The 70905-nt window shown below is 43.4% G+C and overlaps 1 protein-coding gene across 9 annotated transcripts; it reads left to right on the top strand.

Moving 5' to 3' along the window:
* Window positions 1–30482: 30482 nt before the first annotated feature.
* Window positions 30483–70022, top strand: SLC15A2 (solute carrier family 15 member 2). 9 transcript variants are annotated; one of them, XM_030488380.1, is made up of 24 exons: window positions 30483–30540; window positions 30752–30798; window positions 31670–31920; window positions 34110–34197; window positions 34814–34955; window positions 36928–37020; window positions 38107–38206; window positions 43367–43457; window positions 45982–46059; window positions 48701–48783; window positions 49519–49605; window positions 49935–50024; window positions 50378–50422; window positions 52318–52350; window positions 53428–53516; window positions 55007–55088; window positions 57038–57163; window positions 57854–58018; window positions 60642–60688; window positions 62636–62746; window positions 63808–63904; window positions 66342–66488; window positions 67522–67626; window positions 68482–70022. In XM_030488380.1, exons 3-24 carry the CDS (start codon window positions 31873–31875, stop codon window positions 68656–68658), a joined length of 2124 nt encoding a protein of 707 aa, XP_030344240.1. In that variant the 5' UTR covers window positions 30483–30540; window positions 30752–30798; window positions 31670–31872; the 3' UTR covers window positions 68659–70022. The 9 variants fall into 9 exon arrangements, 8 of the variants coding, with proteins under 8 accessions (XP_030344240.1, XP_030344236.1, XP_030344238.1 ...); XM_030488378.1 differs by lacking the exon at window positions 30483–30540 and adding an exon at window positions 30552–30669; XM_030488382.1 differs by lacking the exons at window positions 30483–30540; window positions 31670–31920 and adding an exon at window positions 30552–30669.
* Window positions 70023–70905: the final 883 nt, after the last annotated feature.

Genomic DNA, 70905 nt, shown 5'->3' with positions numbered 1-70905 from the left:
ATGAGGTGTGGCATCAACACTGGCAGCAGGAATCCATCTGTCCGTCCTGCACTGGGGATAGGACTCAGTTCCTCTACCCTGCTCTGCCTTGATTTTGAAGGTCACTCAGCACCCATCTGGGATCAATCAAATTCCTCATTCCTGTGTTTTGTCTGAGGTGATGCCCATCAGGTTGCTTTTCACCACTTGTTGTACTGGTGACCTGGTTTCTTTATGCAGGAGCTTGTGGTGGCAAAAGGTGGGGGACAGTCCTGGGACCCCAGTTTGTGTTTGACCTCACATGTTTCTTGACACCAGAGTCTTGACATCTCTTCACTGCTTACTGGGGTGCGCATCTGTTGGAGGGGCTGCCTATGCTGGGAGGGAGTGGCATAGGCTTTGTTGCTGATATTCAAGGCTAAACTTTGCAGCCTCTGCAGTACTGAGTGCTCTTCTCCCTCAATTGTTTGAGGATAACGAAGGCATTAGTTTCTTATTTGAACATATGCTGCTTTAGAAGATTAAGCTGTGGGCTGCTTTTGGGTACTTCTGTGTCCCATCACCCACATCCCATGACAGCAGGTTTGGTGTGTGCTGGCTTAGCTGCATTTCCCTCCAGGTACTTACCAGTAAGACAACTGCATAGATCTGTTAACAGCATGGGGTATTTTGCAAATGGAGTCTGATTTTTATTGTAGCAATGATATAGGCTGTTTTCTTGGGCTTTGACCTGTATTATTTTGGCCTGATTTTGAAGTGCTTGGTTTTTAATAGTTTGCCATTGACTGACACAGGAGGCTACTTGTAAAATTGTAATAGAGAAATTCAAATATTGCACTCTATAGAAAAAACAAGACGTTCATGTTGAGCATCCAAAAATGGGGAATTTAGCTTTCAATGGCAAGAACAAACTCAGCTGATCGTGGATGTTTCTGAGGGTGCTTTTTAGCTTTGTCCCCTCTCAACAGCATAGTCAGGACTTAGTCAGGACTGGACCTCCTACTTGTGTGTGTGAAAGCTCCTTGTCTTTTTTCCTCAGCAGCCAGGGCTAGTCAACATTGATAAGTGTGTTCAGTGTTCAATAAATGGTGTTTATTGTTGTCGGGAAAAAGTAATTCCCCTTCTGGCAGTGCAGAAGGTGTGATTTGTAAATAGAAGTCTGGTAGTGGTGCTGTGGCTGCAGATACAGCCAAGGTTTGACAGAAATGCAGCAGAGGTGGGTTACGAATGTGTTGGTGTGCAGGAACAGAACAGCCCTGTCAAAATGCAGACTCTGCTTGCTAGAGACACTGCCCTGAACGAGAGCCTACAGAAAGCAGATACTGTGCAAAACGGCTTACGTACCATAATTCCCAGCCATGCTTACCAATGGGGAATTATCCAAACAATGTGGGGCTGGAAAAACATGTCTTGACAGCTTTATTTGATATAATTTCAAATGTGAAATATGTTTAGGAAAAGTATCTTACATTGACCACTTTGCAGATACTGAGATGCCTACTAAGGCTTGTTACATGGGTCATGGCTGTTTTCCTTTGAGCAGATGATACTGCTAGTAAAGAGAAAGTGATGTTCTTTCAAAGGATCCCCACTTACCTGGCATACTTTAGTAGGTTTTCAGCTCTCAGGAGACTTTGCTCTGATCTCCCACCTGGGGTTCTCTTTGTCATTAATTTTCTCTGGAACAGAAGCACCTGAGCTGCAAACTCAGATGCTGGGGGAGCATTTGGGAATATGCCACTTACCCTATTCCTGCACTTTTCCCTGAGCATCTTTGGCCGCAGTTGGAGGCAGGCTCCTGACCGAGGCAGACGCACGTGTATCCTGGCAGTGCTGTTCTTTTTTAGTTATTCTTGAGTTTCTCTCCCACTGTTTCACCACGTGATCTCTGTGCTGGGAAGTTGATTGAGGACATACCTTGGCCTCTTCCCTAACTTGATCCTGGTGTCATCTACAGGCTGGATGTAGAGAGGGCAACAAACAATGTAAGTACTGGTCCCTGGGTGCCAGTTTGTGCAACAACTCTTGGCTTAGCCTCCCTTTCTAAAATACAGGATGCTTGTGGTAACTGTAGATATGCTGGATTGTCCTTCGCAGCACTTATCTCCCTGATGTGTGCAGCCAGCTCCCTGCCCTGGGCCTACCCACTATTTAGTCAGGATGTAGATGTTTAGTCTGTTTTAATCTGTTCTTCATAAATCAATCCCAGAAGCCTTCCAGCTGTTTCTGCTGCCTTTCTCTCAGTGCTGTGCAGTTTCTTGGTACTCAGCCTGCTGCTGGGGATTTAAAAATGTGTATGTGTATTTTTAAGCAAGCAGCTCTTCTGCACTGAGGTCTTCGAGACCAGCAACTGAAGGCTGTGTGCATGGATGTGTACAGGGATAAGAAGCTGGAAAAGTGAGGAAAATCCACCAGGATGCTTGCTATCTCTCCCTGACCCCATGGAGGACCTGCTGAGTGCCCATGCCTTGTTTTGAGTCTGTCACCTCAGTCATTGGGTAGCTGCTGGAACAGGCTGGGAACAGGCTGTGCTGGTGCCAATGGCGCTACACAAAAAGGCATTCACAAATAACGAAGCTCTGAAACACCCTGAGCAAAAGTGTCAGCAGCTTGAAATGGGGTCAGCTGTGCCCTGGAGAGAAGCAGGCCGGGCTGGGGGAGCAGGGAAGAGACCTCCCCCTCTTCTGCCTGACTGAGGGAAGGGGCCTCCAAGGCAATGGGGAGTGAGCCTGCTCCTGCTGGCTGTCCCTGGGAAAGCCAGGCTCTGGCAGGGGTCCTTACCTCTGCTGCAGATCAGGGTCTGGTGACCCTGCTCTTCTTCAGGCCTCATGTAGGTACCCAAAAAAGCATCCTCCCAGCCACAGAGCTTGGCTTTCTGAAGCTGCTGTAGGCGAACAGACACTGCCCACAGATCAGCAGTTCATGTAACCTCCTGAATGTCTGTGATGCCCTGAGCAGCCATAGACAAGTTGCCACCTTGCTCTGTGCCTCAGTTTCTCCTTTTTTATAACAGGATAATAATGCTGATCTACCAAGGGAAGGGAGGAGGGGGGGAAGGATGTTTGTGTCGTTATGGCTGTCCCTGCCTGAGGGGCTGCTGCTCCTGAAGAGTTAAGAGGAGGTTGGTTTTGAGGCTAAGGCAGAAGGGTACTTGCCTTTACCATTGAACTAGTGGCTGGCTCTAGCCACATGATGACACCTCTTCATCTTGTTTCCTTAAAACAGGAAGGTAGATCCCACGAGGTCCGGGCAGCACCAAGGGCTTTTTAAGGTTACCCCTATCCCAGCTAGTTTGTGGTCCCCATTTGAAGGTGTCATGCCTTTGGCTAAAGGAAGGTCTTCGAGTTGAGTCATAAGGACCCACTACAACAGCGTATGTGAAACACCGGCCTTCCACAGGCTATACTTGCTTCGTGAATCAATTTTGAGAGAAAAAGATTTTTAAGGCTGTACTGAGTGGGAGGAAAGCCTTCTCCTGCCTCCCAGGTATTTAGTAGCAACCGAGCTGCTAAAGCACTTTGCCAGCAAAAATTCTCTGCAGTGCAGTACGCACGGTTGAGCCAGCAGTGATACCTGCTCTGAAGACATAAGATGCAGACCTGAGGACATGTGGGATGTAGTGTTGCTGTTCCCCATACTGGAATGGATAGTCAGTGTGCGGATACCAGCTGGATGTGTGTTCAGGTTTATTACAAGTGCAATCACCAAATGTTGTTTCCTGAAACCCTGGGGCTGCTTTGTAGCAGATTAAGGAAAGGAGCAGAAGCCTATATGCTATTTCACTGGTCAAAGTGGGGAGAACAAATTAAAGTGCCTATTTTAGCACAGTGAAGCAGCTGTGCTCTTCTCAGGGCAGTTGCAGAGATGCCACCTATCTATGCTCGATGGAGGGGAAAGCATCTGTCCTAGCAACAGCCAGTTAGTCAGAAGTGGAGGGGCTGGCTAATGCTTGCTGTTGAGAAAATCTTTGGATGGCAGCTTGGCAAAGACTCAGGGGCAGATGCAAGTCACAAACATCCCCACTAAGCAGTGTCAGGTGCTTTTTATGGGACTGTCACACGCCATGTGAGAAGAGGCTGTGATCTACGCAATGGAGCTTCGTAGGGCTCAGCAGCAGTGAGTGTGAGGTGTTCCGTGGGATTTGTTCGCTGTTGGTTGTGACTCTGAGTTACCATCAGCAGAATGAACTCAGGGAGATGGGTTGCAGGAACACTCTTCAGCTGCTTCTCCGCAAAGGCAGGCAGCTACTTAAAGAGCCTGTAGTGGTTTTTAAGCAGTACTGATGTATTAGATATATCATATTACTGTTAAGCCTTCGTGCACTCTAGAAATGTCTGGCATTCTTATTCTTCTTTTAGCAAAATGAGATTTAGAAAGTTCAAGTGACCAGAATCCCAATAGATTTCTACCTGAGGAGAAAATGGAAAGGTGGGGGTGTTGCTATGCCTTATCACAGGCATTAGAAGTGATGATTGGATGTTCTTTACTGAGCTTATTCTTTATTTCTAACATAGTTTTCATAGCAGAAACAAAATTGGAAATTAGAGAAAATGTCACTTCAGAGTTAATAGATCACAGGAACCAAGTTGCTCAGAGGATGTAATCCCTCCCATACATGTACATAGATGCTGCGTGTGTTCAATTGTTTCGGCACCCAAAATACCATTGAGAGATTCTCAGTGCTTTCTTTTAACCCCTTGCTTATAGTGTTTTATATTTGACATGAGATGATTGAGTTAAGCTAAATCACACCAAATCTAGGCTGGATTTTTTTTACTTGGTGTTTAAGAGCTTACACACTGGAATAAATTCAGCCTGTGATATGCTTATTTTTGGATGCTTCTGGGCTCTTCCTGTATGGTCCAGAGCTGAGAAAGTCACTCTGTTATCAGGAGGTTGTAGTTTGCTAAGCAGCATCTACCTGTCTTCTAAAAGAAGTCAGGAAAAAGTTGCAAATGATTGTTATAAAGGGCTGGCTGCCTTGAAAGAAAAGAATAGCTCCTTTCCTTTTCCAGGGGAAAACTTGTCCCAGAGATGAAGTGATTTGTTGAAGGTCCCTCAGAAAATGTAGAGCAGAGACAGGAAATGAACCCAAGTCACCTGGCATCCCATTTGATGCTCTCTTAACCAATCTGCCTGCCTGCATTATGGGAAACTCAGCAAGAAACATGGGTAATGAAGCTGCCCAGAAGAATGACTTTTCTGCTATACAGCAGGTAATCCTTTAGATTTAAGAAATGGCATAACTCGTAAGTAGGAAGTTTACAAAATATATCATCTGAAGACAATGCCATGTTTAATGCATTTGGTGCCAATGATTTGCTTTCCCTTCCTATACTGTTTACAGAGCAGCTGGTGCAGAGCCATTGAGCTTGCTATTGAAGATGAAAGGCTTGTTGTTTTTCAAAGCCCTTTGTGCCTCTTTGCTCCTAACTGGAGCTGTCAGTGAGATGCTTTTTATTTCCTTTATCATTGGAGGTCTGAAGTCCTGTCTTTAAAGATTTCCTCAATTCAAAGGAAGATTTCTTTTGCTCTTAGTCCCAAAGGACCTGGAAGGTCTTTGCTCTTTTGTTTGGGCTGAAGACTCCACAGGCAATGCTAATGCCTTCGAAGGACTGCTGAAAACCTTTAACCCCCGGACAGCCAATGTCCCATCTGAAGTCCTTTGGTGAAGTCATGAGGAATTCAGTTTGTCGTGCTCATTTCTCTGGCCTGGGAATGAGAATACCCATCTTGAACTATATAGATGTAGCGAAAAATTTCTGGTGACTATTAGTGGTGTTTACAATGGTACATAGAGGTTGCAGCTTTTCCCCTCACAACAGCCACAGAAAGCATGTATTAGGTACTGTACAACATCCCCCCCCATCAGGTTATCAGTGAAGTTATTTAAAAGCCAAGTAATCAAGGCAGCAGGATCTTCCCCATTTCAAAGTTGAGGCACTGAAGCTATGGGAGGTCGAGTAATTTGCCCAAGATCATGACAGGAAGATGAGACACAGCTGAGAATTGAAACTAAGGTGCTGCTTTGGTACCTTAACAACATGGTTATATTCTTGTTTGCTGTCTCACATGCACGGACATAGGCTAAATTGCAGGATTTGCTCTCCTTCATCTAGTCTGTCAGCTGGTGGTTCCGTTACTTACTGATCTCTCTGATCAGACATTAAATCTGCATGATCTCACTTTCAAAAAAATGTCCTAGCCAATGAGTTTCTCTCAGATCCAGTCTAATTGGTCCTTAATAGCAGTCTGAAGGGACAGTCCCTGCAATGCCCATTCCAAGCACGCAGCCTTCCCACCCAGCCTGCACCAGCAGGGTTATCTGTCAGTCAAACTAATGCTCCTAAATGGCTACATTGCCCAACTGGAAAGCAGGCTATGCAAATCTCATAAAGCTGTACTGAAAAGAACTGGATCCTGAGTGTTCTCCAAAGCTCTCCCCATCAGTGTATTCAAGTGACTTTTGGCTGGTGAAATGCTCTTCATTTAAACGCGCTTTTCATCTGTAAATGTGTTTTCTGTAAATGACTCATAAAAGTGATTTCAGCTGGTTTTTTTTCCAGGTTGCCCTGTAGCCCTGCTGCCAACACACACCCCTTGCTGGCCACATGGGACAGCCCTGGAAAGGAGCTACTTGTGAATCGTGTGGGGCTGAAAACCCATAGCCCAGCCACACTCATCTTAACGGAATGAGAAGCAGTCCCAAAGTCTCAGTGTTCACAGTGACCACAGAAAATCTTGCTCTCCTTGCTGAGCAGTTTGAACACTGAGCAAAGAGCGAATCGATACTGAGTGTGCTGAAACCAAAGGCTGAATACCTCTAGATACATTTTCAGTTTTAATGTTCTCCACTTATAGGAAAGTGATGGCACCTGGACCCTGGGGGACCCAAACAACTATCTGCTTGTTCACATGAAATGTTTCCTTCCTGTTTTATTTCTTGGGATAGCATTTATGCAGCAAAGCACATATGGAACACACACAAACTTCTTCCTCCTGTGCATCCACATGTGAGCTACTTCTTTGTTGTTACTGATTACCCATTACAGAATTGAGATTAGACATGCATGAGTGTGAGGAAGGCGACATCACTGCCAAAGAAAACTTGTGTCTTGCATCTCAAGTATCTGGTTATCAGAGAACTGTGTAAAGAGTAATCAAAATGCATATGGCTACTACTGAAGGCGACTGTCTCTTAGTAGGGAATGTAGTTCTTTCTCTCTCTGTTATATTTGGTCAAATTGCACAATATCAGTACAAAAAACATTCTCCAAAGCAACAGCTTCAGTCACACTAGCAGTCTGCACAGAACTGGAAAATTAATGTGAATCTTTTAAATCCTAGAGCATTGCCCTCCCTTTGCTTCCTCAAACAGCCTGATCTGAGAATGGCACAAATTCTCTACCCGATTCTGTTACCAACTTTGCTGATTTCTATTTTAAAAAGGTTTTGTTGATTTTTATTTTGTAAATTTTAATCTGTTCAAAAAATACCCCAAGTGCACTGAATGTTATGTCCTGCCCCAGAATCCCTTTGACTTAATTATTAAAAGATTGATCACCACTGGTAACAAGCATGAAAATTTAAATGGTATGTAACTATTGACTGTACTAATGCAATAAAAATGGGTTTACTTTTACAGTGGTAATTTTAGCAGCAATCTAAATCAACACTCTGTTGATGATCAGGCAAATCTTTCTTTAAAAAGAAATGCAGTGCAATTGAGCTAGTTAGTATTATGGGCACATTATTGTCTTTACCTTCTGCAATCAGCTTTTATTCATGCTTTTACAATAGGTGTAAATTTTTATATTTCCTTAGGCAAGCGCAAGAATGAACTGAGCTTCTAGAAAATTACTTATAATAGGCAATCTGGTACGGTGTGTAAAAGGTCAATGGATTTGAGTGCTGACTTCTGCAAATGGGCAGCCCTGCTATGCTGGGGCTGGCAGTCAGGCAGCTTGGTTGGGGGTGTTTGAAGTGTGGTGGGGTGTTTTCTGTATGGATGCATGTTAGGGAATTTGGGAGCGGAGAAGGAGAATGGTGGGGAAAAATTCTGTGGTGTGAGGCACAGCCAGTGGGTGAATGGTGTCAAAAGGAGGAATCATCTTGCACGAGGTTGGTGGATTTGCTCCTGTGACATACCGGGCACCCTCAGCTGTGCCTTGTTCTCACTCCTCAATCCCAGGCTACCCAAGGCTGTGAGCAGGTGTAGGAGAAGTGAGGGAGACTAGGAAAGTGGCTTTGTACCCTTGTGTGATACAGTGACAAACACAAAGAGGAACTCTGGAAAGCTTTGGCCTTGATGCTCTTGAGCAGTACCAAAACCATAGGGCAGCCAGTTTTATTTTCCCATTCTCTTGGTAATATTGCTTGAAAAAGTTGGAAAAAATCACTGAGATGTTACTGGGCTAAAGTGTCATAAGTGCTTAACGCATGGAAAAGTTTGTTGCTCCACCTGACTTTATTCCCAAGCTGCACTGGCTCAGACAAGCAATGAGGTGGCAGCTCACACTTGCATTGCTTCCGAGCGGGGAGCTTTTGTTTTTCCTGTTTTCTAGGTTCAGCCAGCGGAGTCTGGGTCAGTCACAGGATACCCATCATACCTCTCTCTGGAAACTCTAGATGGGTATGTGCTTGTGATTGATTTGAGGATCACCACTTACATCAGTGGTGCAATTCCTGTTGGCTCCAAGGAGAATCTGTTCAGCTGACCATCTAGACAGATAGGTTAATTATTAGCTTTTCTGCTCCTTTAGTGTCTGGATGGTCCCTTGCCATCCTCTTCCAAAACAAGACTGCCCTTGAGTGAGTTTGAATGCATATATGATGTGCTGCTCCCACTTGACTAGACACAGCTGTTCTGTGTGCATGGCTGCACAGCAGAAAATGCTGAGGACCTGAGGCTGACCCGTCTCAGATAGGAGTCACTGCCCTGTGTCTTCTTCTCTCTAATCTTTCAAACTATCCTCCTATATGATTGCTGTTGTGTAAACTCTCATAAAAGTTGGTTGCAAAGTGCTATCATTGCAATTTTCGAGCGAAAGGAGAGAAATGGCGGCAGATTCTGTGCAGTATAACTGAAGGCAGTGACATGCATTACATTATGGTTGGCCTTTTTATCTCCTGTCCTTTTTCCTTTTTTTTATCAGTAGCAAGATGACAGTAAGTCAGCTTAGGTTGACTGCTCCTTGCCTGAAGGGCCATACCAGTGTATCAAGAGATGGTTATGTGATGGCCTCCCAGACAATTTGAATGCTAAGCCTTGTATGTTCACCAGTCTGGAAGATTCCTCATGAAAGCAGTTATTATCAGTGCAAGCTCAGATTCTATGGTAGAAACAGCCTCCTTTGCAACCAACAGGGATGGGCTGAGTCATGGCCTGGTTTCTTGGGCCTGACCAAGTTTACAGAATAACATATTTCCCTGGGCAGGAGTAGGCTGTACCTTCTTGAGTTGCTTAGTCAATTTGGTTCATTTAGCAATGGTAAGTTGGGTGTAGCAGCCTGGCTTGCTTTGTCTTGGAGAGTTGTGTTTCCAGGGACTCTCGAGTCATCTTTTCTGCCACCAGTGACAGACAGGGCTGGCTTTGATATCTCCTTGCTTTTTCCTTGGGAACTCAAATGGAATCAGTAGCTGGAGAGCTGCTGAATGGCACTGCAATTGTATTTTGGTACCAGTGAGGAAATCCAGGGCTGATTACCTTACCCATCAAGGCTAGAATGAGCATAGAGACTTCCACAGCTGATGGAAAGGGAAAAGATAAGGGATGGAGGGTCTGTGGGTCAATGGCCTTCCACAGACTGAAGAACAGAGAAGCCAATCCATCTGTCAGCTGATAGTGATAGCCCATCGCCATGGTTCTGGAATGACTTGGAAAACAAGCGCTCTCCAACTGCATGCTGGAAGCAGAAGGTTCAATGAAGCGAGCTTCTGTTGTGTGCCCTGAAGCCAAAGAACATTTATTTCAGAAAAAATAGTTCCAGTGCTAGCAGTGACCTTTTCTGTATCATATCGTTTGGGGCAGGTGCGTGGCTCTGGTGCTCTGTGTAAGGCAATCCATTGTTTTGGTTTTGGCTTTCTTTGCCTTCCCTTTTCTGGCTCACCTTGGTTCATCACGTGTCAAATTACTTTCATTCATCCTTGGTGCCTGCCAGGATGGGGCATTGGCTAAAAATATGGTAGAGCAGAAGGTACCACATGCTTTCACTGGCCAGATACAGCTGTACAGTCCAAGCCTGTGGTCCCAAAGCTCTTCCCTTAGCCTGTGAGTGGGCAGGATGCATGTTACCTTCAATGACTCTTTTGCCTAAGAAAGCACTTTGTGACTTACCCTACAGCAAGGTCTTAAGTGATGCAGGCTTGTCCCTTTCCAGACCATCCATCCAGCCTCTGATGGAGAAGATGAGCTGCTCACTCTGCTGTCTAAGCTGTGTTTAGCCATCTTGCCATGGGGCTGCCCTTTGCTTGTTGCACATCAATACAGACTGCCTCAGGCTACCACCCAATGCATCTGCCATAGATTTACAAAGCAGCTAAAGCTTTCATTGGCATGGCCAGAGTCATCTGTTCTGCATGAATGGGGCTGACTATCATCTGGCAAATCTCTCCACCACTGGGATCTGTTGTAAAGAGTGAGGAACTGAGTACTCCAATAGCATGACTATAGAGCAGGATTTAGTCACTGTAAGCAACGGCTCTGCCCTGATGTGGTTGCCTTCAAGCTAGAATGAGCTAGGCTCCTTCCTCATGTAAATCCACCTGAATCCACAATGTCCGGCACAGTTATAATACCTGTCACATGCATTTTCTTGGTGCCCGTGGCTTCAGTTTCAAGGGTGAGTGCTCTCCCCATGGAAAAGTTTGCTCTGGCAGCCAGCATGTAGCTGAGGTATCTGAGAGTCTGCCCAGCAAGGGAGGGCTGGATACGGTAGATAGGTGGGGCAGGTCTGGCCCATGCAGGTGGCAAGTAGCCATCCTTTTCGCTTTACCCTTCCCTAACAGCAAACACAACCCCAGAGCTTGTCCTCCTTGGCTGGCTGGTAAATGAGCCATGTTTACTGAAGAGGCAGCTGAGGAACTGTAAGCCTGTATTGCCACTCATTGGCAATAACCTGCCTCATTGCATGTGCTTTGTCTGTGCCAGCACACCATTAGCAAGGTGGAGAAGCTGCAGGAGAATGCACTGGCAATGCAGTTTTCTCCAGCTCTAGAAGATCTGGGAGTGTAATGGTCTTAGATACTCAGAAATGCACATGATGTCTGAGATTTAGAATGTCTGAGGTTTAGGAATCTTCCTATCCTGAAGCAGAACATGCTGCCTGCATTTTGAGATCATGAAAACATGAAAAACATGGCTTCAGTCAGTGAAAATATTTTTGACATCTTCTGTTTTAATTGTGAGTTTTTACTATTTGTTTGCAGCTTTTTTTAACTATAACAACTAAAATATTTGAAATTACATATTTGAGTAATTTTGAAACATTATTCTCTCTCTCATTTCTTATATAAAGACAATCTTCTCAATTCCTTTCCTCTAAAAGACCACATTTTTCCACCAGTTGGTAAATCTGCTTGATTCAATTAGAAAGAGCTTTTGTGGATCTGCAAAGTTGGGGAATTTCACTCTTGAATGCTAAATGGCGGCAAAAAGGTCACCACTGGACATAAAATTAACCCCAGAACTAGTTTTTCCTAGTTTCTAGCTAATTTTTAAATGCTGGTTAATTCTGTGTTTGGTTTGAGTCTGGAATTCGCAGTAAGAAGCCTCATAAAGCAGCTAGAAATTATTCAATAATGAGACACCAGACAGAGATATACATCCACGTTTTATAGCAAGCAAAGACATTAACTATTTATTCACTGGCAGTTGATTCCAGACCTCTATAAAGGGCTTTAAGAAAATGTATGTTCTTGAATTCTACCCTCAGCTAAGTCTCCCCTCATACGAGGTCTTGTAGCTACATGACTAATAATGTTGGACACAAGAGTCTGAGCCACCTAACAGCTTAGCACCACAGTAAATCTATTCACTTCTTACAGCGTGTGTCAGGTTTTAACTAGACTTTGCTCCAGCTCTGTGTCCCTAGCACACAGAATTGCTTCATTGGTGACAATCCACTGAAATTAGTGGCATTGTATCTGTGGATCTAGTCCTACATGCTCCTCCTGGTCTTCCACAGCCGTGTGTGCCATGCCACAACTTCAGCCTGGTATGTGAGGCCTGCCACTGGGCGGCACGATGCCTCCTCCAATGCTGGCATGTTAAAATACCTGGATGTGTATATATTCATATGTATTTTGATGATATATGATACCTGTAATTGTTCGAACAGTTCAGCCTGAGGAAGGTTGAACTGAGGTGCAAAGCAAGCAGCCCTGTCCGGCCAAGATACAGGAGAGGAAATCTCTGCTGTAACCAATGATAAAAAACCACATCAATTACTCAATTAAAGCTAAACCCATCTTTAATCAAGAAAGTCAATTTAAGAGGCCCCTGGGATTTTTCAAGGAGGAGGAACTCCTAATCAGTGCAAAGGGAGTTGCTCCTATTTATTCCAGGGTTGAAGTTGCCCCCAAATTCACAGGTGCTAATTTTGAAAAAGAGAATCAATCATTAGTTTTTAATAAAGAACTTGCTCCTTGTGAGGTGTGGAGAGGGAATGAAAGCATTTCCCCACATGATTTAGAGTTCATTACTGCACTGATCAGGGGAAGTGTGCAAGAAAAGTGCAGTCAGATGAATACTCCTTGCTTAACCTCCAAACCAGTAATTCAGAGAAAAAAAAAACAATTTCTTCTAAATCTGAGTTCCAGATGACTACCTTTTATCTGAGCTCCATTAAATTATTTCCCTGCTAAATTCTCATGAAATAGGCTGCTTGCTCCAGCAGCCATTGACTCCCTGTGATAATTTTGAAACCAAAACATTCTGTTTTCATTAGCAATGATGCATCTTCCACCCTGGTGATATGAGGAGCTTGGGAAGGTGTTTGTGCCCAGGTGTCAACTTTCTGCACTGAATCCCTGTTTCGTCACTGGTGTGGAGGCAGACTGGATGAGCTGGTTCCTGCTTGTCTCTCCGGCTGTGGGTACAACAGAAAAATGTGAGAGCATCTGGCAGCAGTGCTACCTCCAACCAAGTCAAGAGACAGTATTCTCAGCCTCATGCTCAGATCCCTCACCCTCGTTCCCACAGCAGTGTCTCAGCAAGGTCTCCTCTTTTCAGTCTCAGCTATGATAATTTCTTCCTTCCTTGGTTGCCCTATGTGATTTCTCTGTGCCCAGGGTTTATTTCTGTGTGGCAACCACCAGACAATTTTTTTACGGTCTCCTGTTTATTCTGGACTTACACACTACAAGTTTCCTACATAGTCCTTTTGAAAAACACAGATTTATTTGGTTTTACTGACTCTAGTCCAAGTAGCTGTTCTGAAATCCCATAGGGATGGAGCATTAGGGGCAGACAGATGTGATGAGCTGGGGCTGCTCCACATAAAGTGCAGCTGGTTGGAAATAGTCTTGACTTTTTTATAAACTGAAGTATTGTCTAGCCCTGTTTTCACTGACCTGATGTATTAATGTGCTGAGGGGACTGAGCAGTAGAACTGCCTCAGCATTTCGCAGCTGGTGTTTGCTTGGGGCATGTTTGCCTTGACAGATTTCTTCCCATGCATGAATTCCAAGGCAGAATTAATATTTTATAAAGCTTTTTATCTCCCTATGATTTTTATTGCAAATTGAGCTCCCCTCGTGTTGTACTGCTTTTCTTTCCTCTCCTTTGTGACCTCACAGTCATCAGTGCCTGAATGCCTGCCTTTACATACCTCATTTTCTCTCTTTGCTGTCTCTAAGAAGGGCTTCATATCCATGACCCAGCATATGTAGCTTTGGTGCTAGTTACTGGGGTCTGAAGGGCAGTTCACATGCCTTGAGAGACTCAGGCCTATGTAGGTGTGTAGAAGACCCCAGAAGTCTGGGATTCCCTGCCAGGAGCAGCAGTGGGAACTGAAAGCTTGTTGGGAGGCTTTCAGGCTCCTGCCTCCATGCTGGGGAGCCTGGATCCCCCAGACTCCAAGGGTTTGCAGGGGCCTCACTGTGGGAATGAGCTGGGTTCCCTGAGCAGCCATATGATACTGAGATCTGGGGACCCAGATGTCCTCAGTCTTGCCAACACCAAGGAGGAGATTCTTCCTATCAAGCGATTTTACTACAGGTTTAGTGCCACAGACAAGGCAGAGCACAGATAAGAGGAGAACCAGGCTCTTAATCTCAAAGGATGCAATGGCATTTTATCATGTGCTCTGAATTATTCTGTCACAAGCATCTTGAATGTCTGGTTTATCTCCTCTAAAATGATCAGTAGACTGCTCATCAATCAGCCTTATTTAACAACTAACATGCTGCAGGTGGTTTAGCAACCTGAATGGGCTGAAATGATTGCATTCTCTGAAGCCCTGTCCCTCCCTGTGAACTGGGAGGGAGTTTCTGGTGCCTTTGAGCTGCCTAGGTGCTGCCTTGCAGTTTTACAATGGACTGTGAAGTCAAGGCTGAAGAAAGTGAAAACTTTTATCTCTTGGGCCATTAAAGAACCCAGGTTATTTTGCCTTAGTAATACATCTCTACCTGCTTGCTTGCTCCTACTTCACTGCAAGCTGCATTTGAATAGCAAAGTGATTCTTGCATGTGTACAAAGTGGGGGTGTCAGAGAAGCATTTAGCACTCACAGGAGGACTGGCTTTTTGGAGAAGCTGAGTAGTCAGTACAGTGAGTTTCCTTCCTGCTTGCCATTCACCAAAGCCCAAATCTAATTTTAGGCATTAAACTGAATATGAAGTCTTGAAAACATATGGCATCAATTCTGATTGCTGATAACTTTTGTTAAGTTGGCTTAATGCAGGCATATCCTATAAGTTGTTTTCCATTCCCCAACAGGGAATGTGAAAAAAGGAGGAAGCTGTAGGGCTGAGAGAGACCAGCTCTGGCCAAGCTAGCTCCAACATGATTCCTCATTTAGCTGTCTATCCTCCCTGCAGGATCAGCTCCTTCAGAGCAGAGGAGTCCTGCTCTGGACCACATGTCAGTTGGAAAGAGACCTCACCAATAACTCTGCACTTTCAAGTGTACTGAGTGGTACAGAAAACACAAAAGACTACCCTGAAATACATGAATGATGAATTAAAGAGTTAATAAATCCTCAAGAAGCAAGAAGTTTGCATAGAGAAATTGGAGAGGGGAGGCTCACCAATACATTTCTCTGGCCAAACCCGCAGACGAAGATTAACTGAGAGCCTTCAGAGACACAAACAGAACAATGTTATTGTGAGGCCAAGAGCTTGTTTCGCCATTTGTTCTCTGTACGTCACCCTGGTATATAAGTGCTGCTGTGGGTAAAAGAAGAAAGAACGCTATATTCATTCCCTACTTTCATCTCAAGACACATCCTGAAGTTTAAACAATTGATAGTGCTCTTTTTTTTGTATTGGACCACTTTTTCCTCCATGGAAGTCTGTCCGTCTAGGGACACTCCACCAACACGATTCATTGAGACTTGCTGTAGATATTTCCGTGAGTAACATGCTTTGGTTGTATTCCTGTTCTTTCCGCGTTCCCTGGCTGGGAGTGCTTGAGCAAACAGATATTGTGTGAGGAATGTTTGTGGTAGTGGGCTGTTTTGAAGCAATTGTCCAGAATATCCATGAAAGAGCTTCAGAATGAGAGTTGTGCAATCTGCACTGTGAACCTGTTTCTAAGATGTGTGCTCATCCAGGTGAAAAACTGAAGCGTACAATGTAGCCTATGTGTCCTGTTGTGCTTCCTTACACTGCAGATCACTAATACTGCCAAAGTACCTGAAATTGTTTGCAGAAACTACTTGACAAATAGCTCTGATAAACCAAATAAACCGTCTTTGTTTATACGGGTAAAAAAGCAAAAGTCAGAAATTGAGCAAGCTCAATTAATTAATCACTCCTCTCCAGATCTGGCAAAATAACTCAGAGGAGGCTGGAGTCTCTTTTTGCTCTATTTTCAGCCAGTGCTGGAAGCATAAGTGACAGAAATCTCTCTGCAAAGCCCGTTCTGATGAGATTTCCAGCCAGTTTCATGAATGAAGTTGGTTTGGATTAACTGTGAATAAGCCCTTGGGCAGAACTAGCTAATCACAGGTTTATTGATCACAGACACTTCTGTGAATGGGATTCTGACCCAACACTCAATAGAGGCAATGAGAAACCTACTGGGGCACCTTATCCGATAGCTGGGGAGCCTCTTTGCAGTTCTCTCCAAAACAGCTGGAGTCAGTTATTCCCAGACACTGGTAACTGGATGGGGTGAATTTTGCTTATGGTCCATTCACCCGTTTTATGGGGGTTTGCGTCAGGCTCAGGGACAAGTACTCTCTACCATATGCTGGTCATTTAAAAAACTGGTGTAGCAGATGAGACCTAGTTAGAATCAAGCTTGTATTTTCCTCCTGCTGCTCTGATGCCTCGTTTCCCATCAGTAATTAACAGGGACAGATGCATACTTCTTCTGGGATTGTTTAACCTTGGGGATGGTTTGAGGTCTGTCCCTGGAGGCTGTCTCCACAAGTAACATGTTTTTGAAGTTATGCCCCTCTATTGATTCCTTGTCTGAACAATTTCTGGTGGTGCTTGCTCTGAGCACAAGGGTGTCTGCGATCAGCCCCGTAACGATATTTGAGGAGAGCACTGTTTTAAACGGCTGCCTCTTCTGAAGCATGCTGTGTGTTTTAAATGTGAAAGACTATATGAGAGGATCTGAAACAAAGACATTTTGAAAAGCTTGGGAATTTTCAATCCTTGAGCCTGAGCCCAGCCATGATTTCTGACTTTGGTTTGGGAGCCTCTGATTCGAACACACCCTTTTCACCTGACATCCAAACCTAGAGCAGACCATAGAATTATTTAGGTTAGATGTCCCCTCTCCAATCCAAAGGAGGCCAGAAGTCTTAACAAGTCAAATTCTGTCAGAAGCTTTTGCCTCTAAATGAGTTCTTTAACATGCTAAGAATAACTGATCTTGTGAGATTTCATAAGGGTGTAAATCTTAGGAGACTTTCCCCTACCTTGCTTTGAAATGCCCTCCCCTGTGTCCGGGTTCCTCCTGTGCACCCAAATCCCAGCTTTAAGCTAAGCAGAAAATTGGAGCCACCGTTTCAAGGTATGGATAAAACCTTTCATACCCCTCTGTATTTTAAGGTGATTTCAAAAACAGATGGCAAAATATCTTCAGAAGCAAGCATAGGAAGAACTCAATTTGAGAAGAGAAAGAGTGTGAGTTAATGAGGTTTGGGTCTTTACCAAGTGATTATGGGATAATTAGTTTAATGAGATACATCTGTGGGCCCAGCTGAGCTGCACTGGAGTGGTGTTGGTGTCAGGCAGTTTAAAAGGCAGCGTGCCCTACTACTCTCTCTGGGTAGACATTACTGTGAGGGTTGGATTTGCTGAATGCTCTTTGAGGATGAAGCATCAGCTTCAGGGCACAGAGGCTGGTATTTGTTCCTCAGGTTTGTGAGAAGCATGACAGTGCTGTTGTAATATGATTGCAACCTGCATAAGAGTTGCTTCTTATTATCCTGTTGTACTCCTGGTTGTGTTTGCTATGCTGCCATCAATGTATGATGCCCTTGAATGCAAATGCTATGAGTTCTTAGTAGACAGGAATCCTAGGGTCTTTGCTGTTTTTTTGGGGTTTTTTTTTGCTTATGAGCACAACTAGAGTGTATTTGAAGGATTAGTTTGTATCATAAAGAGGGAAAGAATATAAGCTTCTAGGTTTCCTTGATATCACAGCTTGACAACCTCTCATTGCCTTGTAGCCCTGAGGAGTGAAAGAGTTAATGTATTCTCCAGCATCCTTATTGTTCCTGCAGAATAATCACGGTTTTAAAGATGCCTGCCTTGATATTACAATGTAATACTCTGCCTGACTAAACCCTAAAAACCTGGTGGCTGGTAGATAAAAATCATTGAGAATGATCATTTCATTTGAGGCATCAATAACTTCAGTAGAGCTGTTGGGAAAACAGCTCAGCTGCTCAGAAAACAGCAAAGAAATTTTTTTGTGTTACATAGCTCATTTTGCTTGCCCTGCAAACTCTGGCAGAGGCTCCTGGGGTCAAGTTTTCAGGAGGTGGAATATCTGATGGAACATAAGGGCTTCCAATCCTGCTTGTGAGGCTGTGTGAAAAGACAATAAGTGTGTTGAGAAGTAAAAGCGCTGACTGTGTGATCTTTCAGGAGTTCTGGGCCCAGTTCTTGTTTCTGTGGCTGGTTTTCTGCACAAACTTGGAATGGTTGCTCTTTCTCCTTGTCCTTACTGGTCTGGCTCAATGGCCAGACCAGTCTTGCAGGAGGAGATGTCAGACCTCCCATCTGCTTCTTCCAGTAGTCTGGACAGTCCCACAGCTGGTAGGGTTTCAGCCTGGAGTGACTTGAGTCAACCAAGGCAGCAGGGTACCATGACCCCTATCTCCATATGGCTGTGACTGCGCTCCCAAGCAGCTGTAGCACCAAACTGTGCTTGTGGAGCCAGATGCTGTGCTGGAGGTGGGTCTTGCAGGGAGCATCCTTGCACTAGTTTTCCTTCAGAGCTTTTTTTCTAGGAGGTGGATACTCCTCTATCAGTTCTTCCCAGTCTAGTGGCAAATTGGGCTGACAGCCCTCAATTTGGAAGCTGATGCAGGAAGACAGATCGACGTGAGTCTGTGTTTAAAGAGGTCTGTGCTGATTAGGGTCAGACGCTATTACCATAGTAGCAGTTAATTGAGGGGCTATCAATAGACAGCAAACCATCTCTCTCTCTAATTTTCCTTTTCTACCTATTATTTAATAAAACTAGTGAGAGGAAGGCTGCATTAACTTTTATCTTTAATTCTGTGACTGCAGTAAAAGCTAGTATTTGAGAAGTCACTGAATACAGGATAGAATTGGTTCTGTAATAATAACAATAAAACCTTGTTTTCTCTCTTTGAAAATAAATATGGTCCTTACTAGAAAGATTTACCCATTGCTGGCAGCCAATCAGCCAGGACAATTTGGGCTCCTACTACTTGATTAGAATAACTTTAAGGAAAATTACCTTCCTGAATCAAGTAAGAATCTATTAACCTGATGAAACAGGGTTTACTTATCTGAGAGGTTAAAACTCAAAACACAGCCTGGGGTGCATTAGATGAGGCCTCTTTTAAAATGACATAAAGACAAAAAGTAATAAAAACACCATCTTTCATGTCTTGTCAATCAGATCTAGTATAAGAGAGGAATTATACTTCTGACTTTACCATTGTAAGATTGGCTGTTTGTTAACAATGGGAAGTGTCAGGAATGTTGGAAACAGTTTTATTCCCTCAAATATTTTTAGCTGTCTTTATGTTGGAGAGAATATTAATCTGAGTTTATACAGCAAAGATATTTCTAGACGAGCGTTATGCTAAGGCATTCCATGTTGAGTCTCTTTAGTGATTTATTGTTAGAGGTAAAACTGAATGATAAATGGAAAAAAAGTGCCATGTACACTTTGCTTCTCATAGTGATTATTTCTATAAACAAATCTCTTGCAAGTTCCTGAGCACTCAAAGGTTCTTTGAAGTCAATTGAATATATACCTCTCGAGTGGCCCTTTGCATCTTAAAGGATGGCTAAGTCTTCTCATGTGGCTTAGGCATAGCTGCTGGTCATGGAAAAGGTGATTGTATTTTTTTGGTGTGGATTTACTGAAGTTAATAAATATTTGCACTAACAGATTTCTCTGTCAGTACTGGCGTGCTCTCCTCTGTTTACTAAGGGCTAGACACGAACACCTGGAGACATCTAAAGGCTGAACGCCAAACAGCAAAGTCATGCCACTTGTGGGCACAAGAGATGGAAGGGGTGATGGAAGCCTATACCAGCATATCCCTAGCACCTCTGGCTCATCGACTGGGGTGGAAGTGCCATCTCCCCTTGTCACACACCACAGATGACACTGCAGTGGATATGCTAACTGACCTGAAGGGGCACACCTTCGTTATCTAGCAGCTCCTGCTGTAGCTGGTATGTGCCTATGCTTCCTCATAATCCACGTGTACCATTCCCATCTTGCAGCTGATGAGTTTTTTCTTGTTTGCTGGGCAGACATCCTCTCCAGGGAAATAAATTTAAGAGAGCAAGCGCTGGGACTAGCAAAACCTCTGCTAGGCCTGGGCATTTTGCTTTGTTTAGGCACAGATAGGATTGGCTGCTGGTGAGTGATAAATGTAAACAAAGACCAGCTCGATAGCTGATAGCTCCCCACAGGAAGATACTGGAAATCTACAGAGGGTTTGTATCCTATAAGGATACAAGGAACTGCTTAGAAATAATTTAGGAAAACAGGAGGATTGGAGGTGAGTATAGCAGCTGGAGGCACGAAGGTGGCTTAATTTGACTTCATTAAACCTCCTGCTGTTGTGCAGGACCCAAGCTCTGAGCCTGTATTTGCAATCACTCAAAACACATGGGGCTGGCTTTGCTCCTGGTGAAGCCAGCAAGGCTCTGATGGCCTGCAGGTGCAGTAAGAGGAATGTATGCTATTGCCTGCTGCTTAGGCATGTGCTGTGCTGCTGCCCTGCACCTTCAGCACTGCTCTATAGCTTCTGGAAAACACCAGAGGTGTTTTTTGTGTGCCCATGGGAAAAACATTTATGTGTCCAGGGTTGCTGTTTGCAGAAGTGAAGCATGCAGGGTGTTTGCAGGTATGTGATGCAGGACTTGGATGTTCTGCAATGGGCACAACCCCATGCAAGATCCCAGGAGAAAGGAGACAGGCTGGAGGTAGAAGAGGAGGGTTAGAGCAGGTGCCTGATTCAGTATTCGGTCATAGCCAGAAGACGCAGTCCAGTTAAGCTACTAAGACAGGAGAGGTTATTTCTGAGAGAAAGGCATGTTGAGCATAGGATGTGCTAAGGGGGTGGCATCTGGGAAGGCCTGAGCACCCCTGGTCCTGCTGATGTCAGGTGAATTGGATGCCACTCAGCTCCTAGGAAAAGTGGACCTTTTTGGGGGAGTTAGCATAAGGAGGAAGAAGCACAGATGAATTCTTCCTCCTATACGGGTATAACCTTTCTCCCCACCGTACTTGGAGGGGATATGCTACAAGTTCCAGACTGCCCTGGGCGCAGGATGGCCAGGACAAAATGGATTGTTCTACAAAGTGTCAAGGTCACTAGAAACCCAAAAGCTGTATGCTTAGACCAATGTTAAACAAAGGCTGAAAAGGTCTCTGTTTTTGTGCCAGTTCCTCTGGAACCTGAATCAGAGAAAATCCACGACTGCATGTCCTGCTGGAGCTGGTGAGAGCTACTTGCACTCACTGCTTTAGCAAATTGATCCCCATGGTTGCTGCGGAAGGAGGCTGAAAAGAATGGATGGCACTGCAAGCTTTTTATGAAAATGCAGGGAACTAGAGTTAATGAATCTTGGATGAGCTCCTGGTCTGCCCAGCCCTTGGTCTGGCAATGGAGGGAGTTGGTTGGGAAGGATCTGATTAACATCTTGGTGGAAATGACAGTCCCTAGAATGCAGAAGGTCATATCATATCCGTCTGTGCTTACGTCTGGGAGAGGCCACTGTCGCAGAGCTGAGATCTCTCTAGATTAGATCTGCAGGGGTTTTTTAGCCAGAACAGAAGTATTTTGGGGATTTACATGTTTTCTATATCTGGCATCTTGCTCTGATGAACTACCAATTGCACAATTGCAATCGAACTTAAAGTGTAGTAAAAAAAAATGGGCTGTGTGCTGGGATATGGTGAAAATACTCTCTCTGTGATGGCAAAGATTTGAAATTGTGCAGCGCGTTATGCCTTCTCACGCAGAAGCTAGCAAAGAATAAACCAATCAGACTGTTTAAGGTGGGTGCATGGAAAAAATTGGAAAACCTGAAATTAATGCCTTCTTTGAGAGTCTCCTCATCCTGTAGCCGGATTAATGAATGAAACCCTTTGCCCTAGATGTACAAGAGATTAATGCTGCTTGATTCTCATTTAAAGGCCAGTGGAGTTCGGCTAAGGAAACTTTAAGTATGTGCTCAAGGTGCCTGAGAAGTAGCATAGCCAGAACTGAGCCCCAGGGTCCTGCCGCCACATTCTGTAGCAGTGCCCCCTCCTTCACTGCGCAACAAATCCCTCCTGGTGTCGGACATCCCTGTGGGCTGGCTGCAAGGAATAGAGAGTTACAGGATTTGCGCTTTCTCATTACCAGCTGCCTCTTGCTGAAGGAGACGCCAGAAGTGATTAAAAGCAGTGATTTACTCAGGAGCTGTGTGGGACTCACCCCAGGGAAGGAGCTACTGGCCAAGCTGAGGCTTCAGTGCAGAAAGGAAAATTCCCAAGGCAGTATCTTTCCAGAGGCTCAAAGTGAGTATGGAGAGGAAGGCCATGCACCCAAAGGATGGCTGAGACACTGGATGGGATTGTCTTTTGGCATTCCTCCAGACTCAAGGCTGCTGCAAGCTGCGATGTCTTCAGTAGCTAAGCTATTCCTCAGAGCCTGTGGCAGAATAAATCACTAGCTTTTTTTTCTTTGCTGTGATAATACTAGAGGCAGGGCAGCTTAATGGATAGACTGCTGGGTTACCGTGCAAGAGGCTTCAGAGGAGTCTGCCTTCATCAGGGTGGTTTTTTGCTCATCTCTGAAATGGAGATACTGATATCTGCTCAGTGAAATGCCATGAGACCTGCTACTGAAAGGCACTATGTAAGATCGTGTTTCTGATACTACCATGGAGAAAATGTTCCTGGGACACCAAACAGTTCTCAAGTGGTTTTCCAAAGCCCTGCCACACCACATGCATCTTCCAGCTGCAGGGACCTCCCACCTTCTCACTCCATGAAGTGGATGACCCAGCCTCAGCCCCAGGAAAGTGGACTTGGTAAACCTTCAGATTTTTCTGTTTCCAGGATTTTTTCATTATTCACAGGTTTTGAACAGTGAGCTTGAGTTATGCCTCAGCCAGGTAGCTGTGGCATTGGGTGTCTGAGGGACTAGCTAGCACACCTTGTTTGTTAGGGGCATAAAAAAAGACGCTCGGAATAGATCACTTATACCCTTGGGAGTCAAACAGCGCTGACTGGTGTGTTAGAAACTGAGCTCACGTTCCTTTGTACACCTATTTTGGCTCTCCTTTTCTTGATTTGTTTTTTCAGAACACTCTATTGCTGACTTTACTTACCTATGTGAACAGTAAAACTAGCTATTGTTTTAACTTGGGACTGTCTCTAAGAAGTGGGCAGCATTCTTAAAATGCTTTAAATTGCTATAAAGGGGAAAAAAAGGCCAAGCAGGAAGGGCAGAGCATAAAAACATCTCAGGGACTGAACAAGTTCCCATGGGTTCAGATTGCCTGGGGCACCTGGATGTCCATTTTCTGTCTTGAACTTACTGAAACCAGTACTACCAGTCATCTGAGTCAGTGCACAGTACCCTATCCCATTCAATCAAGGACAACTTAGAACTGGAGGGATAATAGCTGGAAAGGAATTTTAGAGGTCACTTAGCCCGTCTTCTTGCTGACAGCCTGAGTAGTTAAATTATTTCTGATTTTCCATACAATATATAGCCTTCGCTGGTATTCACTTACTGTTAATCAGTGCTGTGTTCCAAAAGACCACAAGTCTTATTCTGGAACTGACTTCCAATTTTTTGCTGTGGTTTTGTGATACTCTCATCTTGAGAGACTAGAAAGTAATTTAGATTTGTAGTTATATTTTGTTTGTGCTGGGTTTTCTTCATTTCCTGCCTCAGCTGATCAGCCCTTTCTTTCCTTGTGTTTTGCTTGAACATTCCCTCCAATAAAGAGAAAAATCCTAATTTTTCCATGTTATGGAAAACATAACACGTTTATGTTTTCTTAAAAAGTTGTTTGGAAATAAAAGCCCTTCCTGATGTGTTTGGTTTGTTTGTTTCTTTTTTCCCCCCTATCTTCCAACAGAAGTTACAAGATTACCAAGTAAAGCTTTTTATTCTCCCCAACAACTATTTTCCCTTCAGCTTTTCTTCTCTATTGCATTGTCTGGCCTGTAGTGCTAATACTTCTTTTCTGCTTGTTTTTCACAGTGCTTGCCCAGAGTCTCATACTGCTAGCTTTGCCGTGCTGTGCTTTGTACTTATCTATGGTACATCATCTTATAATATGACTAACACTCCCTGGATCCTGGCCATATATTCTACATTCTGGATTTAAATCCTTACCATTTATCTTTACTTGAATATATCTTGTGTGAATAACCCACTCTTTTGTAACCATAATTAAAGTTTTGCTTCAGTCCTCCTTTTACACACCACTTACAATTTACCATGATCTTTTTATGACCTGTTTGTGCTGTTCTTCCTTTCACTGCAGGCTGTGCATCCCTTGTTGCTCTATCAAATGACTCAACACCCGTAGGAATTTATTCCTCATTTCGTTTTGGAATTTGATCTGAGATCAGCTTAGGCTGCTCACTATTGCACATATAAGTGGCCATTGCTGTGCATTACTCTTCACTGTGAAGTTCAGATGTCTCTCAGTGTTTCCCTAGTACATCTTTCTAGTTCTCCTTCCCAGTTCCCTTGGGTCAATCTTTGTTCAGCGAACAGCAGAGTTCATTAGGAGCTGCATAGCTGTTTGTAGTAACACTGTAATTTTGTGTGTTGAGGTGATGATGAGAGATACAGAGCCACAAAGCATGTGGGACTGGAATTTCAGTGCAATGAAGAAAGGAAGGATGCAGGTGGCTTCGTGGCCATGATGGGTGGTGATGGAGACCTCATTTTGCTCTACTGCTGAAGGCACAGATTTTTACTGTGGGCCATTTCTGTGTCTTCAGAAAATATCTGGGGTTTTTCCCTGCGGAGGAGATGCCTCTCCAAAGAGAGTCACAGCTGTTTAGAGTAGGTTATGGGGGAAAGCAGAAAGGAATAAACAGCAGAAATGCAGTAGAAAAAATGCTGATCCTTGTTCAGGCAGCGCATGGTTTTGAGGTGAAAAAGAGTCTGCAATAATGGCATGTTGATGTTAAATTTGCATTCCTGAACATGCAAAGATCCAGGAACTGAACCTAGTCTGTCAAAACGTCAAAAGGTGGTGAAACCTTGTGTCTTCTCACAACCTTGACTACTGAAAGATGTGTATAGTTAAGGCCAGCTCTGTGGCTGGTGTACAGCATCAAAAATCTGGATTTATGGCCGGCTGTAGAGTGTGTGTAGTTACAGGTCCAGTCCCTGTTCTGATCCAGAAGCAGTAATTTTATCAAAAGATAGTGTAGCTGCAGCACAAAGTGATTGATCATGAATGTCCATGAAGCCTGGCGTGCAGCCTTAGAGGCTGTATTCAAGGAGAAAGGCAGATTCCCTATGACATTTGGGAGCTGAGCAGAGATGACTTCACATCACAAATAAATGAAAGTTTAACTATTTTACTGGTGACCAAAGGACTGCTGTTGTGAAGTGAAACATTAACAACAGGGTGAGCACGAGCAGGATTGCTCAACGAAGTTCATCTTCATGCACAACAGAACTGGGGTTGTCCAATGCACAGGAAGCAGCAGGCATGGTAGAGAGGGACAGCATGCTGCAGGTCGCAAAGGAAGCCCAAGCTGGTGAGAGAATGTTTTAAAGATTTCTTCTTGCTAGTCATAGAAGAAACTGTAGGCAAAAAGGCACCAGAAGTGACAAGATGTTTCTCTGGCTGTTATAGATTGACTAGTTATCAGGTGATAAGCTTTTAAATATATATTAGGTACTTGATATTGTTAGTGGTATTAATCTAAATACCTTTACAATTTTGAGTCTGTAAGAGCTGGTGAATAGAGCAGATATGCAGGTCTTAAGACTTCCGGCATATTTTCCTGGTGATTCAAGTGATTTAATACATAATTTTCTTAAATTACTTTGAAGTTTGAGAGAAGTCTCCAGGCAATGGAAACCAGTCTTGATCTGTCTAAATCAGTTTAAGCCATGCTTTTTCCTGCAATCAAAGAATTGGAGAAAATAAGCCAGAAGATACCTGGAGAGGTTATCTTGTCCATCCAGGGCCAGGTCATTAAGCCCAAAGTGTTGCTGGCACACATTCGTCTAGCTTCTTATAACCTTATCTTGGAAAGAAAGAAAGAGGAGAGAAATACAGATATGGTAAAAGGGCTATAAAAATATGACCAATGTATATGAATTCAGGCTAAGTCTCATTATTAAGATACCAGCATGGCTGAGCTGAAAATCAAGAAGGGAATTGTAGGACAAGATGAATGCAGATAAAAATGAAGAGATCAGTTGAGTATAAACAGATTAATGTGCACGGCACTGCAGCAGGAAGCCGTGAGAATCTGAGGATTGTAAATGCAAAGGGAAAATGCAGATTGTCTTCCTGTGGATTTGGGAACCAGAAAAAATTAAATGATGAGCTGAAAGTTACAGAAAAATTTATTCAAGAGAACTTCTGGCTATGCAAGGCATCTGGTAGCTGAATATTAAATTTAAGCATGAATCATCCTGCAGATTCCTCACTTGCATAATGAATAACTCAGAAAAGCGGAAATTTTACAGAAACCAGTCCTTGCTTTCGTGCTTACCAGTTGAAGTTATTTATCATGTGATTTTCATAGAAATTCAGGAGGGCACCTCATCTGTCTGCCTGCTTTGGAACAGGACTTGATATTTAGCCAGTCCCTAATAAATTCTTATATAACAGGCATCAGGGATTGCCTGGACCCTGCAGCGTCAGCCACACCATCCCTGTTCCAGTGCTGACCTATCCTTGCGGAAAGGGAATTTGACCAAAAGCAGCCCCAGTTCAGAAACTGACTTTCTGAAGATGAAGTCAGTTGTTTTTCTCATCTTATTCTTGATGAAAATGGGGAATAGTTGGTCTCTGTGGCTGCTTTTCCTGGTAATGAGTAGGGGTAGAATTTGGTATTCTTCTTCCCTGAACTTCATCTTTTGCATTCCAGAGCCACAAAGTGGTTTCTCCCATTTAGCAATGTCATTTTGAATTCGTGCCCTGTTGTTGTGGTTTAAGCCCAGACAATAACTCAGAACCACACAGCCATTTGCTCACCTTCCCCCTCTCTCCCACTCCGGGTGGGATGGGGAGGAGAATTGAAAGAATGTAAATCCCATGGGTTGAGATAAGAACAACCCAATAACTAAAGTATACTACAAAACTACTACTAATAACAATAAGGGAAATAACAAGGGAGAGAGTATAAAACTAAAAAGGGAAAGGAAAAAACCCAACAAATACAAGCAATGCACAATACAATTGCTCACCTCCCACTGACCGATACCCATCCTGACCCGAGCACTGATCTGGGCCTTTCAGGTGACTCTCCCCAGTTTATATACTGGGCATGACGTTCTGTGGTATGGAATACCCCTTTGGCTAGCTTGGGTCAGGTGTCCCGTCTCTGCTTCCTCCCGGCTTCCTATGCCCCTCCTTACTGGCAGAGCACGAGAGACTGAAATCCAGGACACCTGTTCTCCTCCAGGCTTCTCCATCCTGGTTTTTTGGACACAAACATGAGCAGCATGTTGGCTGTGCTGATGTTCTCTTTGCTTATGGAATAGCTGAGGACCTATGTGTTTCATGTCCTCTAATCTGGTGGAAAATCATTGATGGCTACTCTAAGAGGGATTTCCCAGTTGCCCACGATATGGGTGTTTCAACTGGACCCTCTTTGTGAGATGTTAGAGGCAGTAGAGTTATGATGTATCACATCTGCTTTAGCTGTTATGCCATTCACCCTGTTGCCAAAGAATAAGACAGTCTGGTTTGAGAGCATTTTTTCCAATCCAAAATGGCTGTTTTGTAATCTTTATTCTCCTTTTGGTGTTTAGAAGGGATTATCTGATCAAGTATCTCTCAGGCTATGGAGGAACACACCTAGGTTGTCCTAACCTGCCGTTTTAAAGTCAGTGGTGATGCTTGTCGTGCTTCTACCCTTCACAAGGGAAGTAGTTCTATGCTACATTTGGCACTTGAAGGTGAACTTCATCAGGCTCTAGTGATTTGAGCACATTTAAGGTATCCAAATATTCTTCAATCAGTTTTTGTCTCATTTTACCCATATTCCTACAGGTTCATTTTAATGGTGTAATATATCTTGTTGCAATTTAGTTTTTTATAGTCAAGTCAAACAAAAAGGTCACTTTCCTGTTTTCTCTGGATGAGCTTTTGGTTTTGTTTTCTAGTTTAAATAACAGACTTTCATTTTCCTTCCTCTATCTCCTATATTGACAGCATTTCTAACACCTTTTCTTATTGCCTTTTGTGTCCCCCCGCTAGCTGTAATTCATTTTGTGCCCTGGCTTTGCAGCTTCTATCACTCCATGCTTGATCTTTTTGTTTATACCTGTTTTCAGAAATGCCACCTTATTCCCATTTGTGGAACAATTCCTTCCTGATTTTCAGTTCAGCCACACAGGTCTCTTTCTGTCGAAGGAGATAGAAGGAAACCTAGAAGAAGGAGATACAAATTAATTCAGAATGAATCTGAGGTGCTTGCAAATTTATTCTCCTGAACTTGTTTGCTATGAGTTACCATTTATTACCAGACATCTGAATTCTTTTTCTCCCTTTCTGTCTAAGATGTCCTTCTGGAAGCTAACGGCCTAAATGGCTCTGCAGTGTATTTGACATGTAATGTGCTAATCCCACTGAGTGATACGTTTTTTTTTCATGCTAGTGTTTAAAAAAAAATATCCTTCAGTTTGTGTGTATACACACACAAGAAATACAGCTGCAGGATGCTGAAAAATATTAAGGCACCACATTGCAGCAGCGTGGAAGCCCTGCGCAGGGATGGTGAAACCTTTTCTGGCTTCCTTTTGTATTACTCCTGTAACAACTTTGCTGGTGTGTTTGCTCTTCTTGCCTGTGCATGCCAGAACACCGCAGGTTTCTACTGGCAGTTGGCTAGAGATTGTTGGGGTAGTAACAGATACCACCAGAAGGCTCAGAAATATTCCTGCTGCCTCTAGCAAAGGGTCAGACTTGCAAGACACAAGGGTACGTGATAACCTGGTGTGTACGACGCAGGACTAAAATGCACAAGTCCTCCTCTTTGTGCTGCCTGCAATGTTGAGTATACTTTTGAGTCACTTTGCCTGTGAAATGGGCTTAACAAACCCTAGCTCCCTGGAGACTGTTTGTGGCACCTGAGAAGTGACCCAGGTGAAAAGCAAGGCTGTGCAGGTGTGCAAATCTCTGGGAAGTCTGAAGATGAGGAGCTGGTCTGTGGCATTACGGGGAAGGTACCAAACTATTGCTTTGCCACTGCTGTAGAATAAAGACGAAATAAGAAGTAGGTAGACCTTCCTGACCTCATCTGAACTTTGGGTTTCATGTTTAGCTGCCCAGCTGGTCCCATGCTTAGTTGTACAGTTAGCAGGAGTGAAACAGGATCCTTAGGAATTTTCAGAGGAAGCAATGCCAGAGCACATGAGGGAATGTGGAGAGTAATTATGCTTCCTCTGTGCACTCTGTCATATCCAAGTGTTCTCTATGTCTTGTTAGCAATAACTGAAGCCAGATTAAGGATCTATGGTGTGAGCAAAGGCCTCTTTTCTGGTTTGCCAGCTGCAGACCTGGTTTCTGTGGTACCCAAGCACTAGCAGCAACTCAGTAGTGGAGCTGGGGATGAGCTTATGGAGACTCCTTGTACTTTTGCTGACAAGAGAAGGGAGAAATATTTAGGAAAATTCTTCGAACATTTGCCTTTTAAAGAAGCCAAATGTGGGAATGAGGGGAAGAAAAAAAAACCTCATGCACTGCACCAAGAATACTGCAGAACCACAGCCACAGAGGATCGTTTATGGGAAGGTTAGGAATTTTGCTCCTTAATTGTAAATTGCAGCTGGCACTGGAAGAATACTGATGAAGAGCTCCTCTATTGCCATGGGAAGGACATGGAAGGAGGGACAACAGCATACCTGCAGGCAGCTGAGTCCATAGAGCTGCAGGGAGAATCCAGGGTCTCTCAACACAGCACAGGATGCATTTGCCACATAAGGAGTGCCAAGATGGCCTTTTGGATCATAGGATCTGCCTGTGCCCTCCATATTAAACTGTCCCATCAGAAAAGGCAAGACTATTCTAGGGAATTGATGCAGGAATGAACCCTGGGTCACTTAACTCCTGGGATAGCAAAGAAATGATTTAACACAGCGCACGTGTCCGTGACATCCAGTGTCTGAGCTCTTGGCGTGATGAGCATTTTAGTTGTTATGACCTGGGATGAATGTGTGGCTTTTCAGGAGAATGAGATCCCTGCAGAATAAGCCTGTCATTACCGCATTGGGAGGGAGAAGCATGCTCTGCTCCTAAATCCGCAGGCGGTGGATGTATCTGGGACCTGGGATTTTTATTCAGCTCACATCTGTTCAGCGTACAGTGCTGGGCTGTGCTGGTGCACGTATGATAGCTGGGGGCATGCCAAATGAAAGGGAGGTCTGTGCCATGAAGTGCTGACAGCCCCAACCTGTGAATGATTGCGGCTGTGTTTCCTGACTCTTGTTGAACTCTGGAGTTGCCTTTCCTGGTAGCATTTCCCTCCTCTTTCTGTCCTGGCTGCACAAATGTGCTCAATTAGGGTTAACTCAAACTGAATCAAACTTCATGCCTGAGGTTGGAAATCTTCCCAGTCAACTCACCACAGCCACATAGCATGGTGGGAGACAAGGCGAGAGGGGAGATGAATGCTTTTCAGAGAAACGAATCCAAGGAAACTTTGTTCACTTTTATTTCTGCAGGAGATGATCCCCCCAAAGGAGATTTCCCTGTTCAGAAGAAATCCCCGGTGAGTGTTACAGTTGGTTTCCTTTGCTTTCTGCTCAGCTTGCTCTAAACATTGCAAGATCTCTCTGTTCTTTCCTCTGTTGTGCTCTGGCTAGAGACAAACACCCTTTCTTGCAGAGGGTTGAAATAAGCATTAACAACTCAAGGCAAAATCCCTCTACTAACCTGATTAAGTTTAGAAAGTGCAGCTTAAAGGGAAAGACAAACTGTCTGAATGTTTGGTGAAGAGTGTAAGGGTTTTGATTGCTGCCTTTCTCCCTGAACACTACTTTCCTTTTTTTCCCTTCCTTGTGGGAAGGGACGTACTTCTCTGAAGTGGAGGGGGATGTTGGATGTGGGAGGGAGTTGATCTGTGCATTTGCTTCACTTGATGAAACCCATCAGGGAAGGGTACCCAGATGCTGCAAAGCAGAAGAAAGGACAGGGGCTGAGGGCAGGCCACTGATGTGTGTTACAGAGCCCAGCTGTAGTGCCAGAGCCTCAGGTTTACATCTTTGGCTCTGATTTAAAGCCATATTCAGGTGAATATTTAGTTGCCTTGCAGCTTTGATGTTTGTGCATCTGTTCAGGCTAATTTTGGTTGAGTGCTTGACCCCTGAAAACTGTACACTGTATTGACTTCAGGGAGAACAGGGATTGTATTGCACCTGCTTTGACTTGCAGGACAATATGGTAATACTTGTTCTTAAAGCTCACAGTCATGTCGTTAGCAAGCCAACTATTTAATTTGCAATTTTAAGTACTGTGCAGATATTAACTATTAAATATCCAGAGCTCCTGGGAAATATTAATCTCTGTCCCATTTTGCAGCTAGTCAGCAAGGAGAGGTCTCCTGTAGCTGGCACTTTAAATGACTTTTCTTTTTTCCAAAGACACAGACTATCAACTTCCACAGTATCTTTAAGAGGTCCATAATCCTGCAGATCTGCAGATCCCAGGCTTACCGTGGCGGCTAAGCAGAGCAGACTATCTGTGCGCTCATGAATCCAGGCTTAGCCTCTTTGCTTTTGCTGGGGCCCTCTGCTGAGCAAGGTCCTCCTCCGTGAAAGCAAGCAAGCTGCATCTGGCTCTCTGCATGGACGAAAGCTGCCCACTTTTGGATGTCCAGGCAGGCCACAGGCAGGTCAGTGGTACAGCGGAGAGAATACGTGAGGGTTTCTGCGTGTGCTAATGCCATCTGGTGACATACAAGCCAGATGGAAGTACCCCTGCTTGTAAGTCATTGCTCTGTGTTTGTAAGCACTAACTCAGGGCCCTTTCTCAGGGCCCTGGGGAGGTTTAGCTGGGAAGTCACAATCTCCAACTCTTCTTTCCCTGCTTGCTCCTGCTCATCTGTAGAAGGTGCCCATCCCAGAGCAGGAGTGGCTGAAATGAGTCAGTGCCAGGCTTTCTGTCACTGCAGGTCACAGCGTAGCTTGTGATACCTTGAACTGATGCAGCTAAATCCAGCAGGTCTGGTGCATCAGTGCAGAGGGGTGAGTTCAGGCAATAGGGTTCCCGACACCTGGCCAGGGTGTCATCTGGGTCTGAACAGTCATGCTCTGCATCTCTATCAAATGTTATTAAATCTAATGAGTGCTGATAGCGAGGTCTGTGAAAGAGGGGAAGAAAATTATCCGTTACACAATTTTACTTCCAGGTTGAGAAAATGTCTCCAAGCAGGGAACATAAATTGCATCTTATATATTTTCTTCTTTATTACTAAAAACTTGTAGAAACCTATTCTGTGTGCATCTACAGCTTATATATGCTGCCATTTTTAGCCTAGTCTAAAGCAGGAGGCCTCAGTGCAGTTTCCAAGGCAGCCCACTCTGTCTTACAAACCATATGCTGAGCATGATGGTTTCAGAGTAAATAATAAGTGAAATGGATAATTACATGTTTACTATAGTATAGAAAAGAGGCCAAGGATTTCTTAATAAAAAAGCAGCCTATAAATAGCGTGAGAAAAAATATATAAAAAAGGACAAAAATGTTTGTCTTCAGAGATGCTGGGTTAAGTAATGGAAAGTGGTCTTGGGTTTCTTTTTTGTGGACAGCCAGTCTTTTCTCTTTTGTTGCTCTTGTATAATGTTGACCAAGACAGCATCGTTAAGCTAGACTCTTCTAAACTTCATGCCATTGCTTTGGGAATCCAAATAAGCTCAGGTCTCTTGGTGGTGAAATAAACCTGAATAAACACATCTATTTTCGTATCTGTATTTGCACTTGGGACTGTGGGAAGAAATACAGGAATTCATTATTTCCGACATGAGGCACAGAAATACATGTGAAAAGTTCATCTCACTTTGCTGGGCCATACCATGGCTGTTTAAAACCATAAATATGAACGCAGCAGTTAATATCACATTCCTCCCCATCCTTCGCCAAGTGCACAGCCAGCCCACTAATTGGCAGAGGCTGGGCAGTGCTGTGAAAACTTGCCTTCCCTGTTGCGAGGCAGTGGAGCAAAGCAGTTGGAAGCTGCTTAGCTTGGACCACAGTGGGGTAGCAAGAGGGACAGAGGCCCGTGCAAGGTCATGCCAAGACTCATCTTTTTAAATGTCTTGTATTTCACTTGGAAATTGCTGATTTTAGCTGGAGCAAAGTCAGATTCAATGAAAGAGTGGCCACGCTCAGATAGGTTTGACAGTCCCATCACTGTTTTGTTTAGTTTTGATTAATAAATTGAATTATCCATAGCTATGCCAGCGTTCTTGGAATATGAAATGGATGCCATGCCTGAGGGGGTGCAGGATACAGGACTGACACTCTGCTTCAGTGAACACAATGGCACAGTTCAGTGCAAGTAAGGTGCAGAGATTGAGGGCAGTTGTCGCATGGGAGGGAGCAGCTTCACACAAAAGCAGACAACAGCTACCTGGGATCTACTAACTGCTGAGGCAAGGTCTGGTACTAAGAGAGGGAGCAGTTTTGAGGTGAGGAAGTAGCTTTGTGTGAAGTGTAAGAGAAAAGGCATCTGAAGGTGTTTTTGCATTTCCGTGGGTTTTTACATTGCAGCGGAGAGGTGGTAGGACCCACTTCCACTGGAGCTCCTGGAGCTACGAGCGTGATAGGCTGCTGACAGCCCATGAATCTGCATGGTGGTCCTTACTGGGTCCATGCTGGGCACGCTGATTCACTGGGGAACCTTAATCAAAGCAAGGGAGGTGTGGGGTCCCCTCTGTCTTTCGACTCTAACCCACAGGTCAGTGGAGCAGCAGTGGGCACCTGGTTTCTGGGCTGGACTCTTCTCTGTCCAGGCACTGTGGAGATATATTGCTGGGGTGAAGGCCTTCATAGAGCTGATATGTTCTTGTTTGTCTCCTGCAGAAACTCTGTGGCTCCAACTACCCCCTAAGCATTGCCTTCATCGTGGTGAATGAGTTCTGCGAGCGCTTCTCCTACTATGGCATGAGAGGTATAGGGCCTGTGTCTGGGAAGTCTTCCCTGTCCTTCGTTTTAGCACACATTTGTCTGGTGTTCCCAGGGCTGTGTTGTATATGGTCTCAGCTGTCTTTCAAAGTAAATTGGCATTTTGGGATTCAGGTATGAATAGTGTGCCTAACATTGATGCTACATCTGCTGTGAGCAGAATTTCAGACTAGAGAGCTCCAAGTGTACCTTCCAATCAAAATTTTTATATGATTCTCTGTATCAGATCTGGTTTTCCAGAGTGTGACATCCTTCATAGCTGCGTGCAACCAGCATGTTTGGGAATTGAATCGTGCAGGCACCTAATTTTCAAATAGAAAATGAGCATAAACAGAACTACAGGTTATGGTAAGATAAGCTAGAAAAAACATTTTCCAGCTAAACATGAATATTTAGAAGAAAAGAATGCCTGATACTCATATATCTCAGTTTAGCTTTTCCTATGTCAGAGGTTATGAGGAACAGGTCTTGAAAGCACAGACCTTTTCGCAACAGTGCTCATAGCTAATAGACAAATCAGTGGTTTTCTTGCCACCGTGGTCCTGCTTAGCTGCAAGAGATACACATTAATTACCTGATGTGATTTGCTTGTTTCCTTTTAGCTGTCCTGACACTATATTTCTTAAGCTTCTTCCACTGGGATGAGAATCTCTCCACCGCTGTGTACCATGCCTTTTCCGCGCTATGCTATTTCACACCTGTCATTGGAGCCATCATGGCAGACTCGTGGTTGGGGAAGTACAAGTAAGTGAAGACACCTCTGTAATTCATACAGCATACATCTACACCATGCAGCCTGTGCCAAGGGCAGTGCTGTGTGTACTCCCAGTTTTGAGCTAGCTCAGAGTGCAGCAGAAACACACTTGTGAAGGTCAGCTCCTTTCTTAACAGATAAACAGGTGATCTGTTTGCTCATGCTGTTTTGTGGTCCTCTTTCACCCAAGGGCCAGTAGGTAACAAAATTGAAACAAATTAAATGTCACAGGCACACTTCTCCACTGTCCTTCCCTACCCATCTCGAGGAAGCTGAGGTGTAGGGTGATTAACCTACAGCTTGCAAAGATCTGCTTCTGAGAAGGATTCAAAGATGATGAGAAAGCAGTGTCATCCTCTAGATCTCGCAGCTTCAGATGAAATGTCACTACCTATGCTATACTTACGCTTTCACAGCATAGGAAATGTGTGAGCACACCCATTTAATGCCAGAGAAACCTGGTTTCACTCAAATAATGTCTTTCTGCACATAACCAGGTAAACTCTCCCTGGGTAAGTTAGGCATTCTTCCTTTCCACTGATAAGTTGTGGGGCCATCATCTGCCCCAGAGTGGTGGTGAGCAGCTGGATATAGGACTTTCTTCGTTTGGCACTGTTTGTTTATTGTCTGAGGAGTCTTGGCTGTCAGAGTGATGAAGTGCAGCTGAACCCTTCTCTCAAGGACTAAGTACATCTGGGAGAAGAGTTTCAACAGGAAAAAAAAAACCAGCTGCCATATGCCTTTCCAGCAGGAAGTTCTTACGGAGATATCAATATTCTTTTTTCTTTGTGCTCAATTTTAGATATTCTCTTGTCCTTTTGAATGAAAAAAATCACTCCGAAATAAGAGTGGAGGTTTACTAACTTTTTTACTCAAGGTCACCTAGCAATGTTAATTGGTATTTGAGGATGTCAATCTTGCGGCATAATGTTGTGAGAAGAGAAATCCTTTTGCAGGCTTCTGTGTGTTAGGCAAGACTTTCTCTGGAGTAATCACTATGACTTGATGGGAGGTGGCTTTTACTGTATTAGCTGGACCTGAGCCAATATTGGGGACAGAATAACAGATTAAAGGCACTTTTAGAAATGATCTGATGTGGCTGTAAATTTGCTGTGGGTTTGGATGTGTTGAGGATGACTTCCATGCTTAAAGCTCATAGGACTACTTCTAGTGCCTCTGTCCATATAAGTCCATCCATTCCCCTTGTGTGCAGATGACATGCATGTCATCTGCATGTAAATATTAGATATCTCTCAATCCTGAAGGTGGTGAAGGAATAGAATACTTTCAAGAGCCTGATCCTCCTAGTCAGATTTCTGTTTCTCCCTCAACAAGACACGGGAGGCAGGGAGATGTGCTCAGTCCTTTAGAGGTACTTGGGATCTAAACCAAACTCGTAATGGGGAAACCAGGCTCCTAATTGAGATGTTAGTCAGGTGGGTTGAATGTGGGCAACAGTCCCTATAGACGCCTTCCAGTCAAGGGATTCCCTTAGGCACCGCTGCAATGCCAGCTATTAGTAATCTGGAAACTGCGTTGAAGTGTTCAAGGCCAGGTTAGATGGGGCTTTGATCAACTGGGTCTGGTGGAAGGTGTCCCTGTCCCTGGCAGGGGGTTGGAACTAGGTGATCTTTAAAGTCCTTTCCAACCCAAACCATTCTATGATTAGGAGCCTTCCATGCATGGCAAGACTGGAATGTTTTTAGTTTATTCTGCTGATTAATCTATGCAAAGAAAGCAGGGGGTGTCCCTCCTTAATCTGAACCAGTTTGCCTGTCTGTTTTTTCTAGTGCACTCAGTGCTGACACAAAAGTTATAGCTGCCTGCTATACCAGTAGTATGAAAAACCTGTTCCTTGTGTGTCTGCCAAACAGACCTGCCATGTTAGGAAGCACAGGCACACTGTTCTTGAATTGCGCATCACCCAGCAACTTCAGTCATTGCTGTTTCCTTTCCTCACAGGACGATCATCTACCTCTCCATTGTGTATGTTGTTGGCCATCTGATAAAGTCAGTCGGTGCAATTCCATCCCTAGGCAACCAGGTGGTTCATGTGTAAGTAACTTGAGCTGCAGGAGATTGTGATGGTAGCTGGTTTACCCAGGACTGTAATTTGTTTCACCTCCATTGGGCCTGCAGTCTGGGGGCTGTGCAGGAGTTGTTTCAATCAGGGAAGGGTTTGAGATGTCTGAGGGTGGATCTAGAATGTGAATGCACCAGGATGAGTTGGAAACCACCACAGACTCTAAGCCCTTTGATACAGGCACCTCTGATCACCGCACTTTGCTATACCATGCTCCTGGAGTTTGGTCTCCTCCATCCAACTGCCTGCACCAGACTCATTCTTCTCTCATTTCTTCATCAGCATAGCTGCCCAGCTCAGCAATGACTTCTGTATGAATGGGAACACAAAACCAAAGATACGTTTTCTGATGTGACAGAGGAAGGGTCTGTCTCTTCCACAGGGTACAACCATTCTTGCCCTCTAGATTCTGAACTAATAGGCTTGTCAGAGTAGCTCCACAGCTGACATCTCTGAAACCACCAGTCTTGTTTTGTCTAGGTGGTCATAGCTCTAAAAATACGCAAGTGCAGGCAGGAGCACAGCTCATTTCCAGAACAGTCTCCTTTTGTCCCAGACTTGTTCAGTCCTGACACTCCTGTTCTCTACAGATGTAATCTGTTAGGCCAACAATGGTACTTTGAGGAGCAGTGGGAAGTAGAAAACACCCAAGAATGAGCCTAATTCGGTTTGTCTGCACTTACCCAGGCTGGAAGGCTATAGGAAAGGGCTTTGGGTTTTTGGTTTGGTTTTTTTTTTCTTTTTTTTCTTTTTCTCAGTTGATCTCTGCAATCTTTTGTTCTCATGTGAGCAAAAAATAAACCCATGGATCTTTGATCTTTAGTATGTCCATTGGGCCTCAGAACAGCAGGAAACTGGCAAAACCAGTTTGGTTAATTGACTTGTACTGAATGCAGAAATGAGGATAATTAATTTGATTGTTTTGCACTTAGCTGGCTCATCACTGCACATGTGCAAAAGGAAATGATACTAAGGGAACCATGGTTGGGTGACACTAAAATGCTCTCATAAGCACTGGAAAGGTTCTGCAATGGTGATATTTTTGTTCTTACATGAAGGATCCTGTCTATGGTTGGTTTGTTTTTGATCGCCCTTGGAACAGGAGGAATCAAGCCCTGTGTCTCTGCATTTGGTGGGGACCAGTTTGAAGAGGAACATGTAAGATTTCTTTTCTTTCCTAAAATCTTCAGTGTCTGCTTACGTCATGAGGATGTTTACATGATGAAATCCTGTTGTCTTAGGATAAAGGCCAGTTTGTTAGGAAAAGCTGTGGTAAGATGTGAGGTAGGAGGGTTTGCATAAGACTTGAGAGAATCGGGGTGCTTTAGGAAAGGAAAATGACAGCAGAACAGGACTGATATTGGGGAAGGGTAGGTCATAATTGCATCAAATCATCTAAATGTTAATTGGATGTCAAGAGTAGTTGGAAAATTCCATGTAATGTATCACAGAACTGTAGCCATTTCTGAGCCATCTTAACAGGGGTGACTATAATGCACTGCAACGGTATACAGCACATGAAAGAAAAAAATTTTATTACCAGCCTATGCTTCCTTGGGAATTCTTCCTCAAATCAGACGTAGTCTGTGTCTTAAATATTGTTCAGAAAGAACTGTAGGGAATTCCAGTCTTTTGAAAGTAGTGCTGGTACCAAATCTACCCAGAATGTTTTCTAAATATTCCAGAATGGAAAGTTCTGAACAGTTGGGAAAATGTTTCTTTTTAGCTTTGTTTGTGCTCTGCATCTGTGAATTGTAGTCCAGTTGCTTTGTCTTCACATTCTCTATCCTGAGTGCTTAGCCCCTCACCTGCACTAATCTCAAACTCCCATTATATGCAGCACAGTGGCTCAACCAGGGATAAAGTAGGGCTTAAAGAAATTAAGCAGGTCATGAAATGCTAATCCTCAGGCAAAATGCTAAATTTTCAAACTGACCTGAAATAAAACACTTAGATTTATGTTGATCTAACACACAAATAAAAAGTCCGTGTTCTCAATGATAGTATTCAAATCAGCAACTTCCATGCATGGCATAAATCCTCAAATATGTGGAATGCCACTGCTAAAAGAGAGAAAATAAGCGTTGAGGTCTGTGATGAGTAGGCTTAAATTCAAGGAGCACTATATAGGACTGACAGTAGGAAAAATTTTCCAGAAATATATCTAGAGAAGTACTGGTGTGAGAGATGGCAGTTCCTGTCAGTGGAGGCATGGGAGAAGGACATTAGACTATGGTCTGTCAAGAAAGGCACTGGTAGAACTGGAGAAAGGATAGTCCCTTGGTCTTGGACAAAGGATGGGAACTCTGTAGGGCAGTTTGCTGTTTGTCTTTTGCAATGCCCAAGCACATAGTCAGCATTTAATGAATGAATAATATAGACTGGAATCTTTATTTTATAAGTTTGGGAAGATTTGTGCTTTCTACACGTTAACTGTTGGTTCACGGTTACTAAGGAGTAGCAAAACACAGGATGTTTCATAGTCACTTGTTCAAAGATCCTTCTGCAGGCATGTCCATCCTGTGTTGGACCCAGTGCTTTAGAGGGAAGAAGAGAAGAGGGAGCAGCAATCATCTGGTGGTTGCCAGCCTCCTCAGTTGGCACAAATCTGACCAAAAGCAGTCTGGCAGTACAACACACATGCTCTGGGAATACACTGTGTGCACACTAGCATGTGGGCATCCCAGCCTGCAGTACCAGTAGCTGTCCCAAAAGGATTCTAATAGGTGTTGCAGCAGCATTTTCAGAAGTGCTGCTTCTATGAATATTAATGATTAGTAATGTTTATCCAGCATCTTTCAATTACCACCTAATTACAGTATGATAATATGTACCACTTATCTTCAGAGTGTTTTACAGACTTCAGTTAATGGATCTCAGCACCCTAGTCAGGCATACACATATTATTATCCTAAACTTATAATCACAACTGAGTTACAGAGCAAAACCTGAATTCCCAGTGTTTGCGCAGGCCTGTACCCTTTCTCGAGCATTCAGACTACACGTCTCCATCAAATTTATCAAATACTAAGGCTCAAACATTCACCTGCATATTGCCTTCAAGGAAAAAAAAAAGTAATTTGGAGAAAGGAAACTGTAAAATGCCTTCTAATAAGGGCAATGCATTCTGCTGCATTGGTTCTTTTCAATAGAAAGTCTTGTATTTTACTGTTTTGAAGTGAGTTGGTCTTTCGGAAGAAGAAAATGGTTTATGCTATGTGATAGGAAATTTAAGTCTTCAAAATTGGAATAAGAAATCTTGATCATGTAAGGAATGAAAGCTTTGGGCCTAACCAGAATATTTCTCCCCTCTGGAGTGGTGTTTGAGAGGACTTATGTTTTTCATCTTCCACTCCAGTAGGATGAAATAAGTTTTGAAAATTCCCAATGAAATGAAGCATTTGATTTCCCTCCTAGTTTTCAGGACACCAGTAAAACTCAGCTGAGCCCTTAAGTGTACAGGCTTAGTTGTTCCATCTGGAAATGAGCGATGTGGTAGTTCTGTATATAAAATGAATAAATAAATTGTCCCTGCTGTTCCCTTGTAGAGACAAATTTATGTTTTGAGGCAAATGCGCACCATTGGTCCGGTTTTCTTTTAAGTACTTTAGGATTCTAATAGTCTTGGATCTGCCACTTTGAGAGCAGTATTACAACAAACAGTGATGGAGACTGATTCAGCAGGAGGTCAGATAGGGAAAGTAGATTTATCTGTGGGAGATTTCCAAGCATCTTTGTCTATGGGATTAGGAGTCCAAGCTAAAAATGCCTGAACAAAATGATATTCATGATATGTTATATGACTTAGAAGGCTGCTGTGCATATTAATTAAGGACCAAAGCCGCTTTCAGGCAGTGTAATATGGTGTTTAAGGTACTAAATAGATTTCTCTTTGTTTCCTTATTTTCTGGTTGCCAAGGAGATCGGGATTATTGTGTACACTACTTTTTCTCAAATTAGCTAATCCAAATCATGTTGTTAATATAAATCTGCTTCAAAGATTAAGAAAATAGGGACAGAATTCCTTTTTTTTTTTTTTTTTTTTTTTCCAATCAGAGTAATTTTCAAGCTGCTGGATCATAGTTTTTGTACTCACTTCTGATTTTCTCTGACCATTTCTTTTTTCCATCACTTAAATTTAAAAATATGTGAAATAAGATGCTCCAAATTCTTTATGTATCACTTCCCTTTTCTCTTATCAGCACATTATTTTGGGTAATTATTGCTCTAAGCTTTATGTTGAGATCTTTATGTTGAGATCTGCATGCTTGAGTTTTTCTCAGGTCTCAGAAATTCTGAGTTGTTCAGATACAAAAGGTTAGCGATAGGCATTGCTAGAACCTAGAGAATTTGACTAGAAGAGGGCAGGACTTTGAGGACTCTATTGCACCACCCATGCCAAGCCATGGCAGGACTACTGTGGGAGTGGGAGAGGTTTGCTGAGGCTGTTCATTTCTCTAGATTTCCTTATGATGACAAGTACCTTATCACAAAGGTAGAATGAAGAAGGAAATACACTTTTACTAGCTTAGCAGTAGAAAGCTTCAGGTAAAACAAAAGCACTGAAATGGAGCATAGAAGACAGTAAGACCCAGTGCTGTTTACTGTTAACTATAGGAACATTCCATAGAGATGATTATTATAAGGCTTCCAAATCCTTTAATATGGGATAAATCATTAGAGTAATGTAAGGGTTAGATTGCTTGGGACATGCTAGGCAATAAAATTGTGAAAAAGCCAGAAGTTCAACTTGATGGGGTCTTCATAACTGGGCAAGGCAAAGAGCCCTTAATCCAAGTGAGGGGACCCCCAGACTCCTTGGTGGGTAGCAGTGGGAGGTGATGTGCCTCTGACCCTCACCTTCCCAGTACCCACTTCACAAGGCAACACAAAGCCTCCCAAGCCCTCCCACCTGCCCACCTTGCCCACAGTGATTCCCTGTGCTAAGAGGCTTCTTGCCATATGAAGTAGCAATATTTCCTGTTGGCTGCTCCATCAGTTATGGAATGTTTTGTTACACTTTTGGATCCCAGGCTTCATTCCTTAAGAGCCGTCCTTTTTTAGCTGCCTGCAATTCTTCACATTTTCTCCTGTTTTCTAGCCTTGTGAATATTATTGTCTCAGGGAACAGAAGGAAGCAGAACATATTAGAAGGAGAGGGGACAGAAACATGCCCTTGAGGAGCTTCCTCACATTCTGCTATGCTGAAGCTTCATATTCTAATGATGCTCAGGTCATAGAGACATGGCTCAAGGTGCCCTAAGGAGCTCTGTGCCCGAAACCAAGCCATGCCCCAAGCAATTTGCCCACTACCTTTTACAAGACCTGGTGCCAGCTTGGAGGGAAGCCTAAATACTTATGGAGTATACTGGCTGCCTGGGTTTGAGCTGTTCTTAAGTGCTGTTTTTACCAACTCAAGTGTCCCATAGCTCGTGATACAGATGAGCATGGGATAGGTCAGGTAGCCTGTTCTTTCTCCTTTCTGCTGGCCCATCCAGGCACAGGGAGGAGGTTTAGCTCTGTGTATGTGAATGTGACTGTGTATGCCTATCTCCGCCACAAGCAAGGAGAGACTGCTCTCAGTTGAACACCTTCACACATTACTCCTGCAAAAAGGACCAAACTCTGCATCAAGTTCTTGATTCCTTCCATATTATGAATTATGCAGAAAGCAAGCAGATCAAGAATCTTTTGACTGTATGAACTATAATATGTTACAATATCAGTTAAATTCTGAACTCTTGAAGTTCATACCTCCATGAGGCTCTTGAATTTGCTCCTGTAGATTTAATTTATCATATTATTTTGAGATTGACTGGCATCAGCTTGATAATCTCCTACCTGATGGATAACTCTCATTTGCTGGCATTCTCTCATCTATGCTGTCATTACAGCTCCTCAAAATACACAGGTTTCTTTTTCTATTCCTACATGGGGGGGAGATCTCAGACATGGGAAGAAATTATGAACTTGTCAAACCGTGCCAAATTGGATTGAATTAGGTGACAGAGGATCTAAATCATGCTACTCATTCTGAATAAGTAAATGCTCTCCACTCCTTCCAATCTCACCATGCTCTTGGAGCAGTGGCTGGCTTTTCCTCTGAAATGCCAAAAAGCCCCAAAGCACTTCTTGAGTAACATGAGCTGATTTGTGTAAGCATTTACCATCACCTGAACACAAGCTTGTTTGCTTAACATTTTATGCACTGTGTGTCAATGTTTACCCAGCTTTCCTAACAAGAGAATTGACAGTATTCACTTTGCAAGCCCAATGCTGTGCATTAGCTGTGACATTGATATTGTCTTCTTGTTTTAGACCTCGGAGAGAAGCAAGTTTTTTTCCATCTTCTATTTATCCATTAATGCTGGAAGTTTGATCTCCACGTTTGTAACTCCTGTGTTAAGAGGTCAGTGTTGATTTAGAATAAGACAATAAATTAGCTGCCCTCTGACTACTCTGCTGTGCATAGTTTTAGGCTTTTATGACAACTGAGTGGCAGAAATTATATTATCTATAGAGTGGTCAGTGCATTGCATTTACGCCTTGTTAATCCTGCTGTAGCAATGTAACAGATTTATAGTACTAGGAGACAAGTCACAGAAACTGTATTTCTGGTTGTATTTGAAGCCATCCTGAACTGCAGAATTAAAATACAAAAGGTACAAGGAGCTATATGGTGATCTAATCCTCCCCATTGCCAGTGAAGGATTATTTCCCCATCTTGCCTACAGGTAACCTATAGATAAGAATTGATCTCTGCTGTCCTATGCAGGTGTCAGGGCCAAAAACTTAGCAGGGCTGGTTTTTAAGTCCTACCTTCTCCCTCACACAGGGTGCTGGTGACTTCTGGAGGGCTTTGTCCTGGCACACAGGCATGTCTGTGTGGGTCTGCTTGCAAGATTGCAGCCCTGAGCAACTAGCCTTGAAGACAAAGCAGAGACCTATGCCCCATTTAAGACCTACTTTATATTCTAGCCAGCTTGCACAACGCTTTTTAGTCCCCAAGTCTTGCTGCACTTACTTCATTGTATTGCAGTGCCTAGAAGCCAAGGGGATCGGCACACTCTAGATACAGACACAGAGGTAGAGCAGCAGGCCGTAGGTGATGGGGATAGGGACAGGGACAAGGTAGCATTCACATTTAGTAGTCATTTTTTTCATTTCATCCTGTGGCATCCAGGAAGCTTTCTTTGTTTAGGGCGATTGTTTTAACAGGCTGATCATTTCATGAGGCTGTGGGCAATCGTGCTTTTCTCATATTTACACCATGTGTACAGGCAAAGACAAATGTTGTATCATAGAATGGTTAGGGCTGGAAAGGACCTAAAGATCACCTGGTTCCAACCCCCTTGCCATGGGCAGGGATGCCTCACACTAGACCATGTTGCCCAAGGCTCTGTCCAACCTGGCCTTGAACACTGCCAGGGATTTACCACTCTTTTGGGCTACCTGTTCCAGTGCCTCACCACCGTCACAGTAAAGAACAACTTCCTTACATCTAGCCTGAACTTTCCCTGTTTAAGTTTGAACCCATTCCCCCTTGTCCTGTCACTACAGTCCCTGATGAAGAGTCCCTCCCCAGCATCCTTACAGGCCCCCTTCACATACTGGAAGGCTGCTATGAGGTCTCCATGCAGCCTTCTCTTCTCCAAGCTGAACAGCCCCAACTTTCTCAGCCTGTCTTCATATCTCTTGGTCTTTCTCTAATTGGTGTCCCCAAGTTAGCATTCTGTTGGAAAGGAGCTTTTGCTCAATGTAGTCAGTGGGCAGATGAAAATCCAGTCCCCTTTAAACATCAAAACCTGTGCCAGAATAGCCCAGCAATAAACTAGTTGCAACATGGAAATGAGGTGGAGAGGATGTGGAAAGAGTAAAATTTTTGCTAAGTGTGAAAGCTTTTCTTGGAAGAGCAAGAAATGCAGTTTTGTAGACATTGGCAGAAATGTGGAATATATACTTTAAGGTGGAGAAGTCCAACTCATTTTACATGTCAGAAGTTCAGTGTGCTCATAATGCCTCACTGCCAGCTTTGTTAGATTCCAGCTAATTTGCTGAAAATAAGTAAATAAGCTATGCAAGCACACAACTGTGCAGCTGACCATGACTGCCCAGGGACAACAAACAGGAACTGAAAGCTTCATGGTCTGGCTTCCTGTTAACTGTGTTGGCTTGTTTTAGCCATTTTGTTATTACTCCATGTAAGAATGCAGTAATTTGTAGCCACAAATTACTGGCATACAAACACAGACTCTGCTGCTGCTTGCTGTTTGCAACTGGACCTCTAAATTCATGTGGTATGAGAACTGACCTGGTTGAAGAGATGCAGGGTTTCAGTGAACCATAGCTCAGATCAATCGAAGCCATGCTGGTTTCCTGACAGGTTATTGCAAGACCTGACATTTGGAGCAGGCTGCTTCTAGTGAGACTGGGAAAGTGGTGAGGAAAGGAACTGGAGTTTTAAGACTAGTCCTGTTCTTCCACTTCTACACTAGGGGTATTGGCTTCCACGTTGTTGCTATGAAATCAGATTCCAGTTTTTAGCTCAATAACTCATGTGTCTGGTACAAATAAGGTGGAAACACAGTACTGGTTATTTAGATCTAGGCAAATACAAAATGGCTTCAGGTTATTTAAATGTTGTGGGTTTTTTTTCCCAATTACAGTTCCTACCTATTTGTCTTCTTCCTCACTTCTACTATTCTCATCAATATACCATTATCAGCTGCTTTTGCTGGCAGACACTAACCCTGCTTCCAAATTGTCTTCATCAAGGAAGGACAACTGTTTCAAGGAGATTCAATTCACAGTGTCAAGCACCTGTAAAGAAGATTTAAAGCCAGGGGAAGTGAATGATTTAGGGGAAGCATATCAAAGGGCCCAGTACATAAGTCTGACAATAATGAGGTGCTTTTATTTCTGACTTCTTTCAGGGGATGTGAAATGTTTTGGAGAGGATTGTTATGCACTAGCTTTTGGTGTCCCAGCAGCACTGATGGGGTTGGCACTTGGTGAGTGAAAACAATAAAGCTTATAATAGGAGTTACCATTTTTGAGTCCATGAATAGATGAGAAAATGTACAAATTCACTAGCTCTGGATGGATACTCAAGGTTTCAAGGTTATCCAGAAATTCCACAGTTCAGAACAGCAAGAAAAATCACTAGTTCAGTGGTGGGCAGAGGATGGGTTTACTGCAGTTCTTTATTATGATACTGATGAGAGAGTGGTCTGGGCAATGTTTCGCAATACAATTGCCTTGTTCTATAAAGCAAAGGGAGGCGCCAAAATTATTCTTCTGATGGCTTGCAGCTTTACCTGTGAGCAGGCTTGGCCTTTGAACTGTGTTCTGAGCAGTTCTTGGAGTTTCCCGTCTTATAGGAGAAAAGCTTAGCCATGCCATTTCTAACTTTTCCACAGGCTCTTTGAATCTTGGGGCTGTCTTTAACGGCTTAGACTTTTGCTTCAGAATCTATGTGCCACAGAAATCGTAGAAGGAGCTGAATGAGATGTTACTTTATTCTGAGCTGTCTCACTTCACTTGACTGAAGTAATTCCCACAATTACAGTGACAACGTATTATCATGTTGCAATAAAAACCCCTTATTGTTCAAGTGTCAGAAGGCAGCCGCAATCACCCTGCTTCTTAAAGCTTGCATCTTAGCCCCATTAATGTACTTGTCAAGATTTCTTCTTCAACCCTTATAAAATACTCAGCAATTTCCATGTTCTTACTGTTAGTCCTTGGTAGCTAATATAGAAGACACCCCATTAGCTTTAGTTTCACAGTTGCAAGCTGCTGAGGGGAGCAAGTCTCCTTATTACACTGCATTTGAGAGGTTTTGACACAGCATGGGGTGACTTCTCATTCAGCTTGTTAGCTTAATTGAGAGACCAAGCAATCGTGTGATTTCACCACAGCATTTGTGATTTGAAAAGTTCATCCCCCAGAGAATGTGAATGTTGCTCTCCCCTCAAACTTCCATCAGAGAGAAGAATCAGAACTGGAAAAATGTCATCAGGCCACAGCTAACACTGCAGCAATTATTTTCAGAAAAGTGCATGGTCGCAGGCCTGAGAAACTTCTGTTTTCCCCCGTGACCTGTTCCTATCAGTTTAAGGCAGCATAGGCTCCTCTGTGCACAATTGTGTGATGTTTCCAGCAGAGTAGTAGTTGCCCAGGGGAAAATGGATGTGTAAATATTGCAGTTTCAGTGGGGGCGTCAATTGAAATGTGGTTTTAGCTAGTGTCCTGCTGCCAGATTCCACAGCCTGCCCAGCAAAGTAGCTCTGTGTTCCTTTGTAACATGCTAGAATGCTCTTGGAAGTGATATATTTGATTATGTGAGCAGAATGCAGAACTGGAGAAAATACCATTTCAGCCCTGACTGGGCCTCTCCCTGTCATGATGGAAAGCAAAGATAGATTCAGAGGCAGAATGGAAATCTTATAGAGGAAGATTTTTCTGGACTGCTTCAGTTTCTGAAAGATGAGGGAAGGTTGACACTATTGAATTCCAGATGCCAAACCTAATGCAGGAACCTTGGTTCCCAAAGGAGCCAGTGGCATCTCCAGAAGGTATTTCAGCAAACCTAACGAATCACCTTTTGGAGGCACCAACAGGTCCACTGAGAGATGCTAAAAATCAGGTAGTGCAACTACCCACTCTGGGTGATTTTGAACAAGTGTCTTTTAGTGCAACTCACCTAAACTGACTCCAGAGGTGTCTCTGACAGTTCTGCAAGTCGAAACTGGATGCGAGTGGTCTTCACAGTCAGAAAAGAGAAACAGTGGGTTCCCTGCAGTGTCCCAGGCCTCCTGTGTTAGTTCAGAGGTGTCTGTTTTTCTCCACTAGCTCTGGACTGACCCAGATAATTGGGTTAATTTAAAAAGTTGAGGTTGGTTTGTTATATGGATTTCACACTCAGCTTTTATTGTGCTTCTCTCTGCCAATATCTTTCCAATTGCAAAGTGTTCAGAGGCTCTCAAAGAGCAGGACATATGATATATAATCAGATAGCCCCATCTCTGGCAGGATTTTGAAGCCTCGGTCCAATATTCTTTGTGCTTTGAAGGAGAAAACCAAGACAAAACAGTATCTTAAATTGTATATCACCTCATGGAAACCATACATAGAGGTGATTTCTGTTAACACCAGTGTGTGACGCAGTGACCTTAGTGGCTGTTTCTATTGAAATGTGTGTGAGATGCAAGTACACAAAGCCTGCTTTGGATGTGGACTAATCCTCACACAGTTGCAATGAGTCAGGGGTGATTTCCAACATCAGATGCTGCAATTCGATATGGATTTTATTTCAAGTTTAGCCTACAAAAAGCATAGATGGAGGGAATGTTCAGAACTTTGATTTCCAGTGTGAATCAAATGTGGAGGTGCCTGTTGTGCCAGAGCAAATCATGAGAAAATTATGGTGACTTCCTAGGAATCACACTGCCTCTTGTAGGATGTCGCATTTTCTTCCATATGAAGGCATTAAAGGAGTTTTATATATTTATTTTGTTAGAAGTTTGATCCTGTAAGCCCCAAGGGCATAGAATTTCTGTGGAATACAGGGATGGGGGATCCTTTCCAGAAGCCAGTGTAGGATTCAGCCTCAGTTGTGTGAATTCCCATTTGGATTATAATATTTTTCAGTTGTGTTCATTGCTGGAAGTGGACTGTACAGAAAAACACCACCACAAGGGAACATCTTATTGGAAGTGTGTAAATGCATCGGTGTACGTATGTGCCATTTTCTCTTTTTCATGTATGACTCTGAGGTTGCAGGTCAGAAAAGTGCAAAGGGAGGTGGCGTTTGGAGTTCTTTATGCTGGTCCTGGGTATCTTGCTGATGAGCTGTAAGGAGGAAGAAACATGTTTATGTCCTAGTTATTCTTTCAACATTGCAATTGTTTTTCCTTAGCTACATGAATTGTTCAGTTGATGTCAGTAGAGCCACTGGTGGCAGATGATGCTGGAAACTGAACTGAAAGGAAAATTCAGAAACTTGGAGAGTATCAGATATATGACTCAATTTTTTTCAGCTGAATAATTTTACTGAAGTTTATCAGTTCAAACAAGTTACAGCTTCAGTGGCACTGCTTTCTCCAGTGAGAAACAAACTTGAAAGATGGTCTAGGAGTGAATGAGGCATGGGCTGCACCGGTAATATGCCAAGAAAGGTCTACAGAACAAGAAGGGAGTGAGAGTTCTGGTTTTGATGTTGCTTTGGATAATGAGGCATTTCCTCCCCCGCACAGTGGTCAATCCAGCAGGTGCTTTTTGGAAGAGAACTGGAGAAATTGTATTTAAAGCTTTATCATGTAGCAGGTTTTAAATTAAGCATGAAACAAAATTTGAGGGCAATTTTCTGGCACTGCTTGCATTTGGGGATGGGGAGAACAGCGTTGAGTTGGCAATGCGACAAGGGTAGGCACACCATGAGGGAGTTACTCACCTGATTTTCTTCCTAGTTTGCTATTAAAAACCGGCTGAAAAACCGCTCCAGTCAGATTCCAAAGAGAGATCACTGGCTGGACTGGGCGTCAGAAAAATACTCGGTAAGTGTTGCTCTGTGTGGCAGGTTTGGAGGGGGAAGGCAGGCAGACAGACAGGGGAGACAGTAAGACTGGCCTGGCCACACCACTACTCATATGCACGTGGTCTCAGTTGTCCTGTCCTTTCCCAGGAAACCAGTACTCTCCTGACCCTTAGTGAACAGTTTAGGTGCTGCACTGAAATGCAGAAATTCAAGTGTGTCCACTCTCACGAGTAAGTGCAATGAATAACTGCAATGCAGAAAGAAATAGGAGTTCTCATGTTTTGTGGTTTGAATCATCTGTTGGCTTTTTTCACCCCCATCTTACCTTTTTGCCCATTACCTTTACAGAAACAGCTGATTGGGGAGGTTAAAATGGTGACACGAGTTCTCTTCCTTTTCATACCACTGCCAATGTTCTGGGCCCTGTTTGATCAGCAGGTACAGTACAGTGTGTTACAGGTCTGCCCACCAGCCTGGGTTTGCACCTTTGTCCTTTCAGGGTAAGACCAAAGCATCCTGAGGACACAGAGTGCCATATCCCCTACAAGGTGTCCAGGGGCTTGCTAAAGCAGTATCCACCGTCACTGCTGGCAATCCCTCTGCAGTCCAGCCAGGTGTCTGGTGCAGAAGGCTGAGAAGGGAGAATGTGCCCTGCCTACTGGCAGGTATTAGAGGGAAGGGAAGGAATAGACGGGAAATAAGACCTCCAGCACTGTAGTCTTCTCTGTACCCATGTTTTCTAGTCCAATAGGACATCTTGAAGGCTTCACAGTGATCTGTTTTCTCCTTAGGGATCCAGGTGGACTTTGCAAGCCACAAAAATGAATGCTGATTTTGTAAGTACCTAATGTTACCGGGGCTGGTAAGACTAGTAGTAACATCACTGCTCTCGCTTTTTAACTGAAGTCTTGCATACTAAGAATGTCTGCTTGATAAGTCTGGGTGAGTTGTACTTTTGGTGATTAGAAGTGAGAGGCTCTGTGCAGCCATATTCAATTCAACACAGCACATGTTGGCTGGGGAGCCATCAGCAGCCTGCAAGGTCAGGAGTGCTGACTTACAGAGAACTGATTGCTCTGTGGCCTTGAGTGGGTAGGGTTTACAACCTGCTACCCCCATTGAAGACAGAGAAGTTGGGGAAAGTTCACACAGTCCTTGTAAGGTGTAACTAGAGCTATTGTAGTTTTACATTTCTGCTCTGGCTTACTTGGTGATACATTAATAAGTCTTCTTAAAACCAGCAGGAATCTTGTGTTGTATAGGGTAGAAATGTGATGAGGATTAATTAGTAGCCATAAAGTTCTTCAAAGATGTGAGTGGTAAATGGTACAGGGTACAATGGCAGATAAATTTGCATCACCTATTTGCCTGAACATGCCACCATACAGGGCTGGTTTCCAGGCATATAGGTTTTAACAGGCCATCTATATCTTAGCTGTGGATGCTCACATCAGAATTTAGGATTGTAAATGCCCGTTTTCCATTTTAAAATTGACTTAAAGTCCCAAATTTGAACCCTCCTGTGTCACTCCTGTTAAAAATTGGGCTCTCAGCATCTGGTAGTCATCAGGCTTAATTAATTCAAATAGTCAGGAAAAAGACTACAACTTGGGTAATATTTATCCACCACAGAAATACAAAGCAATGAAAGTTCATGCAGTCTTTGTGATGTGTATTTAAAAAACTTTCTCTGCTGTTTTGTGAACTTACATTTGGTGATCCATTAGCAGCAGATCTGAGAATCACCAGCTGCCACTCATTAAATCTCCCTTGTGGAAAAGGGCATATTTGGGGCTCTTTTGTTATACCACTTTGGGTAGATTTTTGGCTTGTAATTCAGTCTTATCCACTCTCCATTGGTGGGCTGTCCCAACTCATGAAGGTGAGAATTAACTGCAACATTGGGGTGATCCCATGTTTTCTTGGAAAGATACTATTTTCTTCTTATTTTTTTCCCGTCTTCATCTTAATTTCAAATGAAAAGCATTGCGTGGAGTTCAAACAAACACCAGACACTCCCTGGAGACAGCTTATTGATCCCTTGTGGGGACTGGGACCCTACTGTCCACCCCTGTTGACCATGCCTAATTGAGGGGGCTGGGTACTGTGATGCAAGGGTGAGGCACCACTTATAGCCTTGAGGACTATTTCTATGGCTTAAATGAAGAAGTCACAGTTGATTGAGGCCCATTATGTGCCTTGGCAGATGGAGGGAGGAAAGAGGTGTTTGTTGCAGCCCACTGTCTCAGGGATAGTCTTTTGTTACCCTTTTAGGATGCTCGGCAGAATTGCCAACAGAGCTTAGAGGGTCCTGAAGCTTGAGAGCGCTCACTTGTAGGATTTGGGCTTTTCCCATTACAGAAGCAGGAAGGGAGGAAGCTCTAAGCCCAAATCCCAGACTGGACACTAACATGCCTATTCATCCCCACTCGCCTAGTTCACAGCACAGCCAGTCTGAAAGATGGGTCTCAGTACCTATCATAGGCTGTTTCCCAGCTGCTATATATCAAAGGCTGAGTATAAGCTTCGTTCTGCAAAATGATTCTCATCAAACACCGTGTCCTTAGAAGAGAAGTGTCAGGAGGACAATATTAGCTGCTAAAGCCAACGTAAAGCATTTGAGGAAAATGCCTTTGCTGCTGTGGGTCTCTACTGGGCTGGTTGCTTGTTTGACATATGCACTGTTATATTATGGTGTTTATGAGTCACTTGGAATATCTTTTTGTTTCAGGGAATATATGTCCTTCAGCCTGACCAAATGCAGGTAAAATACTATAGGGTACGAAATAACCCTTAGAAATGTATGTTCTTTTTCTCTCTCATTTTTATTCTTCTCATGGGACCATTGGCCTTTCTCTGCTCCTTTTGAAGGTAATAGCAGTGCTCCTGCTGACTGCTGTGGTGTGGACTCTGCCTTTATTGCTCACTAGCTGTTTTACAAGCTTAGTCTTGGGATCCAGAAGACTCCAAGGATGTCCTAACATCCTTGAGGTTGAATCTTGCAGAATAGTGCAGAGGTGGGGAGACATACCAACATAATGTTTCTTGAACTAGTGCTGGCATGTGGAGGATACAAACTATGTCTTCTTTTAACATGCCCCTGTGCTGGGATGAGTGTTGTACCTGAAATATGTCTCCTTCCTCCCTTTCTGTGGGGCAGATGAAAATGTGAAGGCTTCAAGATAGTGCCATGTTGTCACAGTTGATTACAATTTTTACATTGAACAGCTCTGGAGAAATTCGAAGCTCTTCTGTTCCCTGAAATCTTCCTTTGAAACTGAAACAGCACTTTTCTCTGCTTGTTCTCCATCATTCTCTCTTTTCTTGCTCTGCCACTGCTGGCTGGCAGACAAGCTCTGCCCGTTTCAGGAGAAACTTAGTTCCTGGGGGATTACCAGACTGCATGGAAGTGTGAGAAATTGCCAATCTGACACAGAAGTGCCTGTTCCTCTGGGATTTTGCTGAATTCCCAAGATGTTTCCATTACTGCTAATTTGCTGTAAGGTCCCACCACAGCACCGAAGGTCACCTACTTCTATTGTCAGTGGGTTTTGTACTCTTTAAAAACATAATGCTTCAGTTATCTCTTCAGGGAAACTGTGCCAGTGATGCTTGCTTACCTCTTGGAGGGGAGAATATGAACAAAATGTATTTGTGCTTGTGAAAACTAAATAGCAGAAGCTGTCGAAGTGTAAACTATGATTATATTTTCAAAGGAAGTCTTAAAGTGTTTGTTCGTGTTCTTTCTGTAATGGAATTATTTCTGGAGGACAGTGCTTTATTAGTTTAATTACTGAAAGTTGCTTTCTAGTCACTAAAATCCCATTCTTTTGTATTGCAGTTCTTAAATCCACTTCTTATTCTTGTCTTTATCCCAATTTTTGACCTTGGGCTCTACCCCCTGATAAACATGTGCAAATTTAATTTCACGTAAGTACTTTGGGACAATGCAAATGCCTCAGTGCTTTTTCTTTTGCAGGAAGTGTGCAGAATAGCTTTTAAGGAGGAGAAACACAAATTTCCTTTCACCCTTCCCAGTACTTGCCTCTATTTCAGCCACAAGAGGCAGCATCACCCTCTTCCATAAGCCCTGGAAATTCCAGAGGGGCAAATTCAGTCATGTTGGATTCTGCTCTGTACAGATTTTCCCTGAGAGCAGATATGAACAGTCCCTCTTTGAGGGAGTCCTTCCCTCATCATGTTCTTCACTTTATCTCCTATATCACCCCTAAATAGTTCAGTCCCTGAAAGGTCCCTGTGGGGCCAAATTCATTGTCCCATGTGGGGTATATGTGGTGTTGTGGAAGTAGATTCCACTCTAGGATCTGAACTGGTGAGTAGGTCAGGGAATTTCCATACGGCCCAAGCATGTGTTCCCTCGTCTATGTTAGCAAGAAGTGCAGTGTAATAGAAGCAGACCTCCACGTTGGTTCTGAAACCCACTTTATGCATTTTTTGGTGATTTTACTTCAGAGTATCTGTAGTCTGCTTCTGTGGACTTGATAGCCTTTAGCAGTGGAATTATGTTGTGTGCACTCATGGATTTACTTTGCCAGTGCAGTTTCAGCTGCAGCACCACTTCTCAATGTGAACCACAGCATGGAAAGGGGTGACGAGTAAGAGATGGGCTTAAAAATCATGTTTCTAATCCAAACTAAGATGCTGGGTAGACAAAACCGGGACACAAAATGTGGGTTCCTAATCTGGATTTCCCACAGCCCAGTGAATCTGGAATGTGGATTCAGACCTTTACAAAGAGTGGAGACTGCTGAATCTAGAACCACATTTGTTTCAAATCTCAACAACTCAATACTCAGTTCGGACCTGCCATTCTGGACCTATTTTATTCTGTTTTATATCACTGCCTCATGTAACTTTGGTAGAGTTGCACTACTTTTGCTCCAAGTTCAGAAGCATGCTCTTTATTCTCTAGAAATGTAAATGTATTGGCAAAAGAAATAACCCAGAATGATGCCACAGATGGTCAGAAACATTGATGACACAAACTACGCATTTTTCTCCTCCTGCTGCTAAATAGCATGCTACTTTTCTTTTGCCTTTCCCAAAAGGGACTTGAAGATATATAATTTCTAGTGCTCCTTCCAACATCACAGGTTAACATAATGCCATGAGCTATTCCCACTAGAAGAGCTAGGAACAAGATAATATGAAACTTGCAAGCAAAGAGCTTTTTTAAATGGCACACCAGTTTTAATTGGCCTCAGTGCTGGCCTCATACAGAAAAATAGAATAGTTTAAAGTTAAATGATTGCAATTTTAAACAGCATGTCATCCCCGGTGCCACCTGTTGGACAGATTATTACATGGTTTTGACACATTTTTGGCTCTGAGAAATAGTATTTTATATTTAAAATTACTCTATTTTTTTCTAAATGGCACATCTTTCATTTGCTCCATAGACCTATTAGGAAAATGGCAACAGGTATGATCCTTGCAGGGATGGCGTTTGGACTTGCAGCTATTGTGGAAGTCAAAATAAATGTAAGTATAGCACAATGGATTCTTTGAAATACTTTCTTTCCCTGGAGTGTCTTTATTGATGCCTGTTAGATAATCCTTTTAACCATTTTGTTCCTTGATCGTAATTTTTAATGTGTTCTTTACAATGAAGCATACTGATCCAGTTGCTAATGATAATTCTTACTTTGTCTACTTTTGCCTCTCTTTGTGTCTTTTTTGCTCTTTCTAGTCTTTGCAGTTTTGCTGTGCCGGTCATCTGTATTGGTCTATATTCTAGATTTCCATCATCAAAGTGCTTGACAGACATCTAGTTAATGCTAGTGATTAATTCCCAAAAGGTAGTCTGTTCTCTCTCCTATTTCTTGCTGTAGCTTGCCTATACTTTACTGTTTGGGGTTTGTTGTGTGTGTGGTGGTTTTGCTTTTTTAATTTAATTACTTTCCTACTTTAGGGTGGGAGTGTGCTGTTTTACAAGCCAAATTGCTTCTCCTGTGAGGCAGGTGAATGCAGTCACTTCTGTAGTCACAGGCAGCAGGAACTGCAAGGCATCCCCAGACAGGATGGCAGTAAATTTTTTGTAGATTCAGTACTAGCCCCTGCAGATTTGTACTGTTTGTTTCTGGCCCATGACCAACCTTGTGCAGACTTTGGCTAACCTTTGTCTACAAAAGTTACTATAGGATTAATTTTTAAAGCTTCCATGTATACTTAAAATGTTCTGTCAGAATGGCTGGCACACAGCCCTGGACTAACATCTGCTGGTTGCTCAGGTGAATCCACTTCCAAGTCTCCTGCTGAAATGAAACTTTGTGGGTTCAGATCTTCTTTCTGATCCGTTTACACGGGCAAAGGAATGCTCTCACTGCCACCACCAGCAGCTCTGGCCAAGCACTGAAAGTCTGCTCTGGCTGTGAGTGACTCCTCTGGGCAAAGGGAAGGTGAATTAGAGGTTTCCCCCTCCCTGAGCATGGAAATTTACCCTGAAGTCCACTAAAAACTTTAGCAAGGGGGGATAGGATGGCCCACCCTCACTTGGCTATGGGTAGCACAGGTGAAAAGCCACAGTAATAGAATTTTCTGGATCACATTAACAGGCCTGTTAGTCCAGAGCAGCATGTGGGTATCAGTGAAATCAGTGTCACCTTGTCTTTCTGCCACTACATCTCCCTACTGAGTTAAGTTCAAACTGCCCTGCCTGCAATACCCAAATTATAGGATAAGATAGAAAAAAATGAATAGCTCTGAAGTATTGCTGGCAGATACCTGCAAATAAAGTGAGAAAAAAAAGCAGGTGGGTTTTTTTTTTTTTTTAAATAGAATTAATTTTAGATCTGCAGGTAGTACAAGGCTAATACTGGTTGATGTACTCTTTCTAGGAAATGATTCCTGACAGAAGGAGATATCTCTCTGCTAGAGGCATTGTCTTCCCATTCTCAGATAACAGGGAATAAGATCTATAGAGTCAGCTGTTAGAGAGCATGGTGTCAAGTGATGCAGAAGTATCAATTACAGACGTGGAGCTGGACTGGGATTTTCAAAACTGCTTAGTTTCTGGCCTAATTCTTTTCCCAGTCACTGACAGCAGTGGGAAATAATTATTCTGGTCACTGCTTTTGAAAACTAAGCACAATTTTTTCCATTCTGATATTGCAGTTGGTTAAATCCAGACACTAGGGAGCTGTCTAATGAAAGCAGTGACATTGTTCTACCTACCCAGCAGTTGTGTAGCCTGTATGCTTAGTGGTGTGAAAAGCAGTTTTGGGGAGGAATGACAGGCTGGCTATTGAGCTACTACAAGAAAACCTCCCTAAATAAGATTTATGTTCAGTTTTCTCTCAGTGGAACTTTTGATGAGGAAGAGATGGAAAAATGTCATTACAGAGAGGAAGACTATTATGGCTAAAAATGAAGAGTTATTAAAGTGCTAATAAAGCATATAGATGGCACTTAAAGCCTTTTACTTTAATTAGGAAACTGATATGCCTCGACTTGTCCCAGAAGAAAGTTTAATTCGGGTCCTGAATTTGGCAAAGAACCCTGTTCTAGTGACAATCCAAGAGAAGGACCTATTTCAGCAGCCTATGGAGGCTTTTCAGGTAAGCATATATGTGGGGCTAGAGGGCCTGACTTGTGTCCCATTGAAGAAAGGGTGGGCTTTTTTCCAGGCATTTTCTAATAAAGCCCACAGATGCTAGAGCTTGTTCTCCTTCACCATGTTAGAAAGCACATAGGAATAACTTTAAAAATGGACCATATTGTCTCCATTGATGAGACATAAATGGAAAGTCTAAAGACATGTTTCCATGGCAAAGGAGGCTAACTACATTCATGGGTAATTTGTAATAAAGGATAATTGTACTGAGATGAGCATGTAGAGACATTCAACTCAAATCTTTCAGTGCTCAGACCAGGCATTACTGCTGGGATCTGGATGGCATCTGAATAGTATTTACCTCCAAAGTAGGAAAGAATTGGGAGGGCAGTTAACTGGGCATGGGCACTGGGTTGTTTCCTAATTTCAGCTTCCAGATTACTTTACAGGTCAGACTAATTTGGGACTCAGACGGGCAGCCCGTTGGCCACCAGATCATTGGCAATGAAAGGTACTGCAAGCTCTGGCTTGACCAGCTCAAAGCCTATAGATCAACATAGGTCTTTTGCTGTAGAAGGCAGCTCTGACCTCTCTTTAGAGGATCCCTTGAAGAGAGGGTAGGGTTGCACTTAGTGGGAAGAGTCAGGTCCTTTCTTATCTGAAGAAAGTGTAACCGAGTTTGTTTTCTCTACAGAACCCAGCTGAGTACTCAAAATTAATATTGAATGGAGAGCAACAGAGCCTTCGCTTCACCCTGCAATATCAAGGATTGTCTCTTCCTTTTAACTACACCGTGAAGGAAAAATCAGTATACAGCTTAATTGTTTTTGAGGCAGAAGGAAACCTATCAAGCCGCTTAGTGAGTATGGGAGTGAAGTGTAAATACAGTATTAATTCAGTGACTGTGATGATACAATGGGGTAATAGGCTCATTAATTCATTTGCTCAGTTGCAATGTCTGTCTGATTGCTCTCAGATGCTCTAAACCTGACTTCTTAGCTAGCAGCACTGGATCTGTACACATTTCTGCTGGTTGATTAATAGAGGCGTTATGGCATCTGAGAGTTTCTGGGCACACTTTAATCCAGTGAATGCTGCAGTGGGAGAGAAAGTCGTGCCTGCTAGGCAGCAGAGCTTGAGAAAACTGAGGAAACAGAGCTGAAGATTTTCCCCCAAAGATGGTTCTTTAAACCAAAGATGTTAAAGAGGCTCTAGGGCTGGGCTGGAATAACAGCATCAAAGGAATGATTCCGGGTTTAGTTATTGCAAGTGTTTAGTGAAAATGCACAGAAGGCCCACTTGTTTTGCTGAACAGAATAAATGATTAAGCTTATTTCAAGCTCTGCAGCAGGGCCGGCTGTGTTTGGACTTTTGTGTATTGCTGCAACAATCAGAGAGGCATATGGAGTGTATAAGGCCAGATTCATATATCTTTTACATGTAGCTGTATCCTAAGAGGCTCTCTTGAAATGAATGGCGTTATTGCACATGTGGCAGGTGTGTAAATGCCAACAGAATCTACTCTTATGCTAAAATATCAATTCTCTTTGCAGTTCCTCAGCCTTGCAGGGTTGCCACACCAAGCATTCAGTATTGTATAGTAGAAATCACGTAACTGTTTTTTAAAATGAGGAGTTTTAAGGATTTATTTTTTCCTAACATTGGGGTTTTTTAGCTGCTTTATGGTTTAGAGCCTGGGGCTCATTACTGCACAATTTTAAGTTTCCCTGTGACCGTAATGACTGTATTCTGTTAGCTTAAGAAATTGATACTCATACAGTGATTTTCATACAGTCTTTAAGAAGTGAAAGCCTGCGACAGCCTGGAGCAAGGCAATCTCTGAGCTTCAGTGCATCTCTATGCTGCCCTAGCTATCTAACCTGTGCTTAAATTAATGCCCACCCTGGCACAGGCAGGCTGCCATGCGCTGGGGAACAGCTGTGCTGTCGGGTGATGCAATTGACCTGTCATTCTCAGCTGTAGATAAGGGAAGTGTGGAAGACAGTATGGTAAATGATACTCACTTTTCCAGCATTGCAATGCAACAAAGGCAATGCCAGCATCACTGGTGTGTTGCGGGGCTTGTGCTGGGGTAGCCATGGCCCACTCCGTCCTTCCTCACTGCTGGGTTTGGCCTCCTTACTCATATGGGGTTGCTTTTCTGGAAGGATCCAATCTGAAATTATTTTCTTCTCCTTTATGGGCTGTTGAGTAGGCAGGAAATGAATTTGAGAGCTCTGGGGATCATCAAGTAATAATTTGGCTGGCCTCTCTGCAACAAACTAGATTTTTAATCCCCATGTGTCTCCCATGGAAGAAAATGATGATGTTTATTATTTATTGCTTTGACATTTATTTTTCACTGTGACTTTTTATTATTTAGGGCATAAATTATCTGTGGGTCAGCATATAACACTGAAGTACAGTAGACATTTATAGGTACACTGAAATTCTGGATCCTTGGTCTCAGAAGCCCAGGTTTTAACGTCAGGAAGAGAGTGTAGAGAAAGGGCTGGAAAATTTTGAGAGAAAGTCAGTTTCTGAAGGTAGATTCAGTCCCTTTTGGCTTGCCTGAGTTCCATCTGTGGGCAGCACAAATTGAAATTGCCCTGCCAGTTTAAGTGGACATGGCACAGCTGTGGATTTCTACCAACCACGTACCTTGCTCTGTATTCTTTTTCAGTGACACCAAATCTTCAAGGCAGGGCTGTCTTTGCTGTCCTTTTTTTTTTTCAGCACTGTACACCAAATAGGCTCTCCTCAAATGAGTGTAGATCATGTTAACTATTGAGCTGTGATTGCCAGGAGAGGCACTCTCAGCCCCCAGTGTGCCCAACCAGGTGGCTGTTTCAGGGATGTGTCTGCAGAGACTGCAAGTGCAAACAAGCTCAGCGCATCTTGGTTTCTCCTGCTCTCTGCCTGCACCATACAACAGTTATATGTCTTGAGTATTGAGGGTCAGTGAAAATGAGTGATACATGATGATCAGAGCAGTAACCTAGTGGTTCCTCTGGGCTCTAGGCTTCTGTGAAGTCTGAGTGTATGCCAAGAATCAAGGTCTGAAAGTCAGGCAGTTGCAGATTTTGTAGGAGTAAGGTACTTATGCTTAATTGTAACTAATCATTGAAAGAGGCTAATGTGGATAGTGATCTCTTGGTATCTTCAGGTCAAGACAAATACTTTTTTGGAGGGGTGTTACATGCCTCAGTAGAAGGGGTGACTGGCTGAAACTCTGTAGCCTTTGTTATGCAGGAGATGAGGAAAAAAAGGTATGATCTCATCTTAAGCCCTTGGTGGAGCTGAAATTTTGCTGTTGGTACCAGGACTTCTGTGGCCTGATGTAAAGCTTATGTGAGAGTCCAGTCAATTTCCATGGGCTTTGCAAGACATGTGTAACTCCATAGACACTAGTATTTTCTGCTACACATTGTTACAAGGCAGCAGTAACAAATTTGTTTGATTTTCTTTCTTTCCCTCTTTAGATTACAGACTTGGAAGCAAAGCCAGAAAATGGTTTGGCAGCTGTTAGGTAGGAATGGCCTTTTTTGAAGATTTGGAGGTGGTGGGATGAAGGAAACTGCTTTTGTCTAATTCAAACTCTAGGTAACATAACCCAGATGTTCTCAGGTTGGAGTCTAGTCCACTCTTCTCAAGTGTGGACTAGACTCAGGTGTCAGCTGCAGAGGCTTGACAGCGTGTCACCTCCCACAGTTGCCATGCAGAGCTGAGCATTGTTGCTGCTTACTGCCTAGGATAGTCTGAGCTGAGATGGCAACAGAAAAGATGTCCCTTGGAAGAGTCGTAAACTCATCTCGCTGTGTTCCACCCTTTGGGAAAGAAAGAAAAGCAGCAATCTGGAAAGGAGCCATTGCCATTTGTCCTCTGCAAACTGGCCAACTCATGACGTTCACTTATGTCACCCAACCTCATGCACAAATGCCTACTAAATTTGTAAACAATTTCACGTCCTCATAAACAATTCAGCTGTGCATTGGGGTCTGCTTAAGCAGCTAGTCTGCTTTCCTAATTTGAGCTAGTTCATGAACAGACCTGTGCTGTCATCTCACTGAGGTCGTGTAATCTCACTGAGGCCACAGTTACCACATCACCAGACCTGTGTGAGGCTGCTGAGATACAGAAGCAGCAGATTTGCAAAAATGCTTGCAATAAAGAAAGGAAAAAAAAAAAAAAAAAAGGAGGTGATTCCAGCTGGATTTCTGGGGGATTTGGGCCAGCTCCAATTTAACGCAAATAAACAAAACCTCAGAAAGTTCAGACAGTATAAACCAATGTCCAGCTGCCTTATCTGAAAGCCTGCATTGATAGAGCACGAGAGCAGTATCTTTTCCTAGCCCTGTGCTTGCGAAGGCTTCTACTGGCTAAACACCACCTTTGAGAGTTGATTAATACCTGCAGCCAGGAATGTTTTATATTCTCCTGTGAACATTTTTGACAAAATCTCAAAACTTTCCCTTCAACAATTTCTGAAGAAGTTTCACAAAGAAGAAACTATTTTTCCACTAAAAGGTACTTTTGTTAAGCTTGACTATCTTCAGGGATTTCAGATCCATTTTAAGAACTGAAAACCAAGAGAACATTCCCGTGAAAGCTTTGGTTTTGATACAGACATCTTATTTTGCCACAAACCTCTTTCCCCTCTGGTAGAAACTCCTTGAAAAGTACACCAGCATGATGCACACACTCATCAGGACACACAGCTTTATAGTTTCCTGGTGTAGGCTGGGGCTCTGTCCTCTCAAACAGCCATGGAGCAATCGTCATAGAATTGGGTTGGAAGGGACCTTAAAGATCATCTGGTTCCAACCCCCCTGCTGTGGGCAGGGACACCTTCTGCTAGATCAGGTTGGTCAAAGCCCTGTCCAACCTCACCTTGAACATTTCCACAACCTGTGCCAGTGTCTCACCACCCTCACAGTAAAGAACTTCTTCCTAATCTAAATCTCCCCTCTTTCAGTTTAAAGCCATTCCACCTTGTCCTGTCACTACATGCTGCTGTAAAAAGTCCCTCTCCAGCTTTCTGTAGGCCCCCTTTAGGCACTGGAAGCTGCTCTCAGATCTCCCCGGAGCCTTCTCTTCTCCAGGCTGAACAAACCCAACTCTTTCAGCCTGTTTTCAAAGGAGAGGTGCTCCAGCCTGCTGATCATCTTGGCCTCCTCTAGACACACTTCAATCTTTGAAGGTCTCTGAGAAGAGATTTCCTGGAGGTCCTAACCCACAAAAAGTGAGGGTTCTTTTCACAGGAGACAGTAAGAGGGTAAAATTACACAGCAGAGAAAATTAATCTTATTTTGAAAAACTGGGCAACAAATCAGACATATTTTGGTAACTTGCAGGAGAGGTTGTCATAACCTTACGCAATTACAGAATGCTTTGGGAGAGAGAGTGCACGTCTGAAGTGTCTGATATGCTTCTCCTGCCCTGTCTGACAACTCAATGAAATATGCTTTCTTTGCAGATTCATTAATGGTTTGAACCAAGATGTCAACCTCACCATTGACAGCAAATGGTTCATTGCTGTTCGGAGAAACTACAGTGCTTCTGAGTACTCGCTGCTAGAGAGGGACAAGTAAGTTTCCTATGCTGAGCTGAAGGTCCTTCCTGAGGCCCTTCCATGGATACAGTGGGGCTTTTTCAGGTGTATAGCAAAACCTTCATTGCTATTTTCTTGGCATTTGCCTGCGGGGGCAGATGTTTGTAAAATACAGAATTATTAGCTCTGTGCAGCTCCAGGCAACTCCTGTGGGTGCAGAAGCTTGTTTTTTACATTTTGTGGGGGGCTGGAGGGAAGAGGCTGGCCATTCCTGTGCATTTGTCAGCAGAATAAGGTGGACATGGTAATGTTCCCTCTGCCATTTGATGCCTCCTCTATTTTGATATTCTCACAGGCCCAACTGTTACGGTATTCTCAGGGAAAGGCCAATTCATATTCCATGCTACAAAGTGTTGGTATGTGGGCTGGTAACATCAAGGAACATTACATGGCTTTGCAGGCTGGGCTTGTTAGACAGGGGCTCCATATGGCCTTGGTTTGGCAGCATTGGAGTTGGCTCTTACAGGGTATTTCTGGTGTTTGCGATGTTTCAAAACAAGCTTCATGGCTTTTCTCTGCATCAGTTCCATCCAAAATATTTATTGCTGCAATTTAGTAGGATGAAGCAGCCATTGTGGCAATGTTGCTGAGCCTCTGTGCCATCTCACACATCCAAAACCAGAAGAACAAATCTGAAGGCTAATTTGCTCTACTGAAAGGAAACAAAGTGGCTTGTGGGTGCATATCTCTGATTTCCTGAAGGCCACTTGAGCCTGGCTAACCTGTCTGGCCCACAGTTCTTGAAGGAGTGGAGAAAAGTTTGGAAGGAATACAAACCTGAGGGGCAAAAAAATCAGTGCCAAGAAGAAGCAGAAATCATTTAAAACTGTTAGCAATAACTCATGTCACTAGGTGAACTCCAGTTAGTGCCTAAGTGTTTCTGGAAGGAAAAATGACAAGAATTCTAGTGATTGTCTGACATAAACATTACTGCAGCTTTGCATCATATATCCTCCCTGCTCCATTGTATGGGCATGTTTGATGCTCTTTGTCGGTGGGACTAACTGGAAAATACTGTACTTCATCCTTTTATCTAGATATAATAATGGAAAATGCATAACTGAAATGGGAGAGTTTACCCTGGAGCTAGGGCTGCTTGACTTCGGCGCGTCATACACCATTGTGATAACTAATGTAAGTGTCCCTGTGATGGTAACAAGCTGCTTTTGTTCTTATGTTGGTGACTCTCACTTGCTTTCTCTACCCTGCAAGACCTGGGCAGTAGCCATCTGAAGGCAGTCCATTATACAAGGGCTAGTGAAAGGTTTCGGCACCTACATAAGCAAGGTGGATGGGTACTCATCCCACCTTACACTGTGATCTTGTCACATCTCATGGATTAATGAGAAGAAAGATCTTTTCCTTGGTAGAGATCCTCCATGGAAAATCATGTGATCTGTGGTTTGTGCTGGTCTCATGCCATCCATCCTTATTCAGTTAACATTGATGTAGCGCACTGCAAAGAGCTAAGACAGTCTACCAAGAGCTGACTCTGCTTGTGGTGTTTAAAATACTGTACCTGGTGGTAACTCAAGCCTGAAAAACTCTGCAGAAACAGTTTGATGTATCCTCACATTTACTGGCCTAAAGGTGGACCTTCCAAGACTTGTGGATTATGCATGGCGGGGAGGAGGGATAAAGTGTGGAAGGAGGAGGTTGGTGAGATTGTGCATCTGTTTTTCCTCCTCTCTCTGTCTATACAGCTCATTTGGAGCCTAGTGTAAAGTCAAGGCATGGTTTTCTGAACAACCTAGCCCTAACGGGGCGTGAGCACTGCTGAGAGGGTGGATTCCTTTCCAAGCTTGCCAGCCTTTTAGGCTCGCTGCTCCAACCCTGGTCCAGCTGGCAGGAGCCACAGAGATGAACGTGATCAGCTTAGTTCCCATTTTAACCTTTCCACTGCATAGTCACACAGACAAACCAGGTCCGACAGGACACACTGCTAAGCTGCCCTCTGAGGCTTTGAGTACTGTGTTGTGAGGAGCAGAGCAAACTGCTGTCAGCTACTCTCTGGCAGTAACATCTCCCTGTTTGGCAATTAGTGGGAGCTGTTCATGTCTGCAGAGTCCAAATACACAGGGGGAAAAAGAGAGCTGCAAAGCACCTGGCTTTTGTTTTTTTAAACTTCAGTAGCTGGAGTGGGATGCACAGTCCTGGAGGGAACAGGCAGATGCTGCCATCTGTGAGTGCAGAGATTTATGTCCATAAACCACATACACACTCAAAGTGATGTTGGCCAGACCCTTCCTCCATGGCTGCAAATCTCTTTCACCAGATGAGAAACTGAGAAGTTGCATTAAGAATATTACACTAATAATATTATCCTAAAGCCTCTGGTAAATGCAACTGAGTCAGGGTCAGTTGAGGTAGATGTGTCCTACATCACTGTGGGCAAGAATTCTGGTTTGTGGACCCATACACAAAAGTCCCTGTTGTAGCTGTGGCTGCTCTGGGGTGGCTCTGTGCCTCAGCCCTTCTGGACATGTGCTAGTCCTTTAATCTTTTTGACCCTCTGTTTTTCCATATCTCTGCCTGTGGTTTCTTCCTTTTGTAGAGAGTTAGTTTGCTCCAGGCCAAGATATTTTTTTAATTATTGCAGTGATTTGTACTGAGCCCTGCTCCTCTGCCAGGAGTGCTATATAGAAGAACCATGAATGCAATATATTAGTCTGCGAATGTGGCTGTGATACTTAAATCATAGAGATGCTGCCTTCTACCCAGCCTTCCTCAGTGAGCAGTTATAGTATGGTGCTTGTGACATTTCTTTATGGGCTAAAGAGCAATGCACAACTCTCCTCTCACCCCGTTTAGCCTGCTAAAATACAGTGTCTTGATTTGCCTCCCTGCATTGTGATTAAGTGCATCTCATAAACATCCCTTCTATTTTCCCAAGGACTCTCCTTAAATGTGGGGTTTTCTGCCTGAAGTCATTTCAGCCTAGTGTTTTTCTGGCTACTAGTCAGATCTCTCTCTGCCTCTGAGCCTCTGTGTATCAGAGGCAGAATTAATTACACCTGGAAAAGCAAACAAAAATAATTAGGAATACAGCTACCGTAACTAACTGAATACATCTGGTACAGGGCAGTATCTGCTACTCTTGGTGTTCCTGAACTGGATTTGTTTGGATGTCACTGTTATCATAGGGGATTTGTACAGTGCTGATGAAATGGGAGCAGTGACCACATGGATGCAATGAACATTTATCCTCTCATCCTCTTCTGGCCTTGGGGACAGCAGTGGGTCACAGGCTCTGCACAAGTACCATACAGACTTCTCCTAACCCTGCTGCAGAAGACTACTTGTTGGTTTGCAATAGCTTAGGCAACTCTTGTGGCACACGAATGAGTGGGAATACTTCCATCCTGCCACCTCTGCCCTGTGCGGTAGGAGTCATCCAATTCCTGACAGGCTTGGAAATAGCAGGGGTCAGACCCATAGTCTTGCTTCCAGGGCAGAGATTTGCTTCTATATTTGCTGAAAATTTTTTTTTGGTAAATTCTCTGTTGCTGTCCAGGCCAGGAAGGATTTGATCTTTCAGCAGCTAATCAGTGTGCATTTATTTTCCTGCTAGATTTCTGGAGGTGCTGTTAAGACATGGAAGTCAGAAGACATAAAGGCCAACAATGTCCATATGGCTTGGCAGTTACCACAATACTTATTAATATCTGCTGGGGAGGTGATGTTCTCCATTACAGGTCTGGCCTTCTCCTATTCTCAGGTACTCCACTTAAAGATAAGGGGCTTACAATTAGACTTCAGGATTTATTCCTGCATCTGCTGTTGACTTGTAATATGTCCTTTGGCATGACACTGACTCACTTCAGCTAAAAGTGGGTTTATAACACAGCTTGCTGGGTGCCCTCAAACTAAATTAATTCCAACCCTAACTGTTCTATGATACTCTGAAGGATACCTGTTCTCAGTTATACTCAGGACACTCATTTTCTGGTGAAGCTGAGAACACAGAACAGAACTGGATAGAAGTTTATTTTAATGTGAAGGCTCTGAATAGTTTAATATCAGGTTTTTCTCCCAGTCAAATATTTTGTGGTATGTATTTTCCAGTGATAAAAAGTCAAAGGTATCTCAAGAATTACAGGGTGGCATGGGGCCTTGGAATCTTCTTTAAATGGAGATAGTGAAGGGGTCTAAGCCTACATGAGTCTAAAAAAGAGAAGAAGGGGTAACAAGTGTGCAAGGAATGATTTGATTGTTGTCTAGGGAGAAGGTTTATGAGAAGAGAAGAAAGAGAGGATGAAGACATTACAAGATCAAAAAGCTGAAGCTACTCAAATTTATCCTGGGAGTAAATTGCAGATGTTTATTAACAGTGGGACAATCTGTAATGAGATGTAGAAACTTTGTCATCAGCAGGAAGTTTAGCATCAAGATCCAGTTCCAAAGGTGTACAGCCACATGGCACCAGACTACAAGCTGCAGGTGGTGGTGTGTGGTTCCCTGGACTTTTTGATTGTACAATTTCAGATGATGCAGGTTGTGGATGATCAAGATCCGGCTCCGCAACAACAGCATCTCCTCCTTCACGTGTCCTCCTGGAGGACATGTTTTGAAAGTTCCTTGTATGAAGCTGCTGAGATTAATCACAGAGATTATCCACTCTGTATAGAGGAAATTTCTCTCATCTCCTAGGCTGAGCCCAGTGACACCTACACTGAGCAGGACATCACAGAGTGAACCAGGGCAGAAGGGCACAGTGTGACACCCACTGATCCAGGCCCTTCTCTTTTCAGTCTCCAGCCAGCATGAAGTCGGTGCTGCAGGCAGGCTGGCTGCTCACAGTGGCTGTTGGGAATACCTTTGTGCTTGTTGTTGCCCAAGCTGCACCAATGGCACAGGTATGGTTTGGCTCTTAAAACAGAGGTAATGCTTTTAAACAGGCTTCTGGGTGTCCATGTCCTGGAGGCACAGCTTTTCAGCACAGCCCCAGGCTCCTGCAACTGAGTGATGGCAGACTGCATTGAGGTGTCCCAGCCAGGGCTCTGTGTTGCCCTCAGCAGAGTTGCCCTCTGGAGCCGTGGCCCTCCCTAAGCCTCCCAGTGGCAGTAAATAATAGTGACGTGCACTGCAATATCGTTGATGGAGCTCAGCTCTAGACAGGCAGGCTGCATTTGGGCCTGAAGCCTGGACACGATGCCAGCCACAGATTTCAGTTGCTTACCAAAAGCAGCTTGCCATCATCCAGGTAGCCCAGTGGGCTGTCAGCCTCCTCAAGTGTCTAGCTGGGGAATCCCTCAGGGCCAGCTGCCTACGTCACCCTTGAGATGATGAGATTGCATGGGGAGGTTGTGGTGTGCAGGTTGTTTAATTGAGGCTATCAGACTTCTGGGATGGTGCCATGAAGGTGTGAACTCGGGATTGTTGCTGGCTAACATGAAACTGCCTCTTCTAAAGGCATCTTGTGGGCAAAAAGCCCAGACAAGTATGTTCCAGTCAGGATGGATTTCTAAGAAAAGATTTAATGAAACTAGCCCAATCTAACAGGTTTGCTTCAAGGTATATCACATATTCATAATTAAATTATGTGTACATGAGTTTACCAGAAAAACAGGATGAGAAAGTTTCTATCTTGTAAGCAATTTTGGAAACTAGAATTTTCACCCAGTTCTTTAAAAAGCACTTGGAGGTGTAGAGATAGCCTCTGGACTGAGCATCTGGGGTCTCCTGACTTGCTGTTCTTTTTTCTCTCCTAGTGGGCTGAATTTGTCTTGTTCACTGTTCTCCTCTTTGCTGTGTGCATTATTTTCTCCATCATGGGATATTTCTATGTCAGTGTGGATCCAGAGGACCTAGAAGAAAAGGAAGAGAAGAGAGAGACCCCAAGCAGAGGAAACATGATTAGTCTTGTTACTCAGAAAACAAAGCTCTAACACATGATGGGTGGGGATATTTTTTTTGAATCAGAAGATGGGAGGGTAAAATGTTCTTTTTTTTTTTTTTATAGCATTGCAGTCTTTATTACTCAAAATGTAGCCACCATCTAAATGGGACCAAATAGCCCTTTATAAAAACAATGGGGGTCCTGAAATCAGAGCAAAACTCCTTGGGAAAGTTCCTCTGGTATTAAAAGCCCTCAAGTAAATACAGTGTAATTTAAAACCTGTCCATCTTTTTAAGTATGGGATGCTTTCCTGTGATTTGGTTTTAAACATATATTTAGGGCAGCAGGGAGGAAGAGTGGAAGGAATGCCATATGACAGCAAAATCTGGAGATGTTGGGAGAAAAGAATGAAAACTCAGTATAGGAACTGGGGAAGAATAGATGTTACTGGCAGGAGAATTTTTAATGCTGTCGCCGAGGACTGGAAGTGTTACAATGCCAAAGGATTTTATCATGTAACTCTCCTTATGAGTATTTCACCCCATTATTGCATGTTATGAATGGTCCTGATTTATGACTTTCACCTCCAGGCTCAGAAGTAATAACAGGGAATTAAATTCTGCAGGCTAAAATATTCCCCAAACGCTACTGAAGCAGATATGTATGCCACCATCTCTCCAATACTGATTTTTTCCTGGGATTTTTAGCAACTGATGGTGTTCTTTGACTATATGTGATTAGAGAATTGGTTTACACTTTCTTATTTCAGAAATCCAGGAAGTTACTTGCCATCTTCCTATATATTAAGCCTTTATTGGGCATTTCCTTTTACAGCACTTGCCACTGCAAGTTAGGATATGGCTGATTTCTTATCTCATGCTTCAGTTATTCCCCACTGGGAGACACATTGTGGCAGTGTCTATAAAATTCCAGGCATCCTGCAGAGAGTTAAACAAGGATGCATTTTATTATCTTTTCAGTCTACAAGAGAAGACCATAGGAGATTTTTCTTTTTCCTCCCTGTTTTTGTGTCTCTCTACTAAACTTTGGATATAGCTATTTTATCAGAAGTGTGATATAAATGTCTAATTTTTCTGGGTTGCGTGAATCTGTGATTTCATGTTCTGCATAGAAGTAATTCAACCATTGCTGATCTAGTAAACTACTGAGACAGTCCCTGCCTTCCTCTGTCCTCCAAGGCTGCAGTTGTAACAGGTATGGCCTAATTTACAAGAAGTTGTCAATAGGATCTTAAGGTTCACAGAGAATAGATACTAAATGATGCTTTCCTTTTCCATCTTGGCACTGGCCGTAAGTGGTTGCTGATGCTTTGATTCAGGAGATTATAAAATGCATGTTAATTTAATTCCTGTTCAGGACAGTGCTCGGGAATATACTTAGTTTGACACCTCTGCTACTTTAATGTGCTGCTTTGTGTGTGTGTGTGTCTTCTTGAGTAAGACTGAGAAAACCCCACTTTTTGGTTTATAACTGGAAGACTCACAGCCTAAGATGATTATTTCCTTTGCTTCCTGTCATGAACTTCCACCACTAGTTCTGCATAAGCTCCTGCCTGCTGTGAAATAGCATCTGAGCCTTGTGCCAGAGGGGGACCATGGTCTCAGATAAATGACACCAGGCTGTGGCTGTGCACACAGAAACACTTAATGGCGTTCAGTCGATGCAGAGCCATTTATTAAGCTGTGGTGTCTGGATCCCGGCAGCTGAACCCTGCGACTCAGCAGGGGATGAAGGGCATTGAAAAACATCTATTAGGTCATCCAACCTGCTCCTCAGAATCCAAGTGAGGATTATTCCCTCTACTCCTTTTTGGTATTGTTCTCCTGCCGTGATTCTTTGTGTAGGTTCTTTCTCCTCCAGGCATTGTTATTTTCCTAATCCTGGTTTATGATACACTGTGAATCAGCTCAGAGGCTGCTGAATCATTCTACTATGATGCTATTTGACCAACTTCCAATTCGAAGCACTAATAGAAAAGATTTCTTTCTCCCCCCTGCAAACAAAATAAAAATCCCCAAACTGAAGGAATGGACAGGCTCCAGTAGCACTGAGCAAACAGAATTTAGAATTATTGGAGCATTTAATTTTTTATAAGCCTTGAATTCAGAAGTGCGTTGGGGTTCAAGGGCATATGTGGTGAAGAGACAATTGAAAATTATTGGAGCACTTTCCTTGGTAAGCAGCTCATAGTGGCATGAGGGAAAGCAATGTGTCCAGTTCTTTAAGACTACATATGCTCAAGAACCTTTTGATTTTTGTTTTATTTCCTTATTGG

The sequence above is a fragment of the Strigops habroptila genome, chromosome 5, assembly GCF_004027225.2.
Source record: "Strigops habroptila isolate Jane chromosome 5, bStrHab1.2.pri, whole genome shotgun sequence".
Taxonomy (NCBI): Eukaryota; Metazoa; Chordata; class Aves; order Psittaciformes; family Psittacidae; genus Strigops; species Strigops habroptila.
Note: the sequence above shows the minus strand (reverse complement) of the source record. Positions and strands in the feature narration are given on the sequence as shown.

Excerpts from the sequence above, each read along its gene's own strand:
- SLC15A2 (XM_030488376.2), top strand. The coding sequence starts at position 30,667 with ATGGTGGGAGACAAGGCGAGAGGGGAGATGAATGCTTTTCAGAGAAAC. Across the intron at positions 52,351-53,427 it reads TTCAGCCTGACCAAATGCAG|TTCTTAAATCCACTTCTTAT; the intron begins GTAAAATACTAT and ends TTTGTATTGCAG. Across the intron at positions 62,747-63,807 it reads TCGCTGCTAGAGAGGGACAA|ATATAATAATGGAAAATGCA; the intron begins GTAAGTTTCCTA and ends CCTTTTATCTAG.